General features: G+C 42.8%; 2 protein-coding genes and 1 long non-coding RNA gene across 6 annotated transcripts; 2 read left to right on the forward strand and 1 right to left on the reverse strand.

Annotated features, from left to right (window-relative positions):
* Positions 1–12,990: 12,990 nt before the first annotated feature.
* Positions 12,991–17,962, reverse strand: LOC132494876 (uncharacterized). 3 transcript variants are annotated; one of them, XR_009533175.1, is made up of 3 exons: positions 17,545–17,962; positions 15,990–16,175; positions 12,991–13,191 (listed from the first exon to the last, which is right to left on the reverse strand). It is a non-coding gene; the product is annotated as an uncharacterized LOC132494876 (long non-coding RNA). The 3 variants fall into 3 exon arrangements; XR_009533173.1 differs by having other exon boundaries at positions 17,522–17,962; XR_009533174.1 differs by lacking the exon at positions 17,545–17,962 and adding an exon at positions 17,164–17,400.
* On the forward strand, positions 17,715–36,599 carry RAB33B (RAB33B, member RAS oncogene family). Its single transcript, XM_060106250.1, has 2 exons — positions 17,715–18,375; positions 33,798–36,599. Exons 1-2 carry the CDS (start codon positions 18,127–18,129, stop codon positions 34,236–34,238), a joined length of 690 nt encoding a protein of 229 aa, XP_059962233.1. The 5' UTR covers positions 17,715–18,126; the 3' UTR covers positions 34,239–36,599.
* Positions 36,600–48,099: 11,500 nt separating this feature from the next.
* LOC132483684 (MORF4 family-associated protein 1) lies at positions 48,100–50,215 on the forward strand. 2 transcript variants are annotated; one of them, XM_060089248.1, is made up of 3 exons: positions 48,100–48,173; positions 48,292–48,726; positions 49,216–50,215. In XM_060089248.1, the coding sequence occupies exon 2, from the start codon at positions 48,330–48,332 to the stop codon at positions 48,711–48,713; it is 384 nt and encodes a 127-aa protein (XP_059945231.1). In that variant the 5' UTR covers positions 48,100–48,173; positions 48,292–48,329; the 3' UTR covers positions 48,714–48,726; positions 49,216–50,215. The 2 variants fall into 2 exon arrangements, with proteins under 2 accessions (XP_059945231.1, XP_059945223.1); XM_060089240.1 differs by lacking the exon at positions 48,100–48,173 and having other exon boundaries at positions 48,180–48,726.
* The last annotated feature ends 21,575 nt before the right edge of the window (positions 50,216–71,790 follow it).

A 71,790-nucleotide genomic window follows, 5' to 3' on the forward strand; every position in this document is an offset into this window, starting at 1 on the left:
GACCCCTCAAAGAGCTCTGGAAGAAAATATTTGATATTCTTTATTTGTAAAGGAAGTATCCTATTCCTAATTTACCAAAGATTTTTAAATTTAAAATGGATGTTAAATTTTATATCAAATGCCTTTTCAGTATCTGTAGAGATGATGACAGATAAGATTTTTCTCCTTTAAGCAAGTTATTAAGAATTGTTTTATCTCCTAGATTCATTGCTTGTTCTAAAACGGGAACTGTGCTCTTTAAATATTTTTCCTTTGCCAGCTGGCACAATGTTATGTTATGTCAGTAGAAGGTGCTGGAAAGAATTTTCCTTCTTAGTTCTTGCTTGCTTTCTTGCCTGACACTTGAAACACACATAGCTTCTCTTGCACCCCCCATCCTGCAGTGCTTTGCCTCTGCCTGGCTGCTGCACTACAGATAGCTTCTTAGTGCCTGGCTCCTACAGTGCAAGTGACTTCCCCAGCACCAGGCTCCTGCATTCTGGGCAATTTCCCCAGCACCCAGCAGCTTCCCCAGATCCACCTTCAGACTTTTGGAGCAGAGTGGCTCCCACAAGACACCGACCCATGAACAGCTTTCTCTGGTACCCTAGAGGGTAAATTTTCAGTAAATTCCAGAAGGTGGATTTCTAGCATCCTTCACTGGCACACAACCAAAGCAAATTCCCTGCCAGTCAATAAGCCATGGTCTTGCCCTCTCTAACAAGGTCTAGATCTCAGCCTGCAGCTGGGGGCAGGGCCGGGGGTACCTTGGGGAATCTATCTCAGCCCTAGGGGTAGTAATTACTTTTTTTTTTTTTTTTTTTTTGCGGCACGCGGGCCTCTCACTGTTGTGGCCTCTCCTGTTGCGGAGCACAGGCTCCAGACGCGCAGGCTCAGCGGCCATGGCTCACGGGCGCAGCCGCTCCGTGGCATGTGGGATCTTCCCGGACCGGGGCACAAACCCGTGTCCCCTGCATCGGCAGGCTGACTCTCAACCACTGCGCCACCAGGGAAGCCCAGTAATTACTTCTTATATCTGATATTCCTATACTTAGAGTTCTCTTCACTTTCTACTAGCTAAGCCCTTGTTACCCTAATCCCATCATAGTTAATAATTCTCTATATTAAACTTTGCATGGTCGGATTACTGTGGTTTCTATTTTCTGATTGACCTTGGCTGATACTTTCAGTCGTTTCTAAATTTACTGAGAATTTTTAAAACTATCTCCCAGTTTTTGGTCTATGTTGGTGAATGTTCCATATGCATTTTGAAATAAATGTGTACTCTGCCACTGTTTGATGTAGCATTCTGTGAATATCAAGTAGGTCAAGTTGGTTGATAAAATTGTTTGAGTCCTCTATATCGTTGCTGATTTTTAAAATCTACTTGTCTATCAAAAATTGAGAGGGGAATGTCGAAATCTCAGTTATAATTGTGGATTTTTCTATTTCTCTTTTCTGTTGTCAGTTTTCAATTCATGTAGTCTGAAGCTTAGTAACTACATCTTGATGAACTGACCCTTTTATTATTATGAAACGTCCCTCTTTATCCCTTGTCTTGAAGATAGGCCAAATTCCTTTTCCTAAAGTCTACTTTGTCTGACAATAATATAGGTATTCCAGGTTTATTCTGTTTGCACATCTTTTCTCATCATTTTACTTTGAACTTATCTGTGTCTTTGTGGTGATGATGCCTTTTTTTGTAAACAGTACATAATTAGGCCTTGCTTTTTTAGAGAGGTATGTCTTTTTAATTGCAGGGTTTAGACCTTTTATAATGTATTTAATTATTGATATAGTTGATATTTGTTTTCTATTTGTTCAATCCACATTTAAAATTTTTCACCTTTCCTTGGCTCCTTTTTGACTAATTTGTAGTATATTCCACTTTAATTCCTCTATTGGCTGCCTTCGCTATGCTTCTTTCATTATTTTCATTGTTGTTCTAAGTTTTACAATATGCAACTTTAATTTATCATAGTCTACTTTTATTTGTCATATTACCACACATATACTGTAATATATATACTTCTGTTTTTCCCTCTCATTCTTTGTGATATTGTGGGCATACATTTTCTTTCTGTATGTTATAATCCCCACAGTACACTCCTATTATTTTTGCTTTAAACAGTCAACTATGAAAGAAATTTTAAACTGAGAAAGGAGTCTTTTTTTATTTATCCAGATATTTACCATTTCTGGTGTTTTTCATCCCTTTGTGTAGTTCTGTGTTTCCACCTGGTATCATCTTCCTTCAGCCTCAAGAACTTCCTTTAATATTTTACATAGCACAGGTCTGTTGTGACACATTCTCTTGGCTTTTGTTTGAAAATGGCCTTATTTTGCCTTCAGGTTTTTTTTTTTTTTTTTGTGGTACGCGGGCCTCTCACTGTTGTGGCCTCTCCCGTTGCAGAGCACAGGCTCCGGACGTGCAGGCTCAGCAGCCATGGCTCACGGGCCCAGCCGCTCTGCGGCATGTGGGATCTTCCCGGTCCGGGGCACAAACCCTTGTCCCCTCCATCGGCAGGCGGACTCTCAACCACTGCGCCACCAGGGAAGCCCTTGCCTTCAGTTTTGAAAGATAAGTTTGCTCCATAGAAAATTATAGGTTGGGGCTTCCCTGGTGGCACAGTGGTTAGGAGTCTGCCTGCCAGTGCAGGGGACACGGGTCTGAGTCCTGCTCCGGGAAGATACCACATGCCGTGGGGCAGCTAAGCCCGTGCGCCACAACTACTGAGCCTGAGCTCTAGAGCCTGCGAGCCACAACTAATGAGCCCATGTGCCACAACTACTGAAGCCCACATGCCTAAGAGAAGCCACCGCAGTGAGAGGCCCACGCACCACAACTAAGAGTAGCCCCCACTCACTGCAACTAGAGAAAGCCCGCACACAGCAACAAAGACCAAACGCAGCCAAAAAATAAATAAATTTATTTTTTTTAAAAAAAGAAAATTATAGGTTGACTTTAAAATTTTTTGTTTATTTATTTGGCTGCACCAGGGCTTAGTTGTGGCATGCAGGATCTTCGTTGCCATGTGCTGGATCTTTAGTTGTGGCATGCAGGATCTAGTTCCCTGACCAGGGATCGAACCTGGGCCCCCTGCATTGGGAGCATGGAGTCTTAATCACTGGACCACCAGGGAAGTCCCTAGGTTGACTTTTTTTCTTTCAGCACTTCAGAGATACTGTCTTCTGTTTTTCCTGTTTCTGATAGAAAATTAGTGATAATTCTTAACTTTCTTCTTATGTATTTATTGTTCTTTTCTCTGCTTTTAAGATTTTCTCTTCTCACTGGCTTCCAGCAATTGTCATAATGTGCTTTGATGTTTTCCTTCTGTTTATCCTACTTGGGGTTAATAGAGCTTCTTAGATCTATAGTATAGTTTTAATCTAATTTGGAAATATTGAGGCTTCCCTGGTGGCACAGTGGTTAAGAATCCACTTGCCAATGCAGGCAACATGGTTTCGAGCCCTGGTCCGGGAAGATTCCCACATGCCACGGAGCAACTAAGCCTGTGCACCACAACTACTGAGCCTGTGCTCTAGAGCCCGTGAGCCACAACTACTGAGCCCATGTGCCACAACTACTGAAGCCAGCACGCCTAGAGCCCATGTTTGGCAGCAAGAGAAGCCACCGCAATGAGAAGCCTGCGCACTGCAATGAAAAGTAGCCCCCACTCGTCACAATTGGAGAAAGTCTGAGTGCATCAACAAAGACCCAACGCAGGGCTTCCCTGGTGGTGCAGTGGTTAAGAGTCCATCTGCCAGTGCAGGGGACACGGGTTCATGCCCCGGTCCAGGAGGATCCCACATGCCACGGAGCGGCTAGGCCTGTGAGCCACAACTACTGAGCCTGCGTGTCTGGAGCCTGTGCTCCGCAACGGGAGAGGCCGCAACAGTGAGAGGCCCGCGGACCACAATGAAGAGTGGCCCCCACTTGCCGCAACTGGATAAAGCCCAGGCACAGAAACGAAGCCCCAACACAGCCAAAAATAAATAAATTTAAAAAAAGACCAAACACAGCCAAAAATAAATAAATAAATTTATTTAAAAAATAAATTGGGAGATATTTTGGCCATTATTTTTTCAAATACTGCCCTCTCTCAGTGGTATTCCAATTACATGTATATTAGAGCACTTCATATTTATTGTTCCCCAGGAAACTGAAACTATTCTTTTTTTCTGTGTGCTATAATTTGAATAGCTTCTATTGCTGCTTTCAAGTTCAGCAATTTTTTAAAAAATAGGTCTTTATTGTAATATAATTGCTTCACCAAACCATGTTACTTTCTGTTGCACAGCAAAGGAAATCAGCCATATGCATACACATATCCCCATATCCCTTCCCTCTAGGTCATCGCAAAGCACAGAGCTGATCTCCCTGTGCTATGCTGCTGCTTCCCACCAGTCAACTATTTTACATTCAGTAGTGTATGTATGCTGATGCTACTCTCACTTTGCCCCAGCTTCGCTCTTTCACCCCGTGTCATCAAGTCCACTCTCTATGTCTACCTCTTTATTCCTGCCCTGCAACTACGTTCATTGGTACTTTTTTTTTTTTAGATTCCATATATATGCATTAGCATACAGTATCTGTTTTTCTCTTTCTGACTTACTTCACTTGGTATGACAGACTCTAGGTCCATCCACCTCACCACAAATAACTCAGTTTCATTTCTTTTTATGGCTGAGTAATATTCCATTGTATATATGTGCCACATCTTCTTTATCCATTCATCTGTCGATGGATACTTAGGTTGCTTCCATGTCCTGGCTATTGTAAACAGAGCTGCAATTAACATTGTGGTACATGACTCTTTTATTATTTTTTAAATTTATTTTATTTTATTTATTTTTGGCTGCATTGGGTCTTTGTTGCTGCACATGGGCTTTCTCTAGTTGCAGTGAGTGGGGCTACTCTTCGTTGTGGTGTGTGGACTTCTCATTGCAGTGGCTTCTGTTGTTGCAGAGCATGGGTTCTAGGCATGCAGGCTTCAGTAGTTGTGGGTAACGGGCTCTAGAGCACAGGCTCAGTAGTTGTGGTGCATTGGCTTAGCTGTTCTGTGGCATGTGGGATCTTCACGGACCAGGGCTCGAACCCATGTCCCCTGCACTGGCAGGCGGATTCTTAAACACTGCACCACCAGGGAAGTCCCTACATGTCTCTTTTTGAATTATGGTTTTCTCAGGGTATGCACCCAATAGTGGGATTGCTGGGTCATATGATAGTTCTATTTTTAGTTTAAGGAACCTCCCATTTACCATAGCAATAAAAAGAATAAAATACCTAGGAATAACCTGCCTAAGGAGGCAAAAGACTTAAAAACTAAAACTGGGGCTTCCCTGGCGGCGCAGTGGTTGAGAGTCCACCTGCCGATGCAGGGGACACGGGTTCGTGCCCCGGTCCGGGAAGATCCCACATGCCGTGGAGCAGCTGGGCCCCTGAGCCATGGCCACTGAGCCTGTGCGTCTGGAGTCTGTGCTCCGCAATGGGAGAGGCCACAACAGTGAGAGGCCCGCATACAGCAAAAAAACAAACAAAAAAAAAAACTAAAACTGTTTTCCATAGTGGTTGTATCAATTTACATTCCCACCAACGGTGTAGGAGGGTTCCCTTTTCACCACATGCTTTCCAGCATTTATTATTTCTAGCTTTTTTGATAATGGCCATTCTAATCGGAGTGAGGTGATACTTCACTGTAGTTTTGATTTGCATTTCTCTAATAATTAGTGATGTTGAGCATCTTTTCATGTGCCTCTTGGCCATCTGTATGTCTTCCTTGGTGAAATGTTTATTTAGGTCTTCCACCCTTTTTTTTTTTTTTTTTTGCGGTATGCGGGCCTCTCACTGTTGTGGCCTCCCCCGCTGCGGAGCACAGGCTCCGGACGCGCAGGCTCCAGACGCGCAGGCTCAGCGGCATATGGGATCCTCCCAGACCGGGGCACGAACCCGTATCCCCTGCATCGGCAGGCGGACTCTCAACCACTTGCGCCACCAGGGAGGCCCTTCCACCCATTTTTTAACTGGATTGTTTATTTCTTTGATATTGAGCTCCATGACCTGTTTGTATATTTTGGAGATTAATCCTTTGTCTGTTGTTTCATTTGCAGATATTTTCCCCCATTCTGAGGGTTGTCTTTTTGTCTTGTTTATGGTTTCCTTTGCTGTGCAAAAGCTTTTAAGTTTAATTAAGTCCCATTTGTTTATTTTTGTTTTTATTTCTGTTTCTCTAGAAGGTGGGTCAAAAAAGATCTTGCTGTGGTTTATGTCAAGGAGTGTTTTTCCTATATTTTCCTCTAAAAGTTTTATAGTGTCTGGTCTTACATTTAAGTCTTTAATCATTTTGGAGTTTATTTTTGTGTATGGTATTGTAAGTGTTATTTCATTCTTTTACGTGTAGTTGTCCAGTTTTCCCAGCACCACTTATTGAAGAGGCTGACTTTTCTACATTGTATGTTCTTGCCTCCTTTGTTGTAAATTAGGTGCCCATATGTGCGTGGGTTTATCTCTGGGCTTTCTGTCCTGTACCACTGATCTATATTTCTGTTTTTGTGCCAGTACCACAATGTCTTGATAACTGTAGCTTTGTGGTATAGTTTGAAGTAAGGGAGCCTGATTCCCCCAACTCAGTTTTTCCTTCTCAAGATTGCTTTGGTTATTCGGGATCTTTTGTGTTTCCATACAAATTGTAAAATTTTTTGTTCTAATTCTGTGAAGAATGCCATTAGTAGTTTGATAGGGAATGCACTGAATCTGTAGATTGCTTTGAGTAGTACAGTCATTTCCACAATATTGCTTCTTCCAATCCAAGAACATAGTATATTTCTCCATTTGTTTATGTCATCTTTGATTTCTTTCATCAGCGTTTTATAGTTTTCTGAGTAGAAGTCTTTTGCCTCCTTAGGCAGGTTATTCCTAGGTATTTTATTCTTTTTATTGCTATGGTCAATGGGAGTGTTTCCTTAATTTCTCTGATTTTTCGTTGTTGGTGTATAGAAATGCCAGAGATTTCTATGCATTAATTTTGTATCCTGAAACCTTGCCAAATTCATTGATTAGTTCTAGTAGTTTTCTGGTGGCATCTTTAGGATTTTCTACGTATACTATCATGTCATCGGCAAACAGTGACAGTTTTACTTCTTTTCCAATTTGTATTCCTTTTATTTCTTTTTCTTCTCTGATTGGACCACTCTTTCTTCTCTGATTGGACCACTCTGTGGCTAGGACTTCCAAAACTATGTTGAATAAGAGTGGTGAGAGTGGACATTCTTGTCTTATTCCTGATCTTAGTGGAAATGCTTCCAGTTTTTCACCATTGAGAATGATGTTTGCTGTGGGTCTGTCATATATGGCCTTTATTATGTTGAGGTAGGTTCCCTCTATGCCCATTTTCTGGAGACTTTTTATTATAAATGGGTGTTGAATTTTGTCAAAAGCTTTTTCTGCATCTATTGAGATGATCATATGGGTTTTATTCCTTAATTTGTTAATGTGGTGTATCATATTGAAGAATCCTTGCATACCTGGGATAAATCCCACTTGATCATGGTGTATGACACTTTTAATCTGCCATTGGATTCTGTTTGCTAGAATTTTGTTCAGGATTTTTGCATCTATGTTCATCAGTGATATTGGTCTATAATTTTTTTGTGATATCTTTTTCTGGTTTTGGTATCAGGGTGATGGTGGCTTCGTAGAATGAATTTGGGAGTGTTTCACTCTCTGCAATTTTTGGAAGGGTTTGGGAAGGATTGATGTTAGCTCTTCTCTAAATGTTTGATAGAATTCTCCTGTGAAGCCATCTGGTCCTGGCTGTTTGTTGGTTGGAAGATTTTAAATTATGGTTTCAATTTCATTACTTGTGATAGGTCTGTTTATATTTTCTAATTCTTCCTGGTTCGGTCTTGGAAAATTGTACCTTTCCAAGAATTTGTCCATTTCTTCATGGTTGTCCATTTTATTGGCACATAGTTGTTTGTAGTAGTCTCTTATAATTCTTTGTATTTCTGCAGTATCAGTTGTGATTTCTCCTTTTTCATTTCTAATTCTATTGATTTGCGTCCTCTCCCTTTTTTTCTTGATGAGTCTGGCTAAAGGTTTATCAATTTTGTTTATCTTCTCAAAGAACCAGCTTTCAGTTTTATTGATCTTTGCTATTGTTTTCTTCATTTCTATTTCATTTATTTCTGCTCTGATCTTTATGATTTCTTTCCTTCTACTGACTTTGGGTTTTCTTTGTTCTTCTTTCTCTAGTTGTTTTAAGTGTAGTGTTAGATTGTTTATTTGAGATTGTTTTTGTTTCTTGAGGTGAGATTGAATTGCTATAAACTACCCTCTTAGAACTGCTTTTGCTGCATCCCATAGGTTCTGGGTTGTTGTGTTTTTGTTGTCATTTGTTTCTATGTATTTTTTTATTTCTTCTTGGATTTCTTCAGTGATCTCTTGGTTATTTAGTAGCACACCGGTTAGCCTCCATGTATTTGTTTTTTTTAGTTTTTTTTTTCCTGTAATTGATTTCTAATCTCATAGCATTGTGGTCAGAAAAGATGCTTGATACGATTTCAATTTCCTTAAATTTTCTGAGGCTTGATTTGTGACCCAAGATGTGATCTATTCTGGAGAATGTTCCATGTGTACTTGAGATAAAAGTGTATTCTGCCACTTTTGGGTGGAATGTTCTATAAATATCAATTAAATCTATCTGCTCTATTGTGTCATTTAAAGCTTGTGTTTCCTTATTTATTTTCTGTTTGGATGATCTGTCCATTGGTGTAAGTGGCATGTTAAAGTCCCCTACTATTATTGTGTTACTGTTGATTTCTCCTTTCATGGTTGTTAGCATTTGCCTTATGTATTGAGGTGTTCCTATGTTGGGTGCATAAACATTTATAATTGTTATATCTTCTGGTTGGATTGATCCTTTGATCATTATGTAGTGTCCCTCCTTATCTCTTGTAACAGTCTTTATTTTAAGGTCTATTTTATCTGATATGAGTATTGCTACTCCAGCTTTCTTTTGATTTCCATCTGCATGAAATATCTTTTTCCATACCTTCACTTTCAGTCTGTATGTGTCCCTAGGTCTGAAGTGGGTCTCTTGTAGACAGCATACATATGGGTCTTGTTTTTGTATCCACTCAGCCAGTCTGTGGCTTTTGGTTGGGGCATTTAATCCATTTACATTCAAGTTCATTATCGATATGTATGTTCCTATTACCATTTTCTTAATTGTTTTGGGTTTGTTTTTGTGGGTCTTTTTCTTCTCTCGTGTTCCCTGCCTAGAGAAGTTTCTTTAGCATTTGTTGTAAAGCTGGTTTAGGGGTGCTGAATTCTCTTACCTTTTGCTTGTCTGAAAAGCTTTTGACTTCTCCATCGAATCTGAATGAGATCCTTGCTGGGTAGAGCAATCTTAGTTATAGGTTTTTCTCTTCCATCACTTTAAGTATATCCTGCCACTCCCTTCTGGCCTGCAGTTTCCACTAAAAAGTCAGCTGATAACCTTATGGGGATTCTTTTGTATGTTATTTTTTGTTTTTCCCTTGCTGCTTTTAATATTTTTTCTTTGAATTTAATTTTTGTTAGTTTAATATGTGTCTTGGTGTGTTTTTCCTAGGGTTTATCCTGTATAGGACTTTCTGTGTTTCCTGGACTTGGGTGACTATTTCTTTTCCCATGTTTGGGAAGTTTTCCACTATAATCTCTTCAAGTATTTTCTCAGACCCTTTCTTTGTCTCTTCTTCTTCTGGGATCCTTATAATTCGAATGTTGGTGCGTTTAGTGTTGTCCCAGAGCCCTCTGAGATTGTCTTCAATTCTTTTCATTCTTTTTTCTTTATTCTGCTCCTTGGCACTTATTTCCACCATTTTGTCTTCCAGCTCATTTATTCATTCTTCTGCCTCAGTTATTGTTATTGATTCCTCCTAGTGTATTTTTCATTTGTTATTGTGTTGTTCATCTGTTTGTTCTTCTAGATCTTTGTTAAACATTTCTTGTATTTTCTCAATCCATGCTTCCATTCTATTTCTGAGATTCTGGATCATCTTTACTGTCATTACTCTGAATTCTTTTTCAGGTAGATTGCCTATTTCCTCTTCATTTATTTGGTCTTGTAGGTTTTTACCTTGCTCCTTCATCTGTGACATATTTTTTTGCCATCTCATTTTTTTTTTTTATGAGTGGGATTATGTTCCTGTTTTACTGGTTGTTTGGCCTGAGGCTTCCAACACTGGAGTTTGTAGGCTGTTGGGTAGAGCTGGGTCTTGGTGCTGAGATGAGGACCTCTGTGAGACTTCACTATAATGAATATTCCTCAGGGTCTTAGGTTCTGTTAGTCCAGTGGTTTGGACTCAGAGCTCCCACCCCAGGAGCTTCCACTGACCCTGGGCTTGTGAACCAAGATCCCACAAGCTGCCTGGGGTGGCAAAAAAAAAAAGAGAGAACAATAACAAAATAAAAAAGGAAAACCAACAGATATGTTAGAAAGAATGTAAAAATAAAAATATAGATGAATCAGTAACCAGAAGGTACATCAGTACCACAGTAGTATAAAAGAGGAGGAAGGAAAAAAAAAGGGGGGCAGGGCAAAGGCCTTGGCTGTGGAGGGCAGGGCCTAAGCAAGGGTGAGGTTTGGGCAGTGGGCGGAGCCAATGCTCAGGGCCCACAGGGCTGGAAAAGGCCCTGGGGGCTGTAGGGGGTGGGGCTTAGGCTCAAGGAAAAGAAGTGGCCCAGGCATGCCCCACTCACCTGATCTCGACGGCAGGGGACCTCACCTGGGAGCCCAGCAGGCTTCCTGGGCTCGAGTGGGCGGGGCAAATGCCCTCCACACCTGCTCCTCCGGTCTGGGGTCTGGGAGGGCCCCTCCCACCTGCTTCTCCTGATATCCCCGGTCTCCCTCCTATGCCCCAGGACCAATGCGGCTACGGGGGAAGGGGGGGCCTTGGAGGGCAGGGGACTGGCCTGGGAGCTCAGCAGGTTCCCAGGGCCTGAGTGGGCGGGGCAAACACCCTCCGCTCCTCTCCTGCTCCTCCTACAGAGCCCCTCACACCTGCCTCTCCTGATCTCCCTGGCCTCCCTTCTATGCCCCCAGGACCCACGCAGCCTGGAGGGGGCTTTGGATTGCAGGGGACCAGACTGGGAGCTCAGCAGGCTCCCTGGGCCCCAGTGGGCAGGGCAATCACCCTCCGCTCCTCTCCCGCTCTTCCTGGAGGGTCCCTCCCACCTGCCTCTCCTGATCTCCCCAGCCTCAGGGGTGCCGATCTTGTCTGGCTTCCACTTCTCCTCTCCCCTCAGCCCCCCTATGTCCTATCAGTTCACTCTGGGGTTCCTCCCATCTCCTTGGGCATCAGAGTCCCCCAAAAGTGGCTGGCAGGTGCCCTAGTTGTGGGGAGATGCTAACTCCAAGTTTTCCCACACCGCCATCTTGACTCATTCTCCCACCAATTTTCTAGTGTCTAATTTGCTGTTAAGCTTCTACAGTGATTTTTAAAATTTTCAGATGCTGTATTTTTCATCTCCAGAAGTTGTATTTCATTCATTTACATATCTTCCATTTTTATCATAATGTTCACATTTACTTGTCAGCCCTTTTTAAACGTCCTATTGCTAATTCTGTGATCTCTGTCATCTCTGGTCTGTTAACTGATTTTTCTCCCAGTTATGGATCAAATTTTTCTGAAGTTTCACATATCTAGTAATTTTTTATTGTATATTGGTCATTGTGACATTATATTGCTGACTGTCTTGATTTTGTGTGTGTGTGTTTAAGTATTGAGTCTTGTTTTGGCAGGAAGTTAAGTTATTGTGGATCAGCTTTATCATTTCAAGGCTTGTTTTTAAATGTTGCTAGGTTAAACCTAGAGTAGCTTTTAATCTAGGGCTAGGGTAGCCCTATTACTAAAGGCATAAGCCTTCAGGTGTCTCTACTGAATTCCTCAGATGTTCAATGAGGTCTTTACTCCAGCTGGTAACTCTGAAGTTGTTCAGTCCATTATGAGCTCTGGGGATTTTTCAATTTAAAGCTCCCAGGTAATTGTTCTTTCCTTGGTACTTGATCTTTGCTTGGCCTTGTGGAGTATTACTCTACACATGCTCAGATTAGCAGTCAGCCAAAGACTCAAGATTTCTGTAAATCTTCTTGGAGTAAATTCCTTCTTCTCTGGTATTCTGTCAAGCAAATTCCACAAATTGCATCTTTTTGCTAACCACCATACCCTTAGTGACATGTACAGGGCCTACCTGTTATGTGGTAGGTGCTCAATAAAATATTTTTATGAATACATGGACTTATACATAGTATTCGCTCATATTTAAAATTCCCTTTGTATCTGAATATATCTCCTTTTAAATTTCTAACATCATCTCTCCTGTTTAAAAATCTTTGCTTTTTTTTTTTTTTTCTTTTTTTCTTTTTGCGGTATGCGGGCCTCTCACTGTTGTGGCCTCTCCCGTTGCGGAGCACAGGCTCCGGATGCGCAGGCCCAGCGGCCATGGCTCACGGGCCCAGCCGCTCCGCGGCATATGGGATCCTCCCAGACCGGGGCACGAACCCGTATCCCCTGCATCGGCAGGCGGACTCTCAACCACTGCGCCACCAGGGAGGCCCAATCTTTGCTATTTTTATTTTGCCATATTTTATTGATCATTTCAAACAACCAGCTCTTTCCTTTTTTGATCTGTATTTCTGGATTCTAATTCATTGCTTTATTAATTATTTTACCTGCTTTTCCTTAAAACTTTGTGTTTTTCTCATTTAAGGTAAGAGGCAATATAGTGTAGTGGTTAAAAGATTGGCTTTGATTATTGACTTTATCACTTATTAGCTGAATAAACTTCAGAAAGACACTTAACCTCTCTGAGCTTTGGTTCTTTATCTGTAAAAGAGGGAGAATATTACTTGCTTCATGGGTATATTGTGAAGATTAAATGAGTAAATTTTTTCAGAACACAACATTGTCTGACATAAGTGATAGGTAGACCATTTGGTATATTTTTATTCATTCTATATTGGTTAATATTAAAATATTGATCTGTGATTTTCCTTTATATATTACTTCAGCTGAATCCTTATGTTTCAATTTTATTGTTCTCATTGTCATTAAATTCTAAATACTTTGTAAATCAGCAACTGTGATTTTCTCCTTGAATGAGAATTATATAAGATATTTTCCTCTTAGCTTCCATGTACAGTAGATGGATTTTCTTTCATCCTTTTCCTTAAAAAAAAAAAAGATTATGTTTTCATTGCTCTGGTATCAGAGAGTATAACTTAAATTGAGATTCTTCTGTGCATTTATTTTAAAAATAAATTTTTATAAACATGCACATTAAAAAAGTACCTTCTCTACCTGCAAGTTAGAAAGTTTAATATTTAAATCTCCTACTTTAGATCCTCTTCAAAATTACTGTCTGTAGCCTGCCTTTGATATGTCAAATACTGGGAATGCTATATAATCAAATCTAAAGGTGAGGAGGGAGAAGGAGAAAGAGAATGAGAAAGGAAACCACAGAGGCCACTGTGACTGCACTTTGCACATATATCAAATATTTGTAAGAAAGGAAACCACAGAGGCCACTGTGACTGCACTTTGCACATATATCAAATATTTGTAAGTCTTGCTTACTAATAATTTGAGTTTATTATCTAGAATGCCACTACCAGAGGCACACTCATCTTTACTGTCCACTACAAGGCCTTCCCTCCTAGCTCCTAGTCTGCCTCCACACTTGAACACATCTAGAATTTTTGAAGTTTCTCCCCTGCCCCAATCACTAGCACAGTGCTATATACAGAATACATAGTTAACTTTCATAAATCCTCAATGACCCTACTTATGAAGATATGACTTGAAGAATTCTGAAACTCAGTAAACTTACCTATAAAATGTTGATGGTAATTTGCTGTTTAGGTACTAAAATTAAAGTCCTTGTTATTTATAATGTAGTATCTCTCATAAGATATTTGGGGTTACCATTAACCAGTGATATGGTAACCTGGTGGAGGCCAACAAGACCAAAGCTGTTCTTCTCTGGGGAACTCGAGTTCTGTCTTTAAGGGAGAGATGATTCCTGCTGTCAAATGGGATGGACAGGAAACCAGAATTGTCAGAAGAGCCCTTTTATAGGCCAGTGATTCTCAATGAAAGGGGGGAGGGGACATAATTTTACCCCCCAGGGGCATTTGGCATGTTTAGAGATGGTTTGGGTTGTTACAACTAGGGATGGAGTACTGCTGGCAGGTTGTGGGTAGAAGCCAAGTATGCTACTAAATATCTTACAATGCACAGCACAGCTGCTGCCCACAACAAAGAATTACGTGTCTGGCTTACAAAAAAAGACAAATACTGTATGATATCACTTATATGTGGAATCTAAAAATTAATACAAATGAATGTATATCCAAAACAGAAAGAGACTCACAGATATAGAAAACAAACCTGTGGATACCAAAAGGGAGAGGGAGAAATTAGAGGTATGGATTAACAAACTACTGTGTATAAAATAGATAAGCAAGAGGGATATACTATATAGCACAGGGAATTATAGCCATCACCTTGTAATAACCTATAATGGAGTTCAATCTGCAAAAATACTGAATCACTATGCTATACACCTGCAACTAACATAATAATGTAAATCAACAATACTTAAATTAAAAAAAAAGAATTATCTGGCTCAAAATGTTAGTAGTGCCAAGGTTGAGAAACGCTTATATAGGCAAGCAAGTGAACTCTCTTGTCCTCTGTGCTCAGGCCAGAACTTAAAGAGTGAAGTTGTCTAGGAGCTAGTCCTTGGTAAGACCAGTTAAAAAATGGCCTTTGCTACAGGGAGGTGGCATCGCTGTAGTAAACAAAAGTTGAACATGAGTAGTTATATTTTGTACATAAGATTACCCTTATTTTTTTTTTTTTTTCTTTTTGCGGTATGCGGGCCTCTCACTGTCGTGGCCTCTCCCGTTGCGGAGCACAGGCTCCGGATGCGCAGGCCCAGCGGCCATGGCTCACGGGCCCAGCCGCTCCGCGGCATATGGGATCCTCCCAGATCGGGGCACGAACCCGTATCCCCTGCATCGGCAGGCGGACTCTCAACCACTGCGCCACCAGGGAGGCCCAGATTACCCTTATTTTATGTTTTTAATATCCATTCAGTTTTTTCTATTAGAAAAATACTTTTAAATACCCATCTTACCCTAAACTATGTATAATATTCCAGTTGTACTGCTAAAGGATCCAAATTCAGTCTCTCCTCAGCTTTGAAGTAAAGTATTAAGGAAAGAAAGGGTTAACATGCTTATACTTTGAGGCCAAGCAGTAGTGGCAGCAAGCAGTGAAAAACTCCAAGAACAAAGTGAATTCTCAGAAAACAGGGCTGTATAATCTGTCCACTCTTCCCAACAGTAGACTCTCCTTCAAGCATCAAACCTGGAGGTTCTGGAGTTATTCAATTAAGAAGAGTGACATACACTTTAGTCACATATGTAGCCTCTCAAACTGCAGATTGAAAATATAAAACTCTTCATAACAATGTCAAGTGTCTACAATGATTTTTCCAACTAAGTGGTGCTGAACTGTGTATAACTGGCAAAGGGTTCAAATTGACAATGCTTACACAAGAAATTTCTCACTCATTTATTCATCATTTGCTGAGTAACAATGAGCTCTCAGTCAGTAGTCAAGAGTTGACAATCTAGTTGGAAGGCACAGCACATAACCATGAAACTTAAACAGCAAACACAGTATTCCAAAGCCCAATGAGCAATACCCCAAAAAGCGTATTAGATTTAGAATAAATCAAGAACATTCTGAGCTGAAGTAAGCAGGAAAAGCTTCACAGAGATGAGACTTTTGAGCTAGGATGTGAAATATGAAAAGGATCGGATAAATAGACAAGAAAAAGAATTTCTAATGCAATTTAGCACGAGCTAAACCAAAAAAGCCAGAATACAACAAAGAGAGAGCAAGGGTCTTGGGATGCAGAGACATTGATGCTTTTATTCACCATCCTTAGAAATTACCTGATTATCCAGCTTGAAATGCTTCAACTGCTTTTTGTTATTAAATCTTCAGATGCTATCCTTTAAATGGGATAGGTAGAATAGGTCAGATGAATATATTCCAAGGACCTCTAATAGCTTCTGGGATGATTACTCTTCACGGAAATAATGTCACAGGTAAACAATGAGGATTTTCCAGGCCATGTTCTGGTTTTGTAACAGGAAACTGAATAAATATAATTGGCAAACACATTCAACCAGCTGTCTAAACTTTTGCCCCCTGGCTAACATAAGTTGGTATATCAGTAACTGTACAAAGTTTTTCTATCGCAGTGGAAATTACTGTATATTAAAGACTTTTGCAAATTCCTGGCAACTCGGCATGCTCAGGTTCTACCACAAATTCTCTCTGACCACATTTTCATTTTATCTATTGAAATAAGCAGCTTAGGGGCTTCCCTCAGGGCACAGTGGTTAAGAATCTGCCTGCCAATGCAGGGGACACAGGTTCGAGCCCTGGTCCGGGAAGATCCCACATGCCGCAGAGCAACTAAGCCCGTGCGCCACAGCTACTGAGCCTGCGCTCTAGAGCCCGGGAGCCACAACTACTGAGCCCACATGCCACAACTACTGAAACCCGCGCGCCTAAAGCCCGTGCTCTGCAACAGGAGAAGCCATCGCAATGAGAAGCCCGCGTACGGCAACGAAGACCCAACAACGAAGACCCAATGCAGCCAAAAATAAATAAATAAATAAATAAATTTAAGAAATAAGCAGTCTATCTCCTTCCCTAGTACTTTCAGTGCTCTACTGTTGCCCTCATTCTATTTAAGGCATGCCTGTCCTCCTCTTCACAGTCCCTGAATTTCCAAACGGCATAACTATGTGCTCAAACAGAAAAAACAAAACACCCCCAAACCCCAGTCTTGGCATTGCAAAACACCACTTCTCACAAAAAGCGATATGATTGCACATTTTGGACCTTTTCTATGACTTAATGTATGGTACGTTTTCCTCAGAAGAGTCTCAGTGATCCAGAGACTCTTCTTTAATGCTGGGTAGTCTCGCCTATTACCATTTTCCTCGGATATATGGATCTAGAGAACTTCTGTGTGCGCTCTGTAATATTTAATGGCTCCGCTACCGTCACCCAGGCACGAAGACACAACTAGGGCACAGTGGGTTTTACTCTCACCAGAGAGGCCGTCTAGTACCAGCTCCCGGGTTCAACGCCGCCGAAGGGTCCACCTGCTCTACCTCTTGGGCCGGTGCCCCGCGCCTAACGAAAGCCTCCGCGCGGAGGCGGCGGGCGGCCTCCAACTCCCGCCTGCTCACTGACAGCCATGCTCCTGCCAAGACTCAAGCTCCGCGCGGCCCGGCGCTCGCTTCTAACGGCTTCCCGCGCCCGGCGGGCCTCCGGCGGAGCCTCGCACCCCCCAGCCCTCCACCTCCCCAGCCCCTGTCACTGTCCCAACGCCCGCGGTCCCGAGAGCCCGGAGGAGGCAGGGAGAGCAGCCCGCCCACAGCTGCAAGCCAAGGGAACCCGCCTCCACCTCCAGCTCCGGGGAAGCCCCACCGATACGTCGGTGAGAGCGCCGAACGTGACGCCGAAGCTTCCGGAGACCTTACACGTCTTCAGCAGGCACACGCCCCCGCCGAAACGGCTCTTCGGCCCTCTCGCGAGAGAGTGCCTGGTGGCACCTCCTTCCCTTCAGCAGTCTTTCTCTCCCCGCCCCCAGAGTGCTCGCGCGGCTTCCTCCGGGGGGCGGGAACCTTGGACGTGGCGGGGCCGGGCCAGCCAGGGTGCCGGGCTTGGGGCGCTCTGCTCGGCCTCTCGGCAGCTGGCCTTCCGCGCCACCGTCAAGCCCCCGACAGGCCCCGTCCCTTCCCAGGTAGACGGCGCAGGCCTGAGTGACGCCGGGGTAGCGCCGCGGGCCGGGCGGTAGGGTCGGCGAGGCTGGTCTGGGGGGACGCCACACCTGCGCGGGGCGGGGTGGGACGGGAAGGTGCGCACGCGCGCTGGCGGCCCGGAGGGCGGTGGCTCCCGGGACGTTGAGCTACGGAGCCCGCGGACTGGGCGAGCTCGCTGACGGTGGCGTAATCTCCCAGCCTCTCTGCGTCTCCTTTCCTCCGCCTCGGTTTGGGGCGGGGCAGGAGAATGGCTTCGGAGATGGAGTCGTCGCTCGAGGCGAGCTTCTCATCCAGCGGTGCGATGTCAGGGGCCTCAGGGTTTCTGCCTCCGGCTCGCTCCCGCATCTTCAAGATCATCGTGATTGGCGACTCCAATGTGGGCAAGACGTGCCTGACCTACCGCTTCTGCGCCGGCCGCTTCCCCGACCGCACCGAGGCTACTATCGGGGTGGATTTCCGAGAACGAGCGGTGGAGATTGATGGGGAGCGTATCAAGGTGAGCGGATCGTGAGTGGATGGCAGACTGTCAAGGAGGAAGGTTGTCCCAGGGATGACAAGGGTCCCAACCGCTCCGTGGGTTAATTGCTGGCCCGGTGCGGGGCGTGCGCTCCATCTTTTCAAACGCTGGTGTGGAGATGGGAGTTGGGGATTGAAAGGATTTGTATATAGCAAACTTCTAAGGCAGTGCTTCTCCAACTTTGATGTGCATGAGATTTGCCTGGGGATTTTTTTTAAGTAAATACAAATTCTAATTCGGTCATGTCTCAGGTGATGCAGATGCAGCTAGTCTGTGGACCATACATTGAGTAGCCAGAGTGTAGGGTGTATCCACTGACTCATGGGCTGTGTCTCACGTGCTGGGAGTTAGTGAAGTAAGACCGAAGGAAAGACAGTGACATTTCTCAAGCGTGGGAATTTCATTTAGGAAATACTATTTGTTAAACATTCATTTTAGCACTGCCCTAGGTACTGTGGAAGTAAAGCCCCTTTGCCTTTGAGGAAGTACTTAGATCTTTTGCATACAGCTTTGTTACAGTAGTTTTGGTATGACACTGAGTTGTTGAGAAGAATCTTTTCCTGCAGAAACATTCTGTAATTTGTACTTGGTTCCTACTTGGGTTGCCAGAGCACATTCTCAGTGCCACCCGCTTTCAAGTCTTCTTCTTATTGGTTCCCGAGACTGGAGACACAGTAACAATGGAGAAGCTGGTAAGCCCAAGACCAAGCCTGGGGTTCTGAGGGGTTGCAATGGGGACATTGGAGAATAAGGATCAGTGACAGGGCTGAGGCCTCCTGATGATGTAATCCTTAGACACACTTCTTGAGTCTGAGCCACCACTAACCCCTCAGCTACCTGCTGATACCGTCGCTTAAAACACGTGGGCCCGAGGACCTGCTCTGCCTTCCTTATACTGCATTTATTTTTTCACTTTAAATTAGGATGTTCATCTTTACCTTAGTCCCCCATGGGGAAAAAATAGCCTCACTTCATTCCCATCCTCACATCCTTGAGGCACAAACAATTTATTTTTTAGTTGCCTAACCACTGCCTCACCTTCCCACCCCCAAAGGGGTTTTACTGCTAATGATAGTAAAGGAGAAATAGAGTTGAAAAGACATCAGTCTTCTGTAGGCCCTTTTGCTTTTTAATCTTCACTTTAATTTTTCATTGTCCCATTCAAGCTGTGAGTGCTGGTCCTTTGGGTGCACCGTGTTAGTGAGTTAAGAAAGATTTGTATACATTGCAAAGAAAGAGTAGAATAAGAGGCTCTTTTCCATCAGAATTAAGTTAGGCCAAGGAACCTTTCAGGGAGGAAAGTAGTGGGACTTCTTTCTGAGGTTTGAGAGGGAGTTTGTTTGTTAGAAGAAGGAGTTCTGAGAAAAAGTGCATGGGCTTTGGCGCCCAACTGACCTGGCTCAAATCCGAACCTATGAAAGGGCTGTGTGTCCTTAGTAGATGATCAGCTTTGCCCAAAACTGTCCCAATTTTAAAACTGAAGTCCCACATTCCCAAGAACCCCCTCAGTCTCAGGCAAACTGGGGTGGTTGGTTACTCCAGTCGTTAGGCAGTTTCCTTAATCTTTTGGAGACTATTTTCTCATCTGAAAAATTGGGATAATAGTACCACATCAGGCTAATACGAGGGATAGATGAGAACATATATAAGGCACCTGGCTCCATAGTTGGTAATCTTAAGAAGATTCTTCCTCCCTGGTGGTTTAACATCACTTTTTCTCTTTGGCACCATCAATTCTGCAGCTGCACAACCAGAGAGTGAAACAGAGATAGAGTAGGGCATAGGCACACAGCTGAAGGGAAGAGAAATTCCCCTCACATGGAAGCAGGATAATAACAAAATAGAGGGGATGGAGGCAGGGGAGGAGTTGGGGTTCAGTGGCCCTTTATCTGCCTCCGGGTTGCCATTTATACTTTAAGATCACAGATGAATCAGGTGCAAATTTAAGAGATACTTACAGCATATTAAATATAAAATATGTCCAGTGCGTAACATCGAAGGCTTGGCTACTGGGATTAGTGCTGGCAGTGATAAGTAAACCAGAACCACAGATGTGATGAAGCTGGGAGCACAGAATTTATCCTTCTGGTTGAGAGGAGCAAGGAGAAAACATTTTTCTCTGGGATTGTTCTTCCTGAGCTTTAGCTTAACCTGATACGTTGATAGGGTCCCTTAGTTGATATCCTAGTTGATAGGGACACTGAGTTTCTTTCTTTCTTTCTTCCTTTTCTTTTCTTTTCTTTTCTTTCTCCCTTCCCTCCCCTCCCCTCCCCTCCCCGCTTACGGGGTTCCCTGACCAGGGGTTGAACCCGGGCCACAGCAGTGAAAGCACCGAGTCCTTCCTAACCACTGGACCGCCAGGGAACGCCCTCTTTTTATTCTTCCTAAGGCCTTATCCATTGACTTGTATCTCCAACTGTAAGACTTGAGAGAGATTTTTATTGAGGTTGAAAAGATTACAGAAATGTTCAGAGATTTCTGTAGTAGAAAAAGACATGGCTATTTTGGAAAAAATTTTTAAGGTTTTTTTTGGTGTCTTAAAAAAGAAAAAAACAAACCCTGAAGTGATATAGAAGAGCTTTATTCCATGTGTTGCTGCTACTTCTTTTTTGTTAACCTATAATATATCTTAAGTGCTGCTGAAATGTTCATATTATTTCTTTGGAAAATTATAAGCTTAACCTGAAATGACATTTCTTCTAATTTTTCATCTTAAAGTGAAAGCCGGAAAGCTCTATGTTACTTTACTAATAAAATGATATTCTAGACATTATTTTTATTTGTTTGATAAAAGTGAGATATTGTGTTAAATGTTTTGTGGCCTGGAAATTTTTCAGAGAGCATGTCTTACAGCAGTGCTATTTCAGAATCACTTAAAATGTTTTACGAAATGTAATTAACTCTATATTCATTAGTCTGTCCTGAGTACTATATATGTATAATTGAAAGAGTAAAATCTTGTTTGTAGAATTTTGGAAGTTAAATAAAAAATTATAAAATTAATTCCTGAAATAAAAATACATTTGATTTTTAAATTGAGACTCTAATCCTTATGCTCCTTCCTTGTATGTGTATCCTCATAGCCATACTCCTTTAGTATCAGCGTGTGACGATGGCAGACACCAACAGAATCATTAAAGCCTAGTGTTGGATTTAATCTCTTTTTCAACTAGGGATCATCAGTTCCTATTTGAACTTTGAGATAGCTTACTTATTATTTGTAGTGATATGAAACTTTCCCATGTTAATATTAACTAAAGGAAAACAACCAGGACTTCTTGCCCCATTGGTCAGTCAAACATTTAATGAGATTGTTGGAAAGAAGACATTTTGTTAGGCAAAAAGAATTATGATTCAGTGCAGGAATCAGCAAACCATGCTTGAGGGCTAAATACGGTCTGCTGCCTGTTTTTTTAATTTGTTTTTGTTAGTTTTTTTAAGTTGAAATATGGTTGACGTACAATATTATGTTAGTTTCAGGTGTACTACATAGTGATTTGATATTTGCATACATTATGAAATGATCACCACAATAAGTCCAGTAACCATCTATGCACCGCTGCCTGTTTTTATATGGCCTGCAAGCTAAGAATGATTTTTACATTAAAAAAATATTTTTATTTATTTGGCTGCAGCAGGTCTTAGTTGCAGCACGTGGGATCTTCTAGTTGCGGCATGCGGGAGGAGCTTTTAGTTGCGGCCTCAGAACTCTTAGTTGTGGCATTCGGGATCTAGTTCCCTGACCAGGGATCGAACCCAGGCCCCCTGCATTGGGAGCACGGAGTCTTAGCCACTGGACCACCAGGGAAGTCCCAATATTTACATTTTTTAAATGGTAGGGGGGAAAAAATCGAAGGAATAAGATTTCATGACAAGTGAAAATTTTATGAAACTTAAATTTCAGTGTCCCTAAATAAAGTTGTATTGAAACACAGCTAGGCTCATTTGTTTACATATTGTGCTTGCTTTTGCACAACAATGGCAGAGTTGAGCAGTGGTTGTGATAGAGACTGTTAGGCCTGCAAAGCCTAAGATACACAGAAAAAGTTTGCTGACTCTGATATACTTCGTAGATGATTTGCTGTCCTAGATAGGGTTAAGATTTATATACCTAAAAAGATGACTAGCAGAACCAGGCAGTAGGTGAGTGCCAAGTTATCGGTTTGAATGTTGGTGGAAGGATCGTTCTCACTTGGAGATTTTGATGGGGAACGTCAGCAGGATGCTCCTGCAGGATTAAAGGTTCCCGTGAGAAAGTGGCAAGTGAGAAGACTGCGAAGGTTTTGGTAGCAACGTTTCTGAAGAGTTTGGAAAACAGGATGTAGCTTGATTTTGTATGTGTGGCAAAAAGTCCAAGTGTTCTAGGAAGATAAATGTGGCAGCGATTGAGGATGAATCCTGAGAGAGACTCGATCTGCCCCGTGACCTGTTTTTACTATCTACATCCTCTCCTTTAGAAGTCTCTTGACTTCGCCTGTCACTTCTATGAGGATAACTTCCAAATCTTTGTTTGGCCCAGACCTCTCTCCTCATCTGTCATTCTGCGTTTCCTATTGTTTTGTAGACATGGCTATTTGGATAATCCCTCCCTCCCCTCAAAATTCCGACGTGAGTTCATCGTCCCTGTCAAATCTGCCTCTCCTGGGCTTCCCTGGTGGCGCAGTAGTTGGAAGTCCACCTGCTGATGCAGGGGACACGGGTTCGTGCCCCGGTCCGGGAAGATCCCACATGCCGCAGAGCGGCTGGGCCCGTGAGCCATGGCCGCTGAGCCTGTGCGTCCGGAGCCTGTGCTCCGCAACGGGAGAGGCCACAACAGTGGGAGGCCCGCGTACTGCAAAAAAAAAAAAAAAAAAAAAAAAAAACTGCCTCTCCTGTTTCTCCTCGACGTGACCTAGGTGGTCCTGATGTTACCCTCATCCCAGAGGCCTCGCCTCTCTCCTTTGCTCCCTAAATCCACTTAGTTTTCTACCTGGATGATTTCTCTCATTCACCCTTCCTTCGGAATCCTAGTTCATCTTTTCTAGGCTCTGCTCTGTTGCAGCAGCTCAACTTCACCCAACCCCAATCCTCAGTCTGTTTTGAACATTGTTGCCAAAATGCCAGCTGAGTGTATCACTTTGGGGAGAGTAATCTCCCCTGCCTCAGATGCTCTGAGTAATTCTCCATTATTTTGTAAAGTTCCAACTTTTTAAATTAACACAAGGCCTGCCTTCTCTTGCTCCAGACTTCTTTTCTAACTTAACATTTTTTCCCCATTAATTTCCTTCAAGTAGCCAATTATTTCCTGATCCCTATGTTTTCCTCTTATATTTCCCACTATTTGCCTGGAATATCCCCCCTTCCCATATTTCACCACATGTAATTCTTCCTTATTCAACTCAGTGTGTCTGTATTTGGAATCTCCCTGCCTCTCATTCTCAATTCTATTTCTTCCTTCTATCAGCTTCCTTTAGCACCTTACCTGCACCTTTAAACTCTCTCTCTTTCCTCATTGTGCTACATATGCATCCACCTCTTTTTTTTGTTTGTTTGTTTTGTTTTTGCTGTACGAGGGCCTCTCACTGTCGTGGCCTCTCCCGTTGTGGAGCACAGGCTCCGGACGCGCAGGCTCAGCGGCCATAGCTCACGGGCCCAGCCGCTCCTTGGCATGTGGGATCTTCCCGGACCGGGGCACAAACCCGTGCCCCCTGCATCGGCAGGCGGACTCTCAACCACCGCGCCACCAGGGAAGCCCCATCCACCTCTTTTATTAGGTCTTACGCAGCCTTGCTCAGGACAGGGCGCGTGTCTGATAACCCCGTAGACGTCTTCCAGTGTCTGGCTCAGTTTCTAAACTATGCAGGACTTGGATAAGTGCTGCCTACTTGGTGGCAGCAGATCAGTTGGTAGGCTGCTCTGGAAATCCAACTCGGCGTGATAAGGGAAGCTAATGAAAGAAAGAGGCGGTAAGAGAGGCATTTTGATGATAAAGCCAAAAGGCTTCAGTAACTGGCTTTTGGTGATGAGAAGGAAGAGGACTCAGATGGCTGAGGGTGTGGGTCTGGTTGACTGGAGGTAGGTATGCCTTTAGTGGAGGTGAGAAGTACAATATAGAATACTGAATTTTGAGAGGCTCCGTAAAAAGTTTTTTCATAGTCATTTCTTTGTTGAGATGGTGGTATACTCAAATGGAAATGTCACATTCGCAGCTAGAAGTGTGGAATTGGAGGAGATAATCATGAATATGAAGTTGAAGCTGGAGAGCATAGATAGATGAGAACAAAATGCCCGATTTAGTTAATATGCATAGGGAGTGGAGCTTTGTTTCATAGCGTGATGAAGATGATATGCAATGAATGCTGAAGCCAAATATAAATCAGATTATTTACGCTTCTCCATTGTTCTGTCTTGATCTTTATTAAAAGTAATCTAATGTTTATAAGTCAAAGCATATTTTATAAGACATCATCTCATACCTTACCTTACTAGAATTAAATTGATAATTCATCTTAAAACGTGGTGATGGTGGTTAGGGAGATACCAAATTGGTCCTCTTGATTTGATTTGCATTGGAATTCAGAGAATGAGAGTATTAACAGTTGGGGTACCCTAAAAAGAATCTTAATTTGTGACTCCTTAGCTCAGAAAACTTTAGGATATTTGGGTCTAGTCTGACAGAGATTCTGTATTGCAGTGGTTTGGTGAGGCCTGTATGGTACAAGCAATGTACATTTTCACAGACCCAAGCCATTCTACTACCTGAAGGATCCCTGGAACCAGGCCGGAGTCCCATTCTTCTTCCAGCCTGATTTCAGAAGCCTGTGATTCTTGTACCTCGTCTTTGAAGGTGGCAACATTGGTGTGTGTACTCAGGTGGTGAGATGTGATAGAATTATTTACTTTCCAGGAATCTTTAATCAGTAATCAAGATCTTTTGCTTTAGAGTCTGTGTCAGGACTCTGTACTCAAAGTAACAAAGCAAAATGAAATTTTTTTGTTTCACATAACTGGAAACCCAGAAGTGAAGTTCTCTTTCTGCCAGTCCCAACACCAGTCCTGAAATGGAGACTCCGTGGTTCTGACTGGGGACTGTGACACATGCCCATCCCTAAACTGTGGTGGTGATGTGGAGGTGGCGGTGCTGGAATGTACAACCCAGGGCTCCCAGCTCTTGCTTCCTTTCTCTCCCTGCTTACTCTCTTCCTATCCCTTTCATTAGGCTATAATTAAATTCTTCCTTTCAAGTATTCCTTTCAAATAGTCACACAAAATTGGTTACTTCTCTTTGTTAGGGAAGCTAAAAACCCCTAAAATTTAAAATAAATTTAAAAATTTGCCATTTGGATCTATACATCAGATGTACATATTTCTACTCTGTATACCCAAAGCAGAAAGAGTTCTCTTGAAATGTTACTTACACTCCTTATGATGTTGATTTACATCATCAAGTTGTTAATAGAAGCTTTTATGTAATTACCAGATGATCTTTTATATAGGCTGCTTAGAAGCAAAAAATAATAAAAACGTGTTCTTTGAAAGAACAGGGGAGGAGGAAATTTGATAGTTGATCAAACAAAGAAAGGTCATCTGGGCTAATACTTTATCCTTTTCAGTCAAGCAGAAAAAGCATTAAATCAATTTAGCCAGGTCATTTCTCATTTTGGTCAAAAAACTACTAAAAAGAGCTTTCATGAACAGTAAGAATCTGCTCTTTCGGACTTCCCTGGTGGTGCAGTGGTTAAGAATCTGCCTGCCAATGCAGGGGACACGGGTTCGATCCCTGGTCTGGGAAGATCCCACATGCCGTGGACTAACTAAGCCCCCGAGCCACACCTACTGAGACTGTGTGCCACAACTACTGAAGCCCGCACGCCTAGAGCCCGTGCTCCGCAACAAGAGAAGTCGCCGCCGCAGTGAGAAGCCTGCACACTGCAACGAAGAGTAGCCGCCGCTCACCGCAACTAGAGAAAGCTTGCGCACAGCAACGAAGACCCAATGCAGCCAAAAATAAATAAATAAATTTATTTTTTTTTAAAAAGAAAATAAGAGGAAAACCTACAGAATGGGAGCAAATATTTACAAATCATATACCTGACAAGGGTCTATTGTCCAGAATCTATATGTGTACGTGCACACGCACACACACGCACTTTATCAATAATAAAAAGACAAATAATTAAAACTGGGCAAAGCATTGAATAGACATTTAAAAAAAAAAGAATCTGCCCATAGTATTTAGCAATTAGGTTGTCATTTTTGTTGGAACTTGATATTGGAATTTAAAGTAGAGATTCATGAAATATTATTAACGTATATTTTATGTTATCTTTATAATGTTTAAAATGGGAGTAATATCTTGTAGAAGCACCTATGAGCCATTTTCTTTCTTAAGATATTAAGTTTAAATTGGGAAAAATTGCTTTGAAAATATTTCCTAACTTAACATTTCCTGGGACAAAAGCATGTCACTTCCTTAGGTTCCAGAGTGTCGTTTTTCTTTTTAAGCATTGTGAACCACTCCACTCATAGCTAAAGCTCAAGATTTTTCTAGGTTATCGTGAGGTTTGTTCCCCACTGGGTATCTATATGTGTCTCTCTCTTTCAGTCAAAGTTTTCTCTAGCCTTCTGTGGCTGACAGTTTTTATTAGTTGTCCTGTCCTTTGCCGGGTCTCTCACTGCTCCTTCCGAAGCCTGCTTGCCCTCACCTCAGTGTCCTGTGCAGACCTGAAAGGCAGCAGGCAGCATAACAGTGTGTCTGTGTCCTATGCCTTCACTGGTTCTAGCAGTTTGGTGAGTGAAATTTTGAAGCTTCCTTTTAGATGCACTCGGCCCTCCATATCCATGGGGAGATATTTGAGGAAAAAAAATTCCGGAAAGTTCCAGAAAGCAAACCTTGAATTTGCCCATTGCTGGCAAGTATTTACATAGCATTTACTTTGCATTAGGTATTATAAGTAATTTAGAGATGACTTAGAGTATACGGATGTGTGTAGGTTAAATGCCAGCACTACACCATTTTATGTAAAGGACTTGAGCATCCGTGGATTTTGGTATTTGGGGGGTGCTGGAACCAATCCCCCATGGATACTGAGAGACAGCTGTACTTCTTTGTAAGTGCCTCACTTAACATAGTATTTTCTTTTATGGTTCTCCAATAAAGTGTGCAGAGTTATTATTTACGACTTCTTGTTTCCTGGAAGTCTTGATATGATTAGAATGTTTTGAGCAGGACTGATGGGAAGAGGGGTATCATTGAGTCAATCCTAGCCTAAAACAAGCAAGTGGTTTTCTTAGGGATAAACATCCTAATCATCACCACTTACATTTATTGAGGACTTCTACGGTTCTTTGAGGCAGGTCTAAATTCTGCATAATTTTTTTTTTAAACTTTAGTTTGTTAAAACAAATAGAACAAATGTATGTTTGTTGTGGAAAACAGAAAAGTAGAAATAAAGGGGGAAATTGCCTTAAAGACAACCATTGTTAATGTTTTGGTATATTTCCTTTTTGTGTGCTTTTTATTATTATTTTAACTTAAAAATATACTCTGCTTAAAACATAAATCATTCTTCATTGATGAAATGATTTTTTAAAATTAATTTTTATTGGCGTATGGTTGATTTACAATGTTGTGTTAGTTTCTGCTGTACAGCAAAGTGAATCTATTATACATGTATCCACTCTTTTTTAGATTCTACTCCCATATAGGTCATTCCAGAGCACTGAGTAGAGTTCCCTGTGCTATACAGTAGGTTCTTATTAGTTATATTTTATATATAGTAGTGTGTCTGTTTCAGTCCATATCTCCCAATTTATCCCTCCCCCCTGCCCCCCACTTTCCTCCTTAGTAACCAAAGTTTGTTTTCTATAATACATCTGTCATCTGTGACTCTATTTCTGTTTTGTATATAGGTTCATTTTGTATCCATCGATGAAATGATTTTTGAATACCTGAGCTGCAAGAATGTTACTAAAAGGGAAAAGATCAGTTCCAATTTCTTTGGACAGCTTTTATGTAGGTCATCCAAATTATTCCCAAAATCTCCTTCTGAATGTTAAAGATACAGTTTGAAGTGGGTTTTGTTTTTTCATTCTAAAAAACTGAGATATTTAAGATTTGAAAATACACAATTCAGTGTTTTTTAGTATATTCACAAGCCTGTGTAACATCATCACTGTCTAACTCCAGAACGTTTCATCACCCCAGAAAGAAACCCTATACCCATGATCAATCACTCCCCATTCCTCCAGTTCCCTCAGACCCTGGCAACCACTAATCTACTTACTGTCTTGAGGGACTTTCCTTATAGTGGACATTTCATATACATGGAATCTTACAATGTATGGCCTTTTGTGTCTTGGCTTCTTTCGCTCAGTATAATGTTTTCAAGATTCATCCATGTTGTAGCATGTGTCAGTACTTCGTTCCTTATTATGGCTGAATAATGTTCCATTATATGGACATACATTTTATTTATCCATTCATAAGTTGGTGGATATTTGGGTTGTTTCCACCTTTTAACTATTACGAATAATGCTTCCATGAACATTTGTGTGCAAGTTTTTGTGTGAACATATCTTTTCGGTTCTCTTGGATATACACCTAGGAGTGGAATTGCTGGGTCATATGGCAACTGTCTCTCTCCCTCTCTTTTTTTTCCCTGATTTGTTGAAGTGAAATTCAAATAGCATCAAAGTAACTATTTTAAAGTGAGCCATTCAGTGCATTCATAACGTTGTACAACCACCACCTTTATCTAGTTTCAAAATATTGCCATCACTCCAAGTAAGATCCCTCACACATTAAAGTTTCTCCCCATTCCCCAGCCTCTGGCAACTACCAGTCTATATTCTGTCTTTATGGGTTTGTCTATTTTGGATATTTCATATAAGTGGAACCATAGAAATGTGACCTTTTGTATCTGGTTTCTTCTCAGCACATTTTGGAGGCTCATCCATGTTGTAGCATGTGTCAGTACTTCATTCTCTTTTTTTTTTTAAGGTCTTTATTGAATTTGTTACAATATTGCTTCTGTTTTACGTTTTTTGGTTTTTTGGTCACGAGGCATGTGGGATCTTAGCTCCCCAACCAGGGATCAAACCCACACCCCCTGCATTGGAAGGCGAAGTCTCAGCCACTGGACCGCCAGGGAAGTCCCTTCATTCCTTTTTATGGCTAAATAAAATTCTGTTTAACTTTCTGAGGAACTGCCAAACTTTTCCAAAGTGGCTGCACTTACATCCCCGTCAGCAACGTATGAGAGTTCCACTTTTCCACATTTCTGCAAACACTTGTTATCCATTTGCATTTGTTTGATGGCTAATGATGTTGAGCAGCTTTTCATGTACTTACTGAACATTTGTATATTTTCTTTGGAGAAACATCTATTCACATCCTTTGCCGATTTTTTAATTGGGTTATGTGTCTTTTTATTATTGAGTTGTAAGAGGTCTTAAATATTTTGAATACTAGACCCCTAACACATGTATTATTTACAGATATTTTCTCCCATTCTTTGAGTTGTCTTTTCACTTTCATGATAATGTCCTTTGAAGCACAAACATTTTTAATTTAGATGAAGTCTAGTTTATCTATTTTTTTGTTGTTGTTGGTTCTGCTTTAGGTGTCATAGCTAAGAAACCGTTGCCTAATCCAAGGTCACAAATATTTACCCCTATGTTTTCTTCTAAGATTGTTATGGTTTTAAATTTAGATCTTTCATCCATTTTGAATAAATTTTTGTATGTGGTGTGAGGTAGGGGGTCCAACTTCATTTTTTGCATATTGTCCCAGCACCATTCATTGAAATGTCTGTGCTTTCCCTCACTGAATTGTCCTGGCACTCTTGTAGAAAATCAGTTGACCATAGATAATATGGATTTATTTCTGGACTCTAAGTTCTGTTCCACTGATCTGTATTTCTAATCTTACGCTGATAGTACACAGTGTAGCTTTGTAATAAATTCTGACATCTATAGCTTGAAACAGCTTTAGTTGAATGCTGTTTTTATTCTTAACATGTTAATTGGGATTAAAAAAAAGTATTTTTCTTAAAAAGGAAAGTTGTATTTTTAAAAAATTATAATTTACTTTATTAGTTCTTTGCATAGTTAGTGTAGCTAGTCTATGAATGCTTATTTTATAGGGTCTGAAACTAAATTTTACTTTTACTGTTGAGGAAGCAAAGGCCTAGTGGTGTAAGTAACCTACGGGTGGATACACAGTAGGTATTTAATAAATTTTTGTTGATTTAAATAATTTAGTCTTAGATGTTATCAGTTCTTAGTTTGCTGACAACTGTTTGCTTCTACCTCTGATTTATATGATACTGAGTCTTTATGGCCCATCTGTCAACTGTGTTGCTTACATCACAAAGTGGGTATTTTTTAACAAAGTACTTTGTGAAGTGGTCTCTAGGAGCGCATCAAGGCAGAACCTGTACTTTCCTGAGTAAATGTGACTGTAAGCGGTAAAGGTTTTAAACAGTGTACATAGCAAATAATTTTAGGATAGCACTCAGCTACATGTAAGAGAAATTCAACTATGGTGATTTAACCGTGTAAGGTTTTATTTTTCTCATGTAATAAGGAGACCGGGGCAGCAGTCTGTATGATAGTACGCTGTCAGCTGTATTCTATTTATGCTAGACTTCTGCTCTGTCATTCTTGTGTGTGGCTTTCTTCTTCATGCTTATAAAATGGCTGCTGAGCCTCCCAGCATGATATTCCATTCCAGGCAGAACGGGTGTGGCGAGAGAAGTGCAAAAGGCATGTGCCAAATGCTGTCATTTTTTTAAAAAATCACAAATCAGTTTATTTTTCTAGAGACCCCCACTGAAAAAACTATTTACAAATTATTAGCCAGAACTGTGTCACTTGTCCTCCTAGTTCCTAGGGAGCCTGAGAAATCAAGTTCCTACGGGCATATCTTGTTTTACTACACTTGCAGATGGTGCATTTTTTACAAATTGAAGTTTTGTGGCAACGCTGACTTGTCAGATGATGGTGAGCATTCTTTAGCAATAAATCATTTTTAAATTAAGGTGTGTACTCTGTTTTTTTTAGATAAATACCATTACACACTTAATAAACTACCATATAGTGTAAACATAACTTTTATATGCAGTGGGAAACCAAAAAATTCATGTGACTCAATTTATTGTGATATTTGCTTTATTTCAATGGTCTGGAACCAAACCTGCAATATCTCCAGGATATGCCTGTATAGTATTTTATATTTCCACCTGGAACAAAGTTAGATTTATGTTAATTTGGAAGAAAGGGAGAATATTTCAAAGATGGAGAAATTTGGACTAAAAAGAGCTACCACCAAAAAAGATGAAAAAAATTAGAACTGCTAAAAACTAAGGTAGCATGAGAGAGTGGTGATCAATATCTCCATCTCTAATCACAGTTTTAAATATATTTATTCATTCATTACATCTTAATTGAGCACGTACCATATGCCGCCGTGTTCTCAGTGCTTCCTGTCTTACATCCTACTTATTCTGGGTGTCATCTACAGTCTCCCCTCAATTTCCCTCTCCTTCGGTATTGCTCTAGAGAAATCACCAGTTTAGGCTATCTAAGCAAATCTGCCTCTAGTCTTTTCCATTGTGACCAGTACCCTCATCATTTAACTTTTTTTAGGAACCAAACAAAGGCAGGATAAATTCAGTGTTTTAAGCGAATCATAACACATGACTTGTATTTAGCTTTATTTATTTACCTATTAATAAATTAACTTATTTATTTATTTATTTTTGGCTGCGTTGGGTCTTCGTTGTTGCACGCGGGCTTTCTCTAGTTGCGGCGAGTGCGGGCTACTCTTCGTTGCGGTGCACGGGCTTCTCATTGCGGTGGCTTCTCTCGTTGCAGAGCACGAGCTCTAGGCACGCGGGCTTCAGTAGTTGTGGCTCCTGGGCGCTAGAGTTCAGGCTCAGTAGTTGTGGCACACGGGCTTAGTTGCTCCGCGGCATGTGGAATCTTCCCGGACAGGGGCTGGAACCCGTGTCCCCTGCATTGGCAGGTGGATTCATTTTTTTTTTTTTTTTTTTGCGGTACGCAGGCCTCTCACTGTTGTGGCCTCTCTCGTTGTGGAGCACAGGCTCCAGACGCACAGGCTCAGCGGCCATGGCTCACGGGTCCAGCCGCTCCTTGGCATGTGGGATCTTCCTGGACCGGGGCACGAACCCATGTCCCCTGCATCGGCAGGCGGACTCTCAACCACTGCGCCACCAGGGAAGTCCGGCAGGTGGATTCTTAACCACTTCGCCACCAGGGAAGTCCTGTATTTAGTTTCAGATATCATTTTCCCCAACTCCCCCATATTTCCATTAGGAGATATTGGAATATTTTTATTGGTAGAGATGTTTAGGATAGATAAGTGATTTCATATATATTTTTTTCAAAGGGGCCTGGATTTTATGGGATGTGTATATAGATAGATAGATAGATAGATAGATAGATAGATAGATAGATAGATAGATAGATTTGGGGGCTAGATCTCATGACTTTTCACATCTATCCTAAGTCTACTATTTTATTTTATTTTATTTTTTTTTTTTTTTTTTTTTTTTTTTTGCGGTATGCGGGCCTCTCACTGTTGTGGCCTCCCCCGTTGCGGAGCACAGGCTCCGGACGCACAGGCTCCGGACGCGCAGGCTCAGCGGCCATGGCTCACGGGCCCAGCCGCTCCGCGGCATATGGGATCCTCCCAGACCGGGGCACGAACCCGTATCCCCTGCATCGGCAGGCGGACTCTCAACCACTTGCGCCACCAGGGAGACCCTAAGTCTACTATTTTAAATTAGATGAGTGAAATGTAGGGAAGGGCATATTGTAACCAAATTTGCAGGAATTAGATACTTTACATGTTTGTTAAAACCTGGTATCTGGGCTTCCCTGGTGGCACAGTGGTTGAGCGTCCACCTGCCGATGCAGGGGACACGGGTTTGTGCCCCGGTCCGGGAAGATCCCATATGCCACGGAGCGGCTAGGCCCGTGAGCCATGACCGCTGAGCCTGCGCGTCTGGAGCCTGTGCTCCTCAATGGGAGAGGCCACAACAGTGAGAGGCCCGTGTACCGGAAAAAAAAACAAAAAAAACAAAAAACCTGGTATCTGTTTCTCTTAGCGTTTTAAAATCAATTTTTGAGGTATAATTTTTCTAAACAAACTTGATTTACTGAAATTAAAGTGCTAAATTGAAGTCTTTGTTCTGACACTTGCATTAATGGTGAGGTAACTAGACTAGTATCATGACATTTGGATCACTTAAATAACACTGAAAAGGCATCATGGAAGGGAGCAAAGTAATATAAGTGAAGAAGTAGGAAAGACCATGCAAAGGTGGTTAAAATTTTCTGTATGTATAATTGGAATGCAACTTTCAGTTTTCCTCTTTTTTTCCCCCCACTTTCAGATCCAGTTATGGGACACAGCAGGACAAGAACGATTCAGAAAGAGCATGGTCCAGCACTACTACAGAAATGTACATGCTGTTGTCTTCGTGTATGATATGACCAACATGGCGAGTTTTCATAGCCTGCCATCTTGGATAGAAGAATGCAAACAGCATTTGCTAGCCAACGATATACCACGGATTCTTGTTGGAAATAAATGTGACTTGAGGAGTGCCATTCAGGTACCCACAGACTTGGCACAAAAATTTGCTGACACGCACAGTATGCCTTTGTTTGAAACCTCTGCTAAAAACCCCAATGATAATGACCATGTGGAAGCTATATTTATGACCTTGGCTCATAAGCTGAAGAGTCATAAACCGTTAATGCTTAGTCAACCCCCTGATAACGGAATTACCCTGAAGCCTGAACCAAAGCCTGCAGTGACGTGCTGGTGCTAAATCACAGTCTTTATTGTACAATCTAATTTTGACTAAAGGAATACTTTTGAAGTATGACAGTGATAAGTCATAGAATTTAATCTCAAATATAATGGAGCATCCTGACACTTTACTGTTTATCATTGTCATGCTTATTTTTGTATTTTGTATCTACTTCATCAAGTTTGTCACTGCGACAACACAAGGAAAAAGTTAGTTTTCAGAGGTTGAAGTGAAGCAGAGTTAGGAAGAATCAGAACATCTTTCCATTGAGAGCCCCATGAGGAGGCTTCAAATAAGAGTATGATGGGACTTTAAGAGTCAGTGATTGTTTAATACTAATTCCCGGGATTGAAAAAATATATTAAGGGTTTAGTATACTTACTCGTATGTGCTTTGAATGGGAAGTGTTCTTAATAGGATAAAAACTGGTATTTGCCTCTCCCTAGAGTTCTTTCTTTGTATTATTAATGTACTTAAATGCATTATTATTGGTACATTTTAGAGCCAAGACTTTAGTTCCAGTGGAAGGAGAGAGCCTGGAATGTTTTCTGGTTCTCAGTCCATAAAGAATGACCTTTCCAACAGTTGTAGATGCTTGATATTTCAAATCACTATCAATCAGGTCTACAAAAAAAAAAATCATTGTTATTTTTAAAAGAGTAATTTGAATTGTTTTCTTACTAAATTCTACACAATATGCAAAAGTAAATCAGATAGTAAGGTGCTTTATACTTTATTTTGATACCTTTAAACATTGAAAAACTAATTGAAAGATTTGAGGAGGTGTAATTTGGGGGAAAATAGCTAAACATGGTTCCTGGCTAGACCTATTCCTGGCTTTTTGTCAAGCTGTGTGTCAGACATAGTATCTCTTGCTCTCGCCCAGCCCCCAATCAATTTAATGCCTAAAGGCTGAATAAGCAAATCATCTTCCATTTGGATTGTAACTCTGAGGGCATACCTGTAATTGCTATGAGTCTACATTTTATTTCTGTAATAGTACATTACAGTACTTCTGTTGTTTAAATCTTTAAATTTTTATGGTCACAACAAACTACTCCTCCTCAGTATAAAAAGTAAATTAGATATTGAAAAATATCTAGTCTATCCCTTGGTGGTAGAAAGAATATTTCAAAAAGTTTTTTTACCCTAACTACTTTTATTTTGAATTTAAGACTTTGCACATAGGAAATAGTAAGCTTGCATGTGAAGCTATTACATGAATGGAATGTAAGCCATGAACTTTATCTGAAGTGTGCACATTTACTAATTCTGAAAGATTGCTGAACTTAATAATTTTAGAGGAAATTAAGCCAAAAGATGATTATACTTAAAATATTTTCAGAATGTGGGAAACCAATTAAATATGTGATGTAAACTAGTTTAGGATTTTTTTGTTTAATCATGATGGTGGTCCTAACTGGTTAATTTACTTATGAAAACAAGATAATTCTATTAAATGAACTAATGGAAAGTAATAATTACAGGAAATAATTATTCTGTTTTAAACATTAGAGCTTAAGGAAAAACAAATTGGCTTTGTTTGCTTTTAAGAAGATTAATCCATTTTTCTTATCATGGTAGAATTAAAAATGGTTTGACTTTGTCTAAATTAGTGTTGATTTTCACCCATTTTTATAGTAAAACAGTGACAGCTGTTATAATTGTCATGGGCGTAACAGTTTTTTAAAGAAGGGAATCTGTTTATTGCTTATCAAAACATTTTCTAAAGTGGGGGAAGAAAGTTTACAGACTTTCCAAGCACATTTTCTTTTTAAGTGCTGTTATTACTCATATTTTTAAAAAGGTAATTTAACTTTATTTCTTTTTGTAAGAAGTTAGTAGTAAGTATCCTTTAAAGTTCTGTAAAAGGACTTATTTTTTCACTTTAATATTTATTAATTTTAAAATATTTGTATCCCATTTGTAGTGATTTATTGTTTTAATTTTTACTACATATGTTTTTATGTTTAAAAAGAACATACTTATCAGTTGAATGGGGTAAAGCTTTTAGATATTTTCCAAAATATTTATAAAACACGGACTATTGAGAAATCACTTACAAAATGGCGGCTATCAGACAACTAATTATTAATTTTTAAAGCACAAATCACACATTTTGTAACTCCTGTATGAATTTATTTTAACTGTGACCTTTAGTTGAAAACCTCAGATATGTTTTGGAAAAGTCATAATTTGAGAACACCAAAGGAAACTAATCCAGATTCTAATGAAGTTAGCTATTAATGACAATGCTTTATTGACAGTATATTGCTAATACATTTCCTCATGAAATCTAAACTAGAGTTAAATAATTTTGTTATGGAATAGCGTCACTGTAACTTTGCCCTCGTGAAGTTCAATAAACCAGCTTTGGCATAAAGAAATTGTGGTTTATTTTCTTTGTTTGGTTACTAGGTTGAGCATAAAATAAAACAAAAAAAAATCTCTTGTTTTCCTCTGGCTTCCAGGTCGTATGTAATACATTAGAATCAAACAGACAAAAACTAACCCATTTGGAAATACATTCAAGGTTAAAGAACTTTTCAGGAAAAAACCCTAAGTATTAAAATTAGCTGATAGGGTAGCTTTTTTATTTGTAAGGCTGAGTAATCCAACTTGTTTAAGAACAAACACTTCAGTGCAAATGGCACATATCACAAGAGTGGTTGGCATCTGTATATTTAAAGGTAGAAGAATTTAGCAGGATGAATAACTATAAAAAGTGAGAGGGCTTCCCTGGTGGCGCAGTGGTTGAGAGTCCGCCTGCCGATGTAGGGGACACGGGTTCGTGCCCCAGTCCGGGAAGATCCCACATGCTGCGGAGCGGCCCGTGAGCCGTGGCCGCTGAGCCTGTGCGTCCGGAGCCTGTGCTCCACGACGGGAGAGGCCACAGCAGTGAGAGACCCGTGTACCGCAAAAAAAAAAAAAAAAAAAAAAAAATGAGAGAGAAGAGAAGGGAGTAGGTGACAAGTGTAAGGCACAATTTCTGCATTCAGATTTCTGATTTAGTTAGACTCTTTCGGAGAATGTTTTGTTTTGTTTTTAGAGACTTTTTTTTTTGGCTGCTTTGGGTCTTTGTTGCTATGCGCGGGCGTTCTCTAGTTGCGGCGAGCAGGGGCTACTCTTCATTGCGATACGCAGGCTTCTCACTGGGGTGACTTCTTTTGTTGCGGAGCACGGGCTCTAGGCTCGTAGGTTTCAGTAGTTGCAGCACACAGGCTCAGTAGTTGTGGCTCGCAGGGTCTAGAGCGCAGGCTCAGTATTTGTGGCACACGGGCTTAGTTGCTCCGTGGCATGTGGGATCTTCCCGGACCAGGGCTTGAACCCATGTCCCCTGCATTGGATTGGGGTTAGGGACTCTGAAGTTCGTGCTGCTTTCCCTGGTCAGTTTATTTCATATATGTTACTCTTCTTTTCAAACACAAAATTACATTATTCATGAAAGACTGCTTTTTAAATAATAAGACAATGGGTTGGTCAAATCTTTTGGGGGGCAAACTTGCTAGAGCCTGTGTGGCAAATACTAATTCACTTCATTTGTTGGAATAACCTGATTTATCAAACATTTGTGTTAGGCAGTGAGCTACGTAGATGAATGACTGTCCTTGAAGAACTTACAACATAATATATAAACAAATAGGAATTCTGCAGTGTACTGTGGTAAATGTAACTAAAGAGGCAAATACAAAGGACGATGAGCACAGAGACTGGCGTGATCGTGTGGCTTCGATGCAGAGGAGGGAGTGTGCAGTGAGATGAAGGGGTGGTCAGAACACTGGGTGATGAAGCCAGCAAGGCAGGTTGTGACTGAACCGCCAAGTCGCCATATACAGTGGAATTAGGACTGACTTAGGTGCAGGTATCAGGAACTCAGGTCACATTCGTCTACAAGGGGGGATTTATTGTCAGGAGTCTGACTTGTCTGACGTTAAGACTCCAGGACAAGGATGCAACTAGACCCAAAGAAGAGCTGGGATTGAGGACTCAGTCTCCTACCTCTGGGCTCAGCTTTGCTGCCCACCTTCATTCTCTCTCTGTCTTATAATTGGATTTCTCCACTCTTCTGGTTCACTTGGCAGAAAACATGGCCAGTAACTGCTTCTGAGCTTTTGCATGCTGCAGGCATCCAAAGAGAAATTGACTGAGGGTCAGTCCCAAGTCAAAATGTCTAGGGTGGCCTGGCTAGAGTCAGGTGCCTGGCCCAAGATCAATAGACAAGAAAAGATCAATTACGGAATTTCCACATTTGGAGGAGAAGGAATTTTGGGGAAGGGAAAGAAAAATGAGAATAGCCACACAAAAACATTTGAGCTTTACTATTTAGGCAATGGGTAACTAATGAAAGCATTTAAGCAAGGTAGTGAGTGAGACCATCAGATTTATGCCTAAAATTCCAGTGGTGAGGGGAAGGCTATGTGGGAATGGAGACATGGTGGCCAGTTTACTGTTATAGCCTAGAAGAAAGAACTTTCAGTGGGAAGTTGACAGAAGAATATACCATACAGCACTTTTCTTCTTCTGTCTGGCTTATTTCACTTAGTATGATGCCCTCCAGATTCATCCATGTTTTCACAGATGGCAGGATTTCCATCTTTTTAAGACAATAGGGACTTCCCTGGTGGTGCAGTGGATAAGACTCCAAGCTCCCAATGCAGGGGGGCCCGGGTTTGATCCCTGGTCAGGGATCTAGATCCCACATGCATGCTGAAACGAAGAGTTTGCGTGCCACCACTAAGGAGCCCGCCTGCCACAACTAAGTGCAGCAAAATAATGAATAAATATTTTAAAATGAATGAATATAAAAAAACAGTAATATTCCTCTGTGTATGTGTGTGTGTGTGCATGCACACACATGTATCACATTTTCTTTATCCATTTATTTGTCATTGGGCACTTAGGTTGTTTCCATACCTTGGCTATTGTGAATAAAGGCTGCAATGAATATGGTAGTACAGATATCTCTTTGAGATAATGATTTTGTTTCCTTTGTACACCCAGAAGTGGGGTTGTTGGATCATATGATAATTCTATGTTTAATTTCTTGTGGTATCTCCATACTGTTTTCCATGGTAGCTGTACCAGTTTACATTCCCAGCAAGAGTGTACAAGTGTTCCCTTTTCTCCACATCCTTGCCAGCATTTGCTGTCTCTTGCCTTTTTGATAATAGCAATCCTAACAGGTGTGAGGAGATATCTCACTGTGGTTTTGATTTGCATTTCCCTGATGATTAGTGATGTTGAGCACCTTTTCATGTACCTGTTGGCCATTGGTATTTCTTCTTTGGAAAAATGTCTATTCAGGCCCTTTTCCTATTTTTAAATTATTTATTTATTTACTTTTGCTATTGAGTTGCATGAATTCCCTGTATATTTTGGATATTAACTCCTTATTGGGTATGTGGTTTGCAACTTTTCTGTGATTCCATAGGTTGCCTTTTAATTTTGTTGATGGTTTCCTTTGCTGTGCAGATGCTTTTTAGTTTCATGTGGTCCCACTTATTTATTTTTGCTTTTGTTGCCTTTGCTTTTGGTGTCATGTAATCATTTTCTTAAAGAAGGTCCACCATGTGAAAAAGATGTCAAGTCTCCCAAAACCCGGATATTCACCTGAAATGAATATATTCATTCTGTAGGATACTTGAGATCCACAAGTGGTTTATTAGTGTTCCCAGCATTTATTTCTGCCAGTCTCTGTGCCATCGCATCTGCTCTAGGTTTGGCTTATTGACAGAGAACATCCAGTTTCTCAAGGCAGCAATTCATAAACTTCTTATGCAAATGTAAGATTAGTAAATGTTGTCTGCTTTGTGGAATCTATTATCTCATTATGTATCCACAGACGCTGTATAGCACGCATTTAAAAATTCTGAAAACTCTGGGAGCTTAATCACAAATGGTCATGTGTGTCATAAACTAAACAAGGAGGCACTCCCTAAGCCTTTGTCCTTCTTCCTCTTCTCTTCTGGCTGAACACCCTTTCCCTTTATGATCTCATCTTCAGAAGGCACTTGATTCCAGAACGTACTTCCAGGGCCTTGACTTTGCCCCCGAATTCCTGTGGGCCATCTTCCTTTGTAGGTACCAGTGACACACCCAACTAAACAATATCCAAATTCATAATCCTCCTCCCTAAACTTACTTTGTTTCCTGTGTTTCTTCAAAACCTCCAGGCTCTGTTTGAGGCTTCCTTTCCTTCACCTCCCATATCTAGTCTTCCACCAGGATCTACTGTTTCCACTGCTTCTGGTCCTTGCATTTGCCCTCTTCTTTCCAAGAGGCCGCAGACACTGCACATAGACTCTGAGGTCCGGCTATGTGGGGACTGAATCCCAGATGTTCTAACAGAGTTGAAACCTCTCAAGGCTTCACTGTCCTCTCATTTTTAAAGGGGGCTGACGATAACTCATGGGGTTATCGTGAGAATTAAATGAATTACTATATGTGTAGTATCTAGTGTTGTGTAACAAATTTCTCCAAAGCTTAGTAGATAAAACCACACTTGTGTTATCTCTCGCTGTTGCAGTGGGTCAGCAGTGGAGGTGCTGTCCAGCAAGGCAGTTCTGCCTTGGGTCTCTCATGAGGCTGCAGTCATCTAACAGCTGGGGTTGGAACAGCTGGCACTCCTCCGGATCTCCTGCTGTCTGGTATCTGCACATGGTGGCCTCAGGGTAGCCAGACTTCTCCTACAATGGTTGGAGGTGCCCAGAGCCCAAGATACACCTACAGAAGCCCCAGTGTCTTTTCTCACTTAGCTTATAAGTCCTGCTCTATTGGTCTTGAATGGTGATCACAAAAACCTGCTGGGGTTGAAGAGCAAGAGACAAACTCCAGCTGTGCGTGGAGGCCTGTTAAAACATTTGCGAACCTTTTTTAAAACCATCACAGAGAGTGACCATGAAAATGTTTTGTACCATTCAGATGACTCACTGCTTATCTCATGGCAGAGTCGTTAAAAGATTTGAACTGAAAGATGTGCTACACATTTTTCTTTCACAAAAAGATATGATTCAAATTATTGACCATTTCTATAATGACAAGTGTCTAGAATATATTTCATGCTAAGGAATACGCTAACTTAATAGTTATTTTTAGGAAAAAAACACACTTTATCTCTTCCTGGTGGGTGTTGGAAATGTTTCCATGTGGTACGCTATTCTTTCTAAAGTCTGTGTCACCTATAAAAATTCTCCTGTCTGAAGAAATAGAAAACATGAACAGACCAATCACAAGTAATGAAATTGAAACTGTGATTAAAAATCTTCCAACAAACAAAAGTCCAGGACCAGATGGCCTCACGGGTGAATTCTATCAAGCATTTAGGGAAGAGCTAACACCCATCCTTCTCAAACTCTTCCCAAAAATTGCAAAGGAAGGAACACTCCCAAACTCATTCTATGAGGCCACCATCACCCTGATACCAAAACCGGACAAAGATACTACAAAAAAAGAGAATTACAGACCAATATCACTGATGAATATAGATTCAAAAATCCTCAATAAAATACTAGCAAACAGAATCCAACAACACATTAAAAGGATCATACACCACGATCAAGTGGGATTTATCCCAGGGATGCAAGGATTCTTCAATATATGCAAATCAATCAATGTGATACACCATATTAACAAATTGAAGAAGAAAAACCATATGATCATCTCAATAGATGCAGAAAAAGCTTTTGACAAAATTCAACATGCATTTGTGATAAAAACTCTCTAGAAAGTGGGCATAGAGGGAACCTGCCTCAAAATAATAAAGGCCATATACGACAAACCCACAGCAAACATCATTCTCAATGGTGAAAAACTGAAAACATTTCCTCTAAGATCAGGAACAAGACAAGGATGTCCACTCTCACCGCTCTTATTCAACACAGTTTTGGAAGTCCTAGCCACGGCAATCAGAAAAGAAAAAGAAATAAAAGGAATACAAATTGGAATAGAAGAAGTAAAACTGCCACTGTTTGCAGATGACATGATGCTATACATAGAGAATCCTAAAGATGCCACCAGAAAACTACTAGAGCTAATCAATGAATTTGGTAAAGTAGCAGGATACAAAATTAATTCACAGAAATCTCTTGCATTCCTATACACTAACAAAAAAAGATCAGAAAGAGAAATTAAGGAAACAATCCCATTCACCATTGCAGCAAAAAGAATAAAATACCTAGGAATAAACCTACTAAGGAGGTAAAAGACCTGTACTCAGAAAACTATAAGACACTGATGAAAGAAATCAAAGATGACAGAAACAGATGGAGAGATATACCATGTTCTTGGATTGGAAGAATCAATATTGTGAAAATGACTATACAACCCAAAGCAATCTACAGATTCAATGCAATCCCTATCAAATTACCAGTGGCATTTTTTACAGAACTAGAACAAATATCTTAAAATTTGTGCGGGGACACAAAAGACCCCGAATAGCCAAAGCAGTCTTGAGAAATAAAAACAGACCTGGAGGAATCAGACTCCCTGACTTCAGACTATACTACAAAGCTACAGTAATCAAGACAATATGGTACTGGCACAAAATCAGAAATATTGATCAATGGAACAGGATAGGAAGCTCAGAGATAAACCCACACACCTATGGTCAACTAATCTATGACAAAGGCGACAAGGATATACAATGGAGAAAAGACAGCCTCTTCAATAAGTGGTGCTGGGAAAATTGGACAGCTACATGTAAAAGAATGAAATTAGGACACTCCCTAACACCATACACAAAAATAAACTCCAAATGGATTCAAGACCTAAATGTAAGACCAGACACTATAAAACTCTTAGAGGAAAACATAGGAAGAACACTCTTTGACATAAATCACAGCAAGATCTCTTTTGATCCACCTTCTAGAGTAATGGAAATAAAAACAAAAATAAACAAATGGGGCCTAATGAAACTTAAAATCTTTTGCAAAACAAAGGAAAACATAAACAAGACAAGAAGGCAACCCTCAGAATGGGAGAAAATATTTGCAAACGAATCAATGGACAAAGGATTAATCTCCAAAATATATAAACAGCTCATTCAGCTCAATATTAAAAAAACAAACAACCCAATCCAAAAATGGGCAGCAGACCTAAATAGACATTTCTCCAAAGAAGACATACAGATGGCCAAGAAGCACATGAAAAGCACTCAACATCACTAATTATTAGAGAAATGCAAATGAAAACTACAATGTGGTATCACCTCACACCAGTTAGAATGGGCATCATCAGAAACTCTACAAACAACAAATGCTGGAGATGGTGTGGAGAAAAGGGAACCCTCTTGCACTGTTGGTGGGAATGTAAACTGATACAGCCAACATGGAGAACAGTATGGAGGTTCCTAAAAAAACTAAAAATACAATTACCATATGACCCAGCAATCCCACTACTGGGCATATACCCAGAGAAAACCATAATTCAAAAGACACATGCACCCCAGTGTTCATTGCAGCACTATTTACAATAGCCAGGTCATGGAAGCAACCTAGATGCCCATCAACAGATGAATGGATAAAGAAGTTGTGGTACATATATACAATGGAATATTACTTGGCCATAAAAAGGATCGAAATTGGTCATTTCTAGAGACATGGATGGATCTAGAGACTGTCATACAGAGTGAAGTAAGTCAGAAAGAGAAAAACAAATATATATTAACGCATATATGTGGAACCTAGAAAAATGGTACAGATGAACCAGTTTGCAGGGCAGAAATAGAGACGCAGATGTAGAGAACAAACATATGACACCAAGGGGGGAAAGTGGCGGGGTGGTGGTGGTGGTGTGATGAATTGGGAGATTGGGATTGACATGTATACACTAATATGTATAAAATAGATAACTAATAAGAAAAAAATTATGTCTTTAATTAAACTGAAGTATAATTCTGACAAAAAAAAAAAAGAGACCATTATCCTCTAGCACAGGTTTCTAAATGACAGACATCTGTAATGTTCCCAAAATTATCTGTAAAACCCTTTGTTTCTTCATAAATCACATGCGTGTAGAAGTTTCAAAATGTCATGATGAAAAAGTAAAACAGTTTTTAAAAGTTAAAAAAAAATTTCTCCTGTCTGAGCATTTTGAAGGTTAGAATTTTTCATTCTGTTTAAAATTCTTCCAAATTAAAACTTACACTAGACTTTGGATCCATTTGTTAAAATGCAGCAGTTAGTTTGCAAGAACGAATTGGGGAGATGGATTTCTAGCAAATGATTTCCAGTAAAAAACCTTTGCATATCTGGTGGGTGGAATTGAGAACTCAGCATCAGGGTTTAATAAGGCTGGTGGATGATCTTCTTCTTCTATTTGGACCCAAGGATCTTTGTGAGGTTTGTTTTTTTTCTTCTTAACTTTGGTAGTCATTAAATGCAAGTATCAACATAAACTGGATTTATAAGTAGACCTTTGCCTTGCTCTATCATGAGGTGTTAAACCAAGGTTTTCAAAATAATGAAGCATATTTAATCCCAACACTTTCACTGAAAAATATTATCAGCTAACTAGGCCTATGTGTGTGTGAGAGAGAGAATAAAAGACTTTTTAGGACTATGTGAAAAGAAATAATTATTTAAAACTATTAAAACTATTTACTTCATCTCATCCCTTAAATTTCTATTTTGTGTATGTTAATCTACTTAGTGTTACCAGTACAGATTATGACTATAGTTTTAGATGAACCAATGAACATGTACTGGAAGTGTTACTGCACCAAACTTGGGTCCACTCACCTGTGTGCAGTAAAGCCAAGCTACTGACACCAGCTTGTGGTGAAGGAAAGTGCAGCGTTTATTGCAGACGCCAAGGAAGGAGTCCAGGGCAGCTAGTGTTTAAAAGACCTGAACTCCCCGAAGCCTTTCAGGGAAAGGTTTTTAATGACAGGGTGAGGGAGAGGGGTTGTGAGCTGTGTGGTCAGCTCGTGGACATTCTTCTGATTGGTTGATGGTGAGGTAATTGGGAGTCAACATCATCAACCTTCTGGTTCCAACCGGTCTGGGGTCTACAGTGCTTCTTCTAGGGTCAGCTAACTTCTTGCACCTGGTGGAGGTTTCAGGATCTGCAAAACAGCTCAAAGAACATGGCTCAGAATATTATCTATAGCCCTTGAGGAGGAACTAAAGGTCCTTGACTTTGTTGAATGGCTAAAGTATTATTATTTTGTCTGGCTTGACTGTTTTCCTTTTTTTCTGCATTTTCTCACTTCTCTTATTAAATTTATTCTTTGACTAAAGTTTTTATACAAACAAAAGGCAGGTGGAGGACATGGGCGGGGATCTATTTTGGGAAGGCCTCATAGGGTCCTGCTCGGTCACAGGAGTGCTGGTCACACACTTTTTCTGATAAGGGAATCTGGTCTGAAGAGTTTGAAGACCACTGAGGTACACACTTCCGTCAGCGTCTGTGAAGTGGCCTGAGCCGATGGCATGCGTGTCCTCTTCAGCTTCGTGGCTTTGTGGCTATGTGTCTCTTTGCCACGTGGGAAGAGGCAGAGGCAGGATCTTGGGGGTTCATGCTAGGCATCCTCCCCTCGATTCATCCCCCCCTAGGATATTACAATGGGAAGGAGGAGGAACCACTTTCAGTAATTCCGCTGATGGTAGTCTTGATTACATATAATAATCTCCACATCTTCGCAGTCAGTATCTAGTCTTTGAATGTCATTTGTGTCTTCCACAGTTACCCTCTTTCCCAAAGTGTTCGCCATTTGAAAATCTCTCATATCCTTAAGTGATTCCTCTTGATTCGTTAATGATTTGGCTCCAAGGGCTTTCAAGAGGAAAAATATTCCTGATGTGATGTTTGAGTCATGCTTGGTGAAATGAGCAATTCATGCCCAGCACGATGCTAGAGCAATACCACGTTAAGACTTTGGTGAGAACATGTGTCTTCTGGGAATTTTGTTACATGAAAGTAAAAATGAAGTCACTCTTTTAACTCCTTTGCTAAGCTTAAAAAAAAAGAAAGCAGCCTTTCTTAATTTCAATGAACTTAAAATACCGAAGTCCTCATCTTTTTCTCTTGTATCTGATGGCAAGAAGCTTGGGTTCCACCAGCTGAACCTGGACAAGACCCCTACAAGCCATGTTACAACTCCCCCGGCCTCAGTTTCTCCATCTGCAAAATGGGGCCAATAATGGGTCTATAATAATACCTGCTCCCTTTTATGCCTTAACACAGTTATTATTAAATTGATTTATGCTAATAAAACCCTCTTAGAAGTGTGATACTTCTTTCTTTTTCCATTGACGAAATCGTTTCTAATACAAACTTCTCTGCTTTCTATTGTATTTTGTCTTGTGGGAACCATCATCCCTGCATTTCCCACAGCCAGAATCTTTTTTGGCCGTAACAATTGAATTCAGATCCGCTACTCCCGATGTCGGATATCCTCCACTGCAGAAACAAGACAAACAAAAATCCCTCAGACTCTTCCAAACTGGTTGTGTCAGTTTGGAGTTTCTGACCAGCGCAGAAGGCCTTGCTCAGGTTACATCTCGTTACTGTCTTAAAGGCTGTTTCCCTCGGAGGTTACCCATTAACACTGGGTTGCACAGGCAGGACACTCTCACCCTTGCTTCCCCTGGGGTCTCAGGACTTCTTACTTCAGCCCAGTTTTTGGAACTTGGGCAACAGCAGCTTCCTCTGGAAGGGGGAGGTCCCGGGCTTAAGTGGGTTTCTATTTTGTAGGCCCTTCTCTGGGTCACCCTCTCCTATGTCCTGCCCCTAGCAAGTTCTCTTTACCCTTTAGGCGGCTGCTACAGAGCCCAGGACAAAGGAGCTTTCTGAAGCCCCATGAAAATTTTTGAGACCTAACAAAAAAAAAGGGCGGGGGGATTGACCCCAAAATATGAAAATAAAACAAAATTAAGAATCATTTAATTTGGACTTCCCTGGTGGTGCAGTGGTTAAGAATCCGCCTGCCAATGCAGGGGACACAGGTTCAAGCCCTGGTCCGGGGAGATCCCACATGCCACGGCGCAACTAGGCCTGTGAGCCACAACTAGGCCTGTGAGCCACAACTACTGAGCCTGCACTCTAGAGCCCATGAGCCACAACTACTGAGACCTGCGCACCCAGAGTCCATGCTCTGCAACGAGAAGCCACCGCAATGAGAAGCCCGCGCAACCGCAACAGTAACCCCCGCTCGCCTCAACTAGAGAAAGACCTGCACGCAGCAATGGAAACCCAACGCAGCCAAAAATGAAATAAAAATAATTTTTTTTAAAAAAAAGTGAAAACAAAATAAGCCAGTAAGACATTAGGGAGGGGTCCAGTCGTGGTAGTAAACAGGATGGGGCTCTCAGCGATGGACCAGGATGTCACAGACTTTGAGTACACTATTACGTAGGGCTGTCCCCGTTTACTGTGGAAGACAGCGTTGACATCTTCAAAAGATGGAAACCCTTTAAGAGCAACCCTTTAGGAGGAGGGAGCACCAGAAGGGCTCACCTCCAAAGCCAGGGTGGCGGACAGGATCAGCACGAGGGTGAAGCGGGAGGGGCAATATGAGAGGGCGCGCGTACGCGCGTGGGGTAGCCGTTAGGCGTACCACAGGGGTAAAAGGGGAGCGGGGATAAGGGAGCTCGTGCGTGCGCGTCCGCGCGTGCGTGAGTAGCGGAGGCGAGCAGCACGGGGTGAAGGGGGAGGAGGATAAGGGAGCTCGTGCATTCACGTCCGCGGGCGCGTGGGTAGCGGAGGGGCGCAGCATGGAAGAGAAGGAGGAGGGGAGGAAAAGGGAGAGCGTGCGCGCGCGCGTGGGTGTGGGTGTGTGCGCGCGCGGCCGTGGTAGAGCGGATTGCGTCGCCCTCTATTGACGTGCGCGCGCCCGCACCTAGTTCTACCAGCGGCGTGACCGTAAAGAGGCACGGTGGTGTCGTGAAAGGGGCCGCAACACGCAGGGCGCTGGTTGACGGCCGCGACTCCATTTTGTCCTCCGGTTCTTTGCTCGTAAGTCGCTTGTTTCCGTGGCTTCTGTGAGGCGAAAAGTTTAAAAGGGGTAAAAGTTTTAAAGAATATTCTGGAAGTGTGTTGGTAAGCATAGCGAGTCTCCATTTTCTCTCTGCAGCCGACTTGCATCCTGCGGTTCCGGAATAGCGGGGAAAGATGCGGCCCTTGGACATCGTGGAGCTGGCAGAGCCGGAGGAGGTGGAGGTGCTGGAGCCCGAGGAGGACTTCGAGCAGTTCCTGCTCCCGGTCATCAACGAGATGCGCGAGGACATCGCGGCGCTCACCCGCGAGCACGGGAGAGCCTACCTGCGGAACCGGAGCAAGCTGTGGGAGATGGACAATATGCTCATCCAGATCAAGACGCAGGTGGAGGCCTCGGAGGAGAGCGCGCTCAACCATCTGCAGAATGCGGACGACGGAGTCGAGGGCAGAGGGACCAAACGGTGCGAGAAGGCTGAGGAGAAGGCCAAGGAGATCGCGAAGATGGCAGAGATGCTGGTGGAGCTGGTCCGGCGGATAGAGAAGAGCGAGTCGTCCTGAAGGAGGGTCGGCGGTAAGGCGGGGACCGGCGGGAGCCGCACGGGGGTCCCAGGCGTTGCCCGACGCTTGGGTCAGCTTTGGGGACATTTATTTACTAATGATCCACGGGGGATGGGAGTTGGGAGAAGAGAATAAAAGCGTGCTCAATTTTCATTTTAGGAGGTGTTAGTAGGTACCGTTTATTTTTGTTACGTCTCTGGTAATTTGGGGGAACAGATTGGTTGGTTGGTTGGTTTTGACTTGTATGTGTTTGGTTGAAACCAAAGGTCACGATCGATAGGATAACTGTAGGGTAATAAACAAAATCACAATATAGGCCATTGAGCAAAGGGGGGTAGAAATACAGAATTATCAGAGGGAAAGCCATTATTGGGCGATTCCAGATTTTGCTGGAAGACTGGAAGGGGTCAGATGGCATCCAAAAGAGGTGGTGTCCTGCGAGGCTGAATTTGTGAGGGTTTTCTCACTTCCTAATGATGAGTTTCTCCCAATTGCACTTTAGGTTTACAGCCAGTGGATTCTGGTCAACTGATGGAGATTGGCTGACACCCTGGAGAAGCTGAAACCAGAGAGCCTTTTGTTTTCTCTTTTTTTCTCTGTCTACACTCTGTCCTCACACTACGTTTCTGCTATGGTCTGTGGTTAATGACCTCAGTATGAGTTTTGACTGTTAAATGTTTTTGTTTGGGGAGGTAACTTTGATTTGGAAAATGCTCTCACAAGAATTAGGGCCTAGATTGTAAGCTCTCGCAGCAGTCACATTTGTTCCTGGGCTTTCGTTATTTCTAAATTTTTGAGGTGCTTTGCTCTTTCTTGTGTGACCTGATAGCTCCCTGGAACTTTGGGTCTGTGTGTAACAGATGAGACTCAGTTGGAGTTCTCCAGCTCTGAAGGTGTTGAAGGAACTGCATTATTTCTAGAAGACGACTCCATGCAGCGATTGCTAACGAAGCTGAAGAAGGGACCAGACTTCAATTGGGAATGAGAATGGGGCTGATCTGGCTAGGACTGATGAATCAGAAGAAGGGCTGCGGGATGGTATTGTGTTTGGGGACTTTAATTTCTATGTGAGACCAAAGGAGGAGAGATGTATTTTGTTCAAATTTTAAGTTTTATGCGGCACGCTGATGTAACTTGTCTGGTCAGATTGTTTGGACAACCTAACTCAGCTTTATGTGACATGGAACCTAGACTAGGAGACGAGATAGGCCTTGGTATTCTGTGTAATCGATGTAATATCCTGATGCATTTCAGGGGATTCTGGACATAAAATGGAAGCGATATTTGCAAAGGCCCTTGAGGGTCTGGGGAAGAAAAGCAAGGGCTGTCTGTTTTGGACCCTAAACTGGACAGGGACTAGGTGTCTTCAAGATTCATAAGTTGTCTAGCTGTAAGTTCATTTCAGTAGCAGACCTGACAAGTATTTGAGGTCAAAACCCTACCGTGTGTTTAAAAAAAATTTTACCATGTTAATAAAAGTATTCATTTGCTTGAAAAGACAAGGCTTAAAAGGTTATTGACTGAGAAATATTGTTCTTTAAAAATGAAATTTTTCTCCTTGAATGTTATCTTTGCTAAATGGGGGGGTGAATTTCTTATGGTTTTGGAGGCTCTCAGTAAGCCTTGATGATAGGGAAGGTTCATCTCTGCTTGCTGCTATGGAAACTGGCTGAGGACAGAGCATGCAGTTGTTCCTCCTATCAGCAGTGGGTTGGTTCCAGGACCCCCTCCTTCCCACAGATACCAAAATCCAGGGCTGCTCAAGTTCGTTATGTCAGATGACATAGTACAGTCGGCCCTCCAGTCCTCTGTATCTACAATTCTGCATCCTGCAGAACTTAACCTGTATGCTAATTTTCACCTTAAAGTCTGCTTCCTGGGAATCCAGCTGATAGCAAGTGTGAAACAATAGTAACCATGTGTCACAAGCTAGATACCATGTCTTAGAGCACTGGTGGGGGGAAGGCAAGGAAAGCATTTCAGAGCAAGTAACTGGTGAACTTGGCCTTGAAGGATGGGTACAGCTTCCAAGGAGGAGGAGAGAATGAGGGACATCCCACACATAGGGAACAGTAGGAGAAAAAGCCAGTAGTGGGGAGGCGTGGATATGATGAATAAAGAACCAGGAAAAACAACCACCAAAAAAGCTGCATTTGCCAAAACTAGGACCTATGCTAAGTAGACTACACTTTGTTTTTATTTCACTAGTTTTCCAGTAATTCTTTTTTTCTGTCTCAGGATACCACATTTCATTTGGTAATTTATTTTTAAAAGATGTAATACAAATGGCACAGAATTCAAAAGAAAAAAAGTGATCCCCTCCTCTCCCTAGCATCCCAGTTCCCCTTTAGGAAGACAACCATTCACCAGTGTCTTGTATATCCTTGCAAATATTGTGTGTGTTTGCACATGTACATATATAACTCTCTCCAACCTTTTTTGTACATAAGTAGAAACACACCTGTGGATGTTCTTTTTGTTTTCCCACTTAAAACTAGTTTGCAAGTTAACCCTAGCCAAACATCCAGACCTGCATTCTTTTTTTATTGGCTGCATGTCCTTCATTGTACTATAAGTATTCAGAGGTGATTCTTACACACCCAAAAGTTTGAGAACTATCATCCTAGATTATTTTCACTCCTTAATTTCTCTTTCTTGCAATTTCAGTAACAATTGCAATGCAGCCAACAATGCCCAATTTCCCCAGCTTCTGAAATCAGTCTTGGCTTGCTAGCAGTTGGAGGAGCGATTGAATCTTGTGTTTTCTAAGCAAAGAATGTGGTAAGGCTCCATTCTGAGAGGCAGTCTTACAGGGCTGTATAATATTAAATTGAGTCTAGCTAGAGTTGCCAGAATTTTTATTACAGATCCGTATGTCCCTCAAGGGCCCCAGGCTCTCTCCGTGTCCTGGCTGTTCAGAGGTAGGTCATGGACAGCTGTGCAGAAAGGCCTGTTGCGGTTCTTGGACAGGTTCCTGACACAGCAGAGGCCCCATGAAGCTGAGATCTATCTTTGCTCCAATGTGACAAGTGTCCTCTTGTATCAAAGCGCTATTACAGAAAGAAGCATGGGGGCTCTGGGAGCGTGGAGGTCTGGAGAGGCATTCAGGAAGAGAGAAACGATATATTATGTAACAACCTCTGATGCGACACGGATGGAGGCTAAGTGTTCAGAATGCTCAAAATCTTCTCGTCCCCCACTTGATCAGAATCAGGCCCGGGAGATCACAAAGTAGTGCTAAAGAGGCTTCTGCATCTGGTTTCATCAGCTGAGATGACCCCTGGGAAGAAAGCCAATTTAACTCTAGTGGACACTACAGTAGGACTGGCAACAGCCAAGGACACATTCACCTCTGGGGCCGGGGGCGTGGGGAGCATTAGTGAAAGTCTGACTCCAGGTGAAGGGAGGTGAGTCTAAAGTGTTTTTAACCTTGCCAAAGATAAAACCTCGGGAGTCCAGGGGGCTGGGAAACAGGAGACCTGGCTTTCAGTCAGCCTGCTGCTCTCTGTGTGATCTTGGGCAGGTACTGGCTTGTCTCTGAGGTTCATTTCCAACCCTGGCATTCTGTATGACTTCTAGATAAAGCTCATCTGCGGTAAAAATGCCGTAGGTATCATGAGTGCTGTTCACCAAATAAATTCCAATTCCTCATCTTTCACACGTTTAGTCAGATTGTACTCCCTAGCCCCCCGGTGGTGGTGGTGGTGGTGGGGTGTGTGTGTGTGTGTGTGTGTGTGTGTGTGTGTGTGTGATTCTAACTGTGAATTGTGAGGGAAAGTAACATACAGTCACATCCAAGCCACAGCCTCTTAACGTGAGACCCTCCAAGGTTCCCTTCTGGCACAGGGACCAACAACCTTCAAGATGGTGGTTGATCATCAGCCTGTGTTCCTTGCCAACTAATGATGAACAGGTAGCACCAACAAGGAAAAACCTTCGTTGTTTTAAGTCACTGAGATCTGGGTATTTTTTGTTAGGATGACACAACCTAGACTGAGATGACATACTTTCATCCTTTTCCTATCCTGTGTTTTGATGAAAGGCTTGTCCTTCTGTCCTTCTCTCTGAGGCCTATATCCTCACTTTTCATCACATGTCCCACTAGCTCAGGGCATTGTCTGAAAAATGATCTTTCTTACTCATTCATTCGTAGCTGTTTGCTCTCCTCTGCCCTCTTTTTTTCTGTGTGTGTGTGGCCGTGCCGCATGGCAAGTGGGATCTTAGTTCCCCGACCAGGGATCAAACCCGAGCCTCTTGCATTGGAAGTGCGGAGGACCACCAGGGAAGCCCCTACTCTGCCCTCTAATGACTCCAAGGCAAAAGAAAGCCCAAATTCACCCTCCTCCTTCCAGGCAGCAGATAAACACAAGATTCCACCATCTTCCAGAGATAAGTGGGGATTTGTTATCTGCTTAACACCGTAGCCAGATAACTATAAATCAGCCAGATAACTATAAATGCAAACAGGGCTTGCTTCAGTCGCTGCCCAAAGTAAGACCCTCACCTGGTCATTTCTATTTCCCCCTTCTCTGATCCCCGTAATGCTCTGTAGTTCCTTTCTCCTGATTTATATCCCTATTCCTCCTTCCTTCAAACTCTCTGTGATTCACAAATCCTCCCATTCTGTTATTCCCAAACTCACCTGTATTTCTTGCCTCTTCAAAGAACGTTTCTTTACCACCTGTAACAGTTGAGACTGGACTCCCCCAAGCCGTGGACTTCCCTGCAGCCTCACTGGTGATGGTCCCTAGCAACACCCAAATGATCAAGGGCTGCATTTTTTTTAACATCTCTTTATTGGAGTATAATTGCTTTACAGTGTTGTGTTAGTTTCTGCTTTATAACAAAGTGAATCGGCTATATGCATACGTATATCCCCATATCCCCTCCCTCTTGCGTCTCCCTCCCACCCTCCCTACCCCACCCCTCTAGGTGGTCACAAAGCACCGAGCTGATCTCCCTGTGCTATGCGGCTGCTTCCCACTAGCTATCTGTTTTACGTTTGGTCGTGTGTATGTCAATGCTACTCTCTCACTTCATCCCAGCTTACCCTTCTCCCTCCCCGTGTCCTCAAGTCCATTCTCTGCCCCTAGTTTCTTCAGAACCACTTTTTTTTTTTTTAGGTTCCATATATATGTGTTAGCATACGGTATTTGTTTTTCTCTTTCTGACTTACTTCACTCTGTATGACAGACTCTAGGTCCATCCACCTCACTACAAATAACTCAATTTCGTTTCGTTTTATGGCTGAGTAATATTCCATTGTATATATGTACCACATCTTCTTTATCCATTCGTCTGTTGATGGACACTTAGGTTGCTTCCATGTCCTGGCTATTGTAAATAGAGCTGCAGTGAACATTGTGGTACATGACTCTTTTTGAATTATGGTTTTCTCTGGGTATATGCCCAGTAGTGGGATTGCTGGGTCATAGGGTAGTTCTATTTTTAGTTTTTTAAGGAACCTCCATACTGTTCTCCATAGTGGCTGTATCAATTTACGTTCCCACCAACAGTGCAAGAGGGTTCCCTTTTCTCCACACCCTCTCCAGCATTGTTTGTAGATTTTTTTGATGATGGCCATTCTGACTGGTGTGAGGTGATACCTCACTGTAGTTTTGATTTGCATTTCTCTAATGATTAGTGATGTTGAGCATCCTTTCATGTGTTTATTGGCAATCTGTATATCTTCTTTGGAGAAATGTCTACTTAGGTGTTCTGCCCATTTTTGGATCGGGTTGTTTGTTTTTTTGATATTGAGTTGCATGAGCTGCTTGTATATTTTGGAGATGAATCCTTTCTCAGTTGCTTTGTTTGCAAATATTTTCTCCTATTCTGAGTGTTGTCTTTTCATCTTGTTTATGGTCTCCTTTGCTGTGCAAAAGCTTTTAAGTTTCATTAGGTCCCATTTGTTTATTTTTGTAAGGCCTGCATTTTTGACAGAGAGGAGTGGAGGGGGAAAAAAAGGGAAACAGGAGTAAGAGGTTGGGGTTGTGTTGAGGGTGTTATTGCAGCCATGACCGTGCACAGTAAGTGGATGCTGGGGAAGTGCAGGGCAGGGGAGCTGCAGGAGAAAGCCGTTCAAGGGAGCTGAGGGCCCAGTGAGGTTTTAAAAAGGGTGCCGGGCTTCCCTGGTGGCGCAGTGGTTAAGAGTCCGCCTGCCGGGCTTCCCTGGTGGCGCAGTGGTTGAGAGTCCGCCTGCTGATGCAAGGGACACGGGTTCGTGCCCCGGTCCGGGAAGATCCCACATGCCGCGGAGCAGCTGGGCCCGTGAGCCATGGCCGCTGAGCCTGCGCATCTAGAGCCTGTGCTCCGCAACGGGAGAGGCCACAACAGTGAGAGGCCCGCGTACCGCAAAAAAAAAAAAAAAAAAAAGAGTCCGCCTGCCAGTGCACGGGACATGGGTTCGTGCCCCGGTCCGGGAGGATCCCACATGCCACGGAGCAGCTGGGCCCATGAGCCATGGCCGCTGAGCCTGCGCGTCCGGAGCCTGTGCTCCGCAACGGGAGAGGCCACAGCAGTGAGAGGCCCGCGCACCGCGATGAAGAGTGGGCCCCGCTCGCCGCAACTGGAGAAAGCCCACACACAGAAACGAAGACCCAACACAGCCAAAAATAAATAAATAAATTTAAAAAGGGTGCCAGGGGCTACCCTGGTGGTGCAGTGGTTAAGAATCCACCTGCCAATGCAGGGGATACGGGTTCAAGCCCTGGTCTGGGAAGAGCCCACATGCCGCGGAGCAACTAAGTCTGTGCACCACAACTACTGAACCTGCGCTCTAGAGCCCGCGAGCCACAACTACTGAGTCCACGTGCCACAACTACTGAAGCCCGTGCACCTGGAGCCCATGCTCCACAACAAGAGAAGCCACTGCAATGAGAAGCCCATGCACCACAACGAAGAGTGGCCCCGGCTCGCCGCAACTAGAGAAAGCCCACATGCAGCAACGAAGACCCAACGCAGCCATAAATAAATAAATAAATAAATATACTTATTTAAAAAATAAAAAGGGTGGTAGCGACTGTAGTGAAAGCGATGGAAGGATGGGGTCAGAAAAGAGGAGGGCCGAGCAGATTGGGGGCAGTAACAAGCCCTAAGTCACCCTTGGGAATGAGTGGCCAAGGGGCATGGAGTTGCTTATTGGATATGAAGAGGCCAAGGACCCGGGGGTCCAGGTGTGGAATGGTGGCCATGTGAGCGTGGAACTCACCTAGGATGATGGCGGCAGGATATGGGGTGGGGGGGAGGGCCAGGAGCCAGGTGGGAGAGCCTGAAATTAATGAGGGGAATCCAGTGGGTTGGGGGAGGGGGGTGGAGGATGACAAAGGAAGAGGGCGTTCAAATGAACAGCAAGCGCTCCAAAGGCATGTCACATTAGACAAGAGGGAGGACAAGGGTAGTGTAGCCACTGCCAGGGGAGGAGGCTGGCCCCAACTCCTGAGCATACGTGAGGAACGCAGGGAAATGAGCAGCTTTCCCTCCACAGGCCTGAGTAGAAAGTTGGCCTAATTCTCTGTGGACAGTCCAGCAAGCAGCAAGGTGGGGTGGAGGGCGGGAAGCCAGGCACAGGCTAGCAATGGCTCACTATCTCCTACAGGCCCAGGAGAGGGTTTGGGGGTGGAGAGCATTATGGAAACTTGTCATAAGATTTAGCACCCTAGGCTGACTCTTACTTGCTTCATCCACGGGAGAAACAGGAGTGACAGGCAGTGTAAGTTTAGTCCTGAACTTAGTCTCTGAAGGAGGATGGGCATGGCCTTGGCATGCCCGTGGTTGAGCCAAAGAAGCAGCAGCTGAAGGTCGTCCCTCAACTATGCTGCTTGAGTAGCTTCTTTGAAGGAGGTCAAAGAGGCCACCACGACTGGTCATTTGGGGTTGAAAATGGCAAGGGTGTCTGCACCCCAACCTGAAACAGTTATAAGAGACGGCTCCAGAAGAAACCGTCCTCCAGATGAGATGAGACCGAGGCCCCAAGATCTTTTTCAAGCATCTCCTTTAAAGGTTCTTTCCCAGACGGTGAATGCCAGCCAAGCAGCAAAGACCAGATGATAACTGTCACCTTCCTATCAAAGCCACTTGTTCACATGGACACCACTGAGCTGAAAGAACCAGGAAGGACAGGGCACAGAGACCACTGAACGAAAAACCAGAGTCTTCATGAGATTTTTGTCTGTGATTACCTGTGCACTGGAACTGACTGAAAGTACACAGACAGGAGGCATCGTAGGGTATTGAAGAAATTACATTGCCAAAGGAATTCCAGGCCAGGTGTGGCAAATCCTGCGGTTGTCCAATGTCTGGAGGAACTCCTGAGTCTGGCGCTTGCAGCAGCAGGAAGCAGGCTTCCAAAGCTGCGTTTCCAGGACTTCCTTGGTGGTGCAGTGGTTAGGAATCCGCCTGCCAATGCAGAGGACACGGGTTCAACCCCTGGTCCAGGAAGGTCCCACATGCCACGGAGCAACTAAGCCCATGCGCCACAACTACTGAGCCCACGTGCTGCAACTACTGAACCCTGCACACCTAGACCCCGTGCTCCGCAACAAGAGAAGCCACCACAATGAGAGGCCCGCACACCACAATGAGAGGCCCATGGACCGCAATGAAGAGTAACTTCCCACTGGTTGCAACTAGAGAAAGCCCACGCGCAGCAACAAAGACCCAACGCAGCCCCAAAAATTAAATAAATAAAAAAGTCTTCTAAAAACAACAAAAAAAAGCTGTGTTACCCCCAAAAGGGTGCACGTCCCAGGGCATATTTCATACATGGCCTGGGAAGATGAGAGACAAGGAAGAGCCTCCCTTAGATGAAGTATGGGAAGCAAAAGCCTTCTGAGGTTCTTAGTCTAGTTACGTTATAAAGTTGAGAGTGGCCCTGTGTGCTGGAACGCTTAAACAGGTCAGCTGCCATCACCCCATTTTTTCACACAGTGCTCAGGAGACAGGCTTCCAACAGGTCGCTCTGAGGCCAAGCTTATTTGGCAGAGAGGGAGTCTGTGAAGTCCCAGGCATTTAGGTCTGCGTGGGTGGGACTAGGACAAGGTGGTGGTTAGGGGTGGACAAGTGGACGAGGCTCAGGGCCCGGTCCGCCCACCCCCAACTTTAATCAGAGCAGTCCAGTATTTATCTGTTTCTAGGTAGTAGCTGTGTGGCCTTGGGCCACAGCACGTTCCTGTGTGCCAGATACCACTCTAAGTTCTTGAGGTGTATTGGTCATTTAATCCTCACACAATCTAGGAGGTAGACAGATACTATCCCTGCTTTATAGATGAGCTCAGGTAATTTGCTCAAGATCACAGAGTAAGTGACAAAGCCAGGACACACACTGGGCAACTTGAGTCCGAGCCCAAGTCCTTAATCTCTACCTGTTTGTCTCCCAACTGACATGGGGTTGCTCACACCCTCTCATTTTCTCTTTTCCTTCTATTTATCTCCCATGTTGGCCTCTGCACTTCCCCTCTGGCCCTCTCCAGTTCATTCTCCACAGAGCAGCTGAGTGATCATGAAGTACACATCTTACCATGTCAGTCCCCTGCTTAAAAACCTCAGTGGCCCCCATTTCTCTTGGGATAAAGGCCAAGGTCCTTACCCTGCTCCCTTCTCATATTGGGCCACTCTCCTGTTTGTTCTCTGCTGTCAGCCACTCCGTTCTAGTTCAGGCCCTCAGGGGCTCTGTGCCCTGTCCCGCCCTGGGGTCTTTGCACACGCTGTTCCTCTGCTTGGACAGCTCCACACCATCCTTCCCCTACCACTACCCCTGTCCTACGTGACTCCTGTTCATCCTTCTGAACGTAAATGTCTCTATAGAGAAACCTCACCTACTACTGTCTGAGAACATCAAGCCCCCAGGGGATATCCTCTCACAGTTTGTCATGACTTTTTACGATAAACAGCATTTATCATGGTCTATGATGATTTACTTGTGGGATTATTTGATTAATATTTGCCTTTATGCTAGACTGTGAGTTCCTTGGGTTAAGGAGCTTCTTTGTCTTAACAGTGTACTTCAAGCACATTGTCTGGTTTATATTAGATGCTCAATAAATATTTGGAGAATGAAAAAAAAAAAAAGGAAGAGCCTCCTTGAATAGTTCCGCTTAGGGAGCAAAAGCAGGAGGTGCTGCATGGGCTGAGCTGGGGCTTTGCCCTCCCGCCTGTGGACTTTAAGGGCTCCTGTCAGCTAGAGGTGCTATGTGCCCCCCATTCTTCCCTTTTCTGAATGCAAGTTGTATACAGATGTTTTGTACCAACTCCTAGGCAGGTGGTTTCCCCTAAAGGGAGCGATCCAAGAGAGACAGAGAAAGCACAGGTGAAAGCTGCAGTCTTTTTTTTTTTTAATTGCACCAAGCGGCTTGTGGGATCTTAGTTCCCCAACCAGGGATTGAACCCACGCCCTGGACAGTGAGAGCGCAGAGTCTAACCACTGGACCGCCAGGGAATTCCTGAAAAGCTGCAGTCTTTTGACAACTGGATATTACAAGTGAAATATACCATCACTTCTTCTGTACTCCTTCAGCAAGTAGGGCCCACGCTCCAAGGAAGGGGAATCAAGTTCCCCCTCCTGGGACTTCCCTGGCAGTCCACTGGTTAGGACTGGACGCTTCCACTGCAGGGGGTGTGGTTTCGATCCCTGGTCAGGGAACTAAGATCCCGCATGCTGCATGGCGCAGCCAAGAAAGAAAAAGTTCCACCTCTGGACAAGGGAAGTAGCAAAGAATTTGCAGACATATTTTTAAAACCACCACTGATATTATCATTACATTCCAATGAAATGTTTTTGAAACATCATAGATTTAAAAGAATCTAAAGATAAATTATCAGCATTACTAGTAGAGGTTAGCAAGTTTTCTAGAAACAAAATCAATATCTAAAAGTCAGTAGTGTTTCTATTCAACAGAGGAAGTATATTTTCTTTTTTTTTCTTTTTCTTTCTTTTTTTTTTTTTTTGGCCGCACCGCGCAGGGATCTTAGTTCCCCTACCAGGGATTTAACCCGGGCCCTTGGCAGTGAAGCCTTAGAGTTCTAACCACTGGACCGCCAGAGAATTCCCCAAAGAAATATATTTTCTAAAAGCTATCACTTGTAATACCCAAAAAGATTTTTTTATTTTTTCATTGAGGTATAGTTGATGTATAATACTGCGTTCGTTTCAGGTGTATAGCAAAGTGATTCAGTTATATATATATTTTTCAGATTCTTTTTCATTATAGGTTATTAAAACATATTAAATAGAGTTCCCTGTGCTATACGGTAAATCCTTGTTGCTTATCTATTTTATATAATATATAGTGGTGTGTATCTGTTAATCCCATACTCCTAATTTATCCCCCAACCCCGCTTTTCCCCTTTGGTAACCATAAGTTGGTTTTCTATGTCTGTGGGTCTATTTCTGTTTTGTAAATAAATTCACTTCTATTATTTTTTACATTCCACATATAAGTGATATCATTTGGTATTTGTCTTTCTCTGTCTGACTTACTTCTGAGTAAGTCTGGCTGAGTAGTATTCCATTGTACATATGTACCACATCTTCTCTATCCATTCTTCTGTCGATGGACGTTTAGGTTGCTTCCTCATCTTGGCTATTGTAAATAGTGCTGCTATGAACATTCGGGTACATGTACCTTTTTTGTATTAGAGTTTTTCTCCTTATATATGCCCAGGAATGGGATTGCTGGGTCATATGGTAACTCTATTTTTAGTTTTTTAAGGAACCTCCATACTGTTCTCCATAGTGGCTATACCAATTTACATTCCCACTAATAGTGTAGGAGGGGTCCTTTTTCTCCACACCCTCTCCAGCATTTATTATTTGTAGACTTTTTGATGATGGCCATCCTGACTGGTGTGAAGTGATACCTCATTGTAGTTTTGATTTGCATTTCTCAAATAATTAGCAATGTTGAACATCTTTTCATGTGTGTGTTGGCCATCTGTATGCCTTCTTCAGAGAAATGTCTGTCTATGTCTTCTACCCATTTTTTGATTGGGTTGTTTGGTTTTTTGATGTTGAGCTCTATGAGCTGTTTGTGTATTTTGGAAATTAATACCTTGATGGTTGCTTCATTTGCAAATATTTTCTCCCATTCTGTAGGTTGTCTTTTAGTTTTGCTTATGGTTTCCTTTGCTGTGCAAAAGCTTCTAAGTTTGATAAGGTCCCATTTGTTTATTCAAAAAAAATTTTTAATGGTGGATTATTTTCCTATGGATACCATAATTGCCACAAACTAGGTGGCTTAAAATAATAGAAATTGATTCTCTCACAGTTCTGCAAGGTAGAAGTCAGAAATAAAGGTGTTGGCAGGACAATGTTCCCTCTGAAGCCTCTAGGAGAGAATCTTTTCTTGCCTCTTCCAGCTTCTGGTGATTGTTGGCAGTCCTTGGCCTTCCTTGACTTGTGGCTACATCAGTCCAATCTTTGTCTCTGTTGTCACACGACCAGCTTCCCTGTGTTTCTGCATCTTTGCTTGGCCTTCATGTAAGGACACCCATCATGGATTTAGAGCCCACCCTAATCCAGTATGATCTCATCTTAACTAATTACATCTACAAAGACCTATTTTCAATAAGGTCACATTCTGAGGGTCAGAGTGGACATGTATTTGGGGAAAGATCACTAGTCAATCCAATACAAATGGTAACTATGAAATTTTAACAAAATGGATGTAAAATCTTTATGCATAAAATTATAAAATTCTATTAAAACACAATGAGGAACAACTAAGTAGACTGAATTAGTATTGTACTTCTTCTCGAAATTGGTCCAATGAATCAATTCAATCCCCAAAAAATCTCATCAGGTGAGTCTGTTTGATCATTTGGGTCAAAATTTAAAAATTGATTCAAATTTTAGATGAACAAGCAAAAGTCAGGACATTTCTGAAGAAGATCCAGGAAGGGAATCTGCCATACTTAACCAGATATCAATACTTACTATAAAGCTAATTTAGTAATTGTCAGTGTGATCATAGCCCAGAGATAAAGACCAATGGAACAAATACAGGCACAAGCAAAAATAGAGACTTGACACATGACAGATGTTACAATGCAGACCAGAGGGAATGGATAAAATATTCAGTAAACAGGGCTAGGCTAACTAGCTATACATGTGGAGAAAATTGCAATTAGATTCCTGCCTCAAACCTCATTTCCAGATGGATTATCCATAAATAAGAAAAACCAAACACTAAATATTTTAAAAGAAAATATAAAGGAACATTTTTATGACTTCAGGGTAGAGAAGGATTTCTTAAAATAAGACCCAAAGAAAGCATAAAAGGAAAGCTTTATATTTTGTCTTCATAAAAGTTAAAACATTAACTTCTACAAGAATGTTTAGAGCAGCATTATTCATAATAGCCAAAAGATGGAAACAACCCAAATGGCCATCAATGGGTGAATGGATAAACAAATCGTGGTACATACATGAAATATTATTCAGCCATAAGAAGGAATGAAGTACTGATACATGTGATAACTTGGATGAAACTCGAAAATATTATCTTAACTGAAAGAAGACAGACACAAAAGGCCACATATTGTATTATTCCTTTTATATGAAATGACCAAAGTAGACTGAATTGTGTCCCCTAAAATTTATATGTTTATACATAAATCTGTTGCATTTCTTTACACTAACAATGAAATATCAGAAAGGGAAAGTAAAAAAAAAAAATCCCTTTTAAAATTGCATCAAAAAAGTAAAATACTTAGGAATAAACCTGACCAAAGAGGGGAAAGATGCTGAGAACTTGATAAAGGATTGATCAACATTGATAAAGGAAATTGAAGATGATTGAAAGAAATGGAAAGATATCCCATGCTCTTGGATTGGAAGATTTAATATTGTTAAAATAGCCATACTACCCAAAACAATGTACAGATTTAATGTGATCCCTATCAAATTACCCATGACATATTTCACAGAACTAGAACAAATAATCCTAAAATTTATATGGAAACACAAAACACCCAGCAATAGTGAGGAGAAAGAACAAAGCTGGAGGTGTAACCCTCCCAGACTTCAGACAATACTACAAAGCTACAGTAATCAAAACAGCATGGCATTGGCACCAGAACAGACATGTGGCTCAATGGAACAGAATAGAGAGACCAGAAATAAACCCACACACCTACAGTCAATTATCTTAGACAAAGGTGGCAAGAATATACAATGGAGAAAAGACAGTCTCTTCAGCAAGTGGTGTTGAGAAAGCTGAATAGCCACATGTAAATCAATTAAGTTAGAACACTCCCTCACACCATACACAAAAGTAAACTCAAAATGGCTTAAAGGCTTAAATATGAGACATGACACCATAAAAATCCTAGAAGACAACATAGGAAAAACATTCTCTGACATAAACCATAGCAATGTTTTCTTAGGTCAGTCTCCCAAGGCAATAGAAATAAAAGCAAAAATAAACAAATGGGACCTTATCAAACTTAAAAGCTTATGCACAGCAAAGGAAACCATACACAAAACAAAAACAACTTACAGACTGGGAGAAAATATTTGCAAACACTGTGACTGACAAGGGGCTAATTTCCAAAATATACAAACAGCTTATACAACTCAATATCAAAACAAACAAACAAAAAAACCCAAATGAAAAATGGACAGAAGGAAGACCTAAATAGACATTTCTCCAAAGAAGACATACAGATGGCCAACAGGCACATGAAAAAATGCTTAACATTGCTAATTATTAGAGAAATGCAAATCAAAACTACAATGAGGTTATCACCTCACACTGGTCAGAATGGCATCATTAAAAAGTCTACAAATAAAAAATGCTGAAGAGGCTGTGGAGAAAAAGGGACCTTCCTACACTGTTAGTGGGAATGTAAATTGGTTCAGCCACTATGGAAAATGGTATGGAGGTTTCTTAAAAAACAAAAATTAGAGCTACCATATGATCCAGCAATCCCACTCCTAGGCATATATCCAGAGAAAACTCTAATTCAAAAAATACATTCACCCCAATGTTCATAGCAGCACTATTTACAAGAGCCAAGACATGGAAACAACCTAAATATCCATCAACAGAGGAATGGATAAAGAAGATGTGACATATATATATATATATATATATATATATATATATATATATATATATATATATATATATATATACACACACACACACATATACACGCAATGGAATATTACTCAGCCATAAAAAGAATGAAATAATGCCATTTGCAGCAACATGGAAGGACCTAGAGATTATCAAACTGAGTGAAGTAAGTCAGACAGAGAAAGACAAATATCATGTGATATCACTTATATGTGGAATCTAAAAAAATGATACAAATGAACATATTTATGAAACAGGGACTTCCCTGGTAGTCCAGTGGTTAAGACTCAGTGCTTCCACCTCAAGGGGCACAGGTTCGATCCCTGGAGGGGGAACTAAGATCCCACATGCCACATGGCATGGCCAAAAAAAAAAAAAAAAAACCAGAAACAAACTCACAGACATAGAAAACCAATTTATGGTTACCTGAGGGGAAAAGGAGGGAGGGATAAATTAGGAGTTTGGGATTAACAAGTACAAACTGTTTTATATAAAACAGAAAAACAACAAGGTCCTACTGTATAGCACAGGGAAATATATTCAATATCTTGTAATAAACTATAATGGAAAAGAATCTGAAAAATAAAATTCATATGTTGAAACTGTAATCCCAAATGTGAGTAAGACTTTGTCTAACATTTGGGCTGTTATAACAAAATACCACAGACTGGGTAGCTTATAAACAGCAGAAGTTTATTTCTCACAGTTCATAGATTTGAAAGAATCTAAAACTAAATCTTCAGCATTAGTAGCAGAGTTTATCTAGGGTTCTAGAAATAAAATTGGCTCAAAGTCCAAGATCAAGGTGCCAGCATGACCAAGTTCTGCTGAGAGCTCTCTTCCTAGTTTATAGCCAATGTCTTCTCACTGAGTCCTCACATGGTGGAAAGGGCTAGAGAGTTCTGAAGGGTCTCATTGATAATAGCATTAATCCCATTTATGGGGACTCCACCCTGCCACCTTTTTTTTTCGGTACGCGGGCCTCTCACCGTTGTGGCCTCTCCCATTGCGGAGCACAGGCTCCGGACGCGCAGGCTCAGCGGCCATGGCTCACGGGCCCAGCCGCTCCGTGGCATGTGGGATCTTCCCGGACCGGGGCACGAACCCGTGTCCCCTGCATCAGCAGGCGGACTCTCAACCACTGCACCACCAGGGAAGCCCCACCCTGCCAACTTTAACAATATAATAGCCAGTTATTTTACGAGCAAAACTGAGTTTATTGAGGAATAGTCAGAGGAATTGCATTTGGCGTACCACAGGCAAATCCAGAGAACAAGGAAGAGGAACTTGCTTTTATAGGGAAAGAGGGATATTTGGGAGGGGCTATAATAACTAAAGAGTCCAGCGGAGGAGCTGGGAGTCAAATCCAAAGTATGGAGGCTTCTCATTGGTTGGGCTGCTATAGTCTCTGGTTGGCTGGGCTGTCATCTGGTGGAGAGAAGTTTTCTTCCTGCTGGATAGTAAAGTAGGCAACACCTTCCTGTCTGAGATGTAGGCATAGGTCTCTTCCTGTTTGGAGTTGTTGACACTACATGGCCTGTCCAGACTCCAATTTCAGCTGAGGGTTCTTTAATTAATTCCACAACCCTCATTACCTCCCAAAGGCCCACCTCCTAACACCATCACGTTGGAAGTTAAGATTTCAACATATGAATTTTGAGGAAGACACAAACACTCAGACCATAGTAGCCTTTAAAGAGGTAACTGAGGTTAAATGAGGTTGTAAGGGTGGGATCCTAATCAAACATGACTGGTGTCCTCATAAGAAGAAGAAGAGATACCAAGGATGCTCATGCACAGAGAAAGGCCATGTGAGGACGCAGGGAGAAGATGGCCATCTACAAGCCAGGGAGAGAGGACCCAGAGAACCAACCTGTCCTCACCTTGATCTTGGACTGCCAGCTGCCAAAACTGTGAGAACATAAATTTCTGCCATTTAAACCGTCCATTCTGTACTGTTCCATTGTGGCAGCCCCAGCAGACTAATACATACAATATATCCAGAATAGGTAAATCCATAGTGACAGAAAATAAATTAGTGATTTCCAGGGGATGAGGGAAAGGGGAGTGTGGAGTGATTACTTAATGGGTAATGGGTGTTTTTCTGGGGTGATGAAAAAGCTTTAAAACTAGAGAGCTGTTGGTGACACAACATTGTGGATACACTAAACGTCACTGAATTCTACACTTTAAAGTGATTAATTGCATGTTACATGAACTTCAGCTCAATTTTTTTAAAGCTAAAGCATTAAAATTCACAGACACAGGGACTTTACTGGTGGCGCAGTGGTTAAGGATCCGCCTGCCAATGCAGGGGACATGGGTTCGAGCCCTGGTCCGCTGCAATGAGAGGCCCGCACACCACAACGAAGAGTAGCCCCCGCTCGCGGCAACTAGAGAAAGCCCGCGTGTAGCAACAAAGACCCAACGCAGCCAAAAATTAATTAATTAATTTTTTAAAAATTCACAGACACAGAAAGCAGAATGGTGGCTGCCAGTGATTGGGGGAGGTGAATGGGGAGTTATTGGTTGATAGGTACAGAGTTTCAATTTGGAAAGATGAAAAGTTCTGGAGATTGATGGTAGTAATGGTTGCACAACAATGTGAATATACTTAATGCCACTGAACTGCACACTTTTAAATGGTTAAAATGGTAGATTTTATGGTATCCATACTTTACCATAATTGTTTTTTAATGTTAAACTACAATCTTGTGTTTATCACAGAAACCTTCATCAAAGTGAAAAGTTGAACCACATACTCTCTACTGTCTTCTCAACTTTTCTGTAAAAAAGTGTTCTAAAAAATAAAGTCTATTTTGAAAAAATAGTCAAGTCTCAATTGGGAGAAGATACTTGCAACACACATCTTAGCAAAAAAAGAGAGAGGGACTTCCCTGGTGACGCAGTGGGTAAGATCCCACACTCCCAATGCAGGGGGTCCGGGTTTAATACCTGGTCAGGGAACTAGATCCCCCATGCAAGCCTCAACTGAGAGTTCACACACCACAACTAAGTAGCCTGTATCAATCCCTGGTCAGGGAACTAGATCCCACATGCAAGCCTCAACTGAGAGTTCACACGCCACAACTAAGGAGCCTGTATCAATCCCTGGTCAGGGAACTAGATCCCACATGCAAGCCTCAACTGAGAGTTCACACGCCACAACTAAGAAGCCTGCCTGCCACAACGAGGACCCGGTGCAAATAAATAAATAAATAAATAAATAAATAAAGAGAGAGAGAGAGACAGAGAAAGCGAGACACAGAGAGAGAGTCCAAAATGAATGAAAAGAGAGGTCAGAGGGGAATTCCCTGGTAGTCCAGTGGTTAGGACTAGGCACTTCCATTGCTATGGGCCTGAGTTCAATCTCTGGTTGGGGAACTATGATCCCACAGGCCACTCAGTGCAGCCAACAAAAAAAAAAGAAGAAAGAAAAAAGAGAGAGAGGTCAGAGGAGAATAAGGCATGGGGGTGGGTCTTTATTCACTTTCCCCCATCCGTAGGCTCATGATCAACTTTCTTCTAACTTTCTATAAATGTTCTGCAGACTGAACTTCAAGCCCCACTTCCAACCAGACCCCTCCTGCACTAGTTTTCTATTGCTACTGTAACAAACTACTACAAATTTAGCAGTTCAAAACAATAAAGTTTATTATCACAGTTCTGAAAGTCAGCTTAGCAGGTTTCTCTGCTTTGGGTCTGACAAGGTCAAAAGCAAAGTGTTAGCTGACTGGCATCTTATCAGGAGGCTCTGGGAAGATTCTGCTTCCAGGCTCATTCAAGGTGTTGGCAGAATCTAGTTCCTAGAGGGTGTAGGACTGAGGTCCCCATGTCTTTGCTGGCTGTCGGCTGGGGGTCACCCTCAGTTCCTAGAGGCCTCTCTCTTGTCCTTTTTAAACTCTCAGATTTTCAATAATGGGCATTTTGGGACTTCCCTGCTGGTGCAGTGGTTAAGAATCTGCCTACAAATGCAGGGGACACGGGTTCGATCCCTAGTCCTGGAAGATCCCACATGCCACGGAGCAGTTAAGCCTGTGTGCCGCAACTACTGAGCCTGTGCTCTAGAACCCGAGAGCCACAACTACTGAGCCCACGTGCCACAGCTACTGAAGCCTGTGCGCCTAGAGCCGGTACTCCACAACAAGAGAAGCCACCGCAATGCACCACAACGAAGAGTAGCCCTGGCTTACCACACCTAGAGAAAGCCCGTGCACAGCAGCAAAGACCCAACACAGCCAAAAAAAAAAAAAAAAGACACATGCACCCCAATGTTCACTGCAGCACTATTTACAATAGCCAGGTCATGGAGGCAACCTAAATGCCCTTTGGCAGACGAATGGATAAAGAAGATGTGGTACATATATACAATGGAATATTACTCAGCTATAAAAACGAACGAGGGCCTCCCTGGTGGCGCAGTGGTTAAGAGTCCGCCTGCCGATGCAGGGGATACGGGTTCGTGCCCCGGTCTGGGAGGATCCCATATGCCGCGGAGCGGCTGGGCCCGTGAGCCATGGCCGCTGGGCCTGCGCATCCGGAGCCTGTGCTCCACAACGGGAGAGGCCACAACAGTGAGAGGCCCGCATACCGCAAAAAAAAAAAAAAAAAAAAAAAAACGAACGAAATTGGGTCATTTGTAGAGACGTGGATGGATCTATAGACTGTCATGCCAAGTAAAGTAAGTCAGCAAGAGAAAAACAAATATTGTATATTAACGCATATATGTGGAACCTAGAAAAATGGTACAGATGAACTGGTTTCCAGGGCAGAAATAGAGACACAGATGTAGAGAACGAACATATGGACACCAAGGGGGGGAAGTGGCAGGGGGTGGTGGTGGTGGTGGGATGAATTGGGAGATTGTGATTGACATGTATACATTAATATTTATAAAATGGATAACTAATAAGAACCTGGTGTATAAAAAAATTAATTAAATAAAACTAAAAATTTCAAAAAAAAAAAAGAGTTGTGAGTTCAGTTTTATTTGGGGACCTTACTGAGGACTATAGCCTGGGAAACAGTCTCTCAGATGGCTCTTGAGGATCTGCCCCAAAGAGGCAACAGAGGAGCCAGGCTATAAACGAATTTTTTTTGCTGGAAAAAAACCATGTTTCAAATATCAAAAGATTACTGCTAATCACAAAGAAAGAGACATCTCAAGTTAATGACTTCAGTGCTTTTCTGTGCATGGAAAGATGCAAGAATCTGAGGTGAATGAAATTTTTCCTTAGATACGTATCTGAACTATCTCGGGGCTGGTATGTCCAAAGCACAAAATCCTTTCTATTTTTCCATCCCGAATTCCTCTCAGGGCACACCACAGTGAGGTGAGGGGGCAACCACAGTGGCTAATGGCTTGATCCTTGTATTAACAGAACTGGAATGGCAGACAACATTTTTTTTGTTTACATGATCCACTGGAAAACTGAGGCCCAAGTCCACAGCACTTGTGCAAGCAGGCCCCCCCCACACACAATCTTTTTTTTTAAAAATACTCTTCTGTAATGTGATTATTTATGTATGTATTTATTTATTTATGGCTGTGTTGGGTCTTTGTTTCCGTGCGAGGGCTTTCTCTAGTTGTGGCAAGCGGGGGCCATTCCTCATCGCGGTGCGCGGGCCTCTCACTGTCACGGCCTCTCTTGTTGTGGAGCACAGGCTCCAGACGCACAGGCTCAGTCGTTGTGGCTCACGGGCCTAGTTGCTCCGCGGCATGTGGGATCTTCCCGCACCGGGGCACGAACTCGTGTCCCCTGCATCGGCAGGCGGACTCTCAACCACTGCGCCACCAGGGAAGCCCCCAATCTTTTTTTTTAATGGATCATAAATTTTATTTCAAAATGTAAACGTCGCTAAACACGCATATACGTTAAAACAATAAAATTTACAATTTAGTTAATATTTTTTCTTTTTGCACAGGACATCATTACAATTTAGAATCTATGCCTTACAAAATATATACAAAGTTTTATCCGAGCAAGCCAAGGCCAGACTGGGAACTGTACAACTGTAACACTTCACTGTAGCGATCCAGGATAGATGAAACATGGCCTTCTGAAGCATGGTGTGGTGCTGGTTAAAAAACAACAACAACAAAAAAGTTCCTACAGAAAAGGAAAACGTGTGCTGGATGCAAATGGTCTTGGACCCTTGGATTCTACCTTGGGATTTTGGCAAACAATTCCAGAGAAGCTCCATCAATGGCTTTGAGAGGAGGAGGGGCCCTTTGTGCAGAGTCCCGGGGCGGCCAAGACCCCGCGTGCACCCAGCCCACGCACACAGCCATCCCCGGCCCCCCAGGAGCCACAGCGGCCCGTGCCCGATAACCTCCATCTGCTCAGGACAGCGACGCCTTCAGCCCTCAGGGTCCTGGGCACTTGGCGCAAGGGACTCCCCAAGGGGAGGCGAGGCGAGGGAGCAAAGCCTCCCACCCACACACCCAGACAGGCACCCGGACCCAGGAATGGACGCCTGCCCCCGGATGTCTGAGCCACACTGGGAAGTGGCCCCTGGAGGGCAGGCTAGGGAGGGAAGGGGACGGCCTGGGACAGGTGCCCCAGGGCTGAGTGGGAGAGACGGCCTCCACCCAGATCTGTGGTTGCCCGGCAGGCATTCAGCTTGGTTCCCAAACGAGCACATGCAGCAGCCTGTCGCCACGTCACTAGGAAGACGGCCCGAGCCCTGGGAGAAAGCTGCTCGTGCGGCCCCGCCGGCCCCCAGGCGTCCTGTGTCCCCGACAGGGAATGCGTGGACACACGATCTTTAGTGTTACCGTGTCTAGGGGCCACCGGGCGAGAACACGAACTTATCACTCATCCCTGACACACAGGGTGGTTAGAGCCCTCCTCGCAGACATTAGTTTGGTAACGAGATTTCGCTTTAATAAACTCTCCCTGAGGACCCGCTCCGTGCCAGGTGGCTAGGGCTGAGGCGCCAAATCAACCTTTGCTTTGGGGAGTTCAGTGAGGTGGGGAAGGCAGGCAGCCGGGAGCTTCGCAGCCCTTGGTCACAGTGTCTGGTGTAACTCAGTACTTCTGGTGTGGAAAAATCACTATCACAACTCAAGAGTTAAAATCTATGCCCTCAAGACCCAAGGGAAAGGCCGTGACCGGGAAACGGGAAGAGCGGTGACAACGGCACAACCGCCCCCTCCCGCGGGCACGCGCCAGCTCAGTGTTTCCACCCGGGGCGTGGCCGTAAAAGGGTCCCGGCGTGTAGTGAAAGGGGTTGCAAAGCAACAGAGCGCCGGTCCACGGGGCGGGGGCCATTTTGGGTGTGGCTTTCGCGGCTTTCAGGCGAAAAGCAAAGCTTTATCAAAAACAAACAAAACTAAAAAACCTGTTGCCCGCTACAGCGGCGCTTCGCGGAGCTCAGCCCCGCGCCCAGCGCTCGCGGTCGGCCGGCTGCCTTCCCGGGGGCGGTGAGCGGGCCTCGAGGCCGCGGGACGGTGGCGGCGCGAGGCGGCCCGTGGACGCGGAGCGGGAACGTGCGCCCGACGACGCCTGGGAAAGGTTCCAAGGCCCCGCGCTCCACGCCTCCCGGCCGCCCGCCGGGGCGTCGCCGTCCGCGAGCGCGAGCACGTGCGCGCGCATCTGAAGGCGCGCCGGCTGCGGGAGAGGGAGGTGGGGGTTTCGGAGGCCCGCGCCCGGGACCCCGCCCGCAGTGCGGCGCCGCGGCGGAAGAGAGGGTGGTGAGGCTGTGCGAGGAGGTGGAGGAGGCGGAGGAGGCGGAGGAGGCCGCGCTGACGGCGAGGAGGGCCGCGGAGCTGCAACGGCGGATGCACGGGAGCGGGTGTGACTGACGACGCGGGGGCGGGTGGGCCCAGGCCCGCCCGGCATCGCAGCCTCCGCGCTGGGCGGCGGGGGCGGAACAAGGATAATACCCCGCTCAGCTTCTCGCTTAGATATCGTTTTATTTTTTTAACGTTGGCAATTAGAAGAAAATGATTTGATATGTTGTTGTGAACCGTAAAGACCCTTTCTAGTAAAATATTT

Source organism: Mesoplodon densirostris, chromosome 1 (genome assembly GCF_025265405.1).
Source record: "Mesoplodon densirostris isolate mMesDen1 chromosome 1, mMesDen1 primary haplotype, whole genome shotgun sequence".
Taxonomy (NCBI): Eukaryota; Metazoa; Chordata; class Mammalia; order Artiodactyla; family Ziphiidae; genus Mesoplodon; species Mesoplodon densirostris.

Coding starts and splice junctions, on each gene's coding strand:
- LOC132483684 (XM_060089248.1), top strand. CDS start 48,330: ATGCGGCCCTTGGACATCGTGGAGCTGGCAGAGCCGGAGGAGGTGGAG.
- RAB33B (XM_060106250.1), top strand. CDS start 18,127: ATGGCTTCGGAGATGGAGTCGTCGCTCGAGGCGAGCTTCTCATCCAGC. Junction 18,376..33,797: donor TTGATGGGGAGCGTATCAAG/GTGAGCGGATCG, acceptor CCCCACTTTCAG/ATCCAGTTATGGGACACAGC.